General features: G+C 49.5%; 1 protein-coding gene across 2 annotated transcripts; it reads left to right on the top strand.

The window, feature by feature from the left end:
* Positions 1-36,097: 36,097 nt before the first annotated feature.
* On the top strand, positions 36,098-54,607 carry LOC144949221 (procathepsin L-like). Of its 2 annotated transcripts, none has more exons than XM_078879111.1 (8): positions 36,098-36,381; positions 41,753-41,902; positions 44,966-45,088; positions 46,414-46,575; positions 48,981-49,205; positions 50,295-50,463; positions 52,264-52,381; positions 53,204-54,607. In XM_078879111.1, the coding sequence occupies exons 2-8, from the start codon at positions 41,756-41,758 to the stop codon at positions 53,301-53,303; spliced, it is 1,044 nt and encodes a 347-aa protein (XP_078735237.1). In that variant the 5' UTR covers positions 36,098-36,381; positions 41,753-41,755; the 3' UTR covers positions 53,304-54,607. The 2 variants fall into 2 exon arrangements, with proteins under 2 accessions (XP_078735237.1, XP_078735236.1); XM_078879110.1 differs by having other exon boundaries at positions 36,099-36,376.
* Positions 54,608-72,089: the final 17,482 nt, after the last annotated feature.

Raw genomic sequence — 72,089 nt, forward strand, 5'->3', positions numbered from 1 at the left:
CAAGATTGGCCTCTATGGAGGAGGCTTTTGGGCAATTGGAGACAGTTGCCCTCAAAACTACAATGGAGGGTGGAGAAACGACGCTCACAGCAACGCAACGCTGGGTGGTGGTACAGCAGGGAGCACAGGTGGTGTATCTGCCAGTCATGTCAGTCAGCCATCCAATGACACCTGGGTCTCTCCTGCCAGTCAGCCTTCGACACTTCACGAAGCCTCAAGGTGCACCGAGCCTGGCACAAGCGCCGATGGGATGTCACTTCGTGGTAAACGGCGGGTGTCGTTGTTGTTGTTGGGGGAGGTGCGGTAGGACAGGGGGGTGAGTGTGGGGGGCGGGGTTGGAGGCGGGGGAGTTGGGGGCGGGGGGGACCTTGGAGGATCTTGAGATGCAGGTGAAGCGGGTGACATTGCAGTCGACGGGAGCGAGGAAGCACAAACACGCGGAGCCCCTTGACACCGCACCCACGGCAGGAGTTTGTAATTTGCTCCGCCTTATCGATCTGCCCCATCTTGCTCAGCAGCTAACCACATTAACGTGATCAGTGCACCCTGGATGGATATTAAACTTTGCCAGCTTAGTACCGAGAATCACAGCACGGGTGACTCTGGGCTCACGGTATCCAAACACTGCGTCAGTGCCGCGGGGCTTTAACTCTTGATGGGGTCAGCTCTCATATGCGGTCGGTAATGGGAAACATATAAAATGAAATAAACTTTCGGTTGAGCGGCATTCGCACAACTTTCCCGCTGTAACAAATGCTGCTGTAGGAGACCGGTGCGGAGGGCTGATAGGCTGACAGACTGAACTCTCCCTGTGACCGCAGGTGGCAACACTGAGGAGCAGGAAATTACTGAAAAGTTCACGGCTTGAGAGCCGTGCTCATTCGTTGCGGCCGCACGGGCATTTGTGAGTTCCTCTCACCACGAGTGCCATGGATAACATGGATTACTCACTCCGTTTCAAACGTACTCTACATAGGTCTGGGCTGTTTAGTATTAGTATTTATCATTGTATCATTCATTAGTCGTGTTTATAATATTTCCCTGCTTTAGAGGAGTTCCATACGGTTCCTGTAACCCTCCCTTCCCATATCACACGGCTGCTGGCGTATCAGCTGCTCTGGCAAAGAGTTCTTAGCTCAACGGGCCTGAGCCGCAACACAATGAGTGAAACAGACTGACTCAGTTGATTTGCAGGGATGTTATTATTCGTGATTTGAGGTCACGCGATTACACGTGTTTAGCCAGAGAGTCGTAGCAAGAAAGACACATCATGCATGTGCATGGTTTACTGTGACGCTTTCCAAACACCCGTTTGTCCTCGGAAGAATTGAACCGCTACGATCACGTGACGTCTCAAGCCGCACAAAGAGACGACGCCGAACGTGAAGACGTCGTCACCTCGGCCACCAGGGCGAATCGTTCCCGCGCTGGTTCATCGCAACATTTCACTCAGTCGCCCTTGGGTGCCATTTGCCAGTTTTCAAAAGGGCATGTCTCTAATGAAGCAAAAGTTCACCTTGAAATGTGGTTGATGTAGGATCATCTCTACGGAAGTTATACATATATCTCTGTAACGCTATGGGTCTCTATGTCACCCTATATATCTCTATGCTACTCTATGGGTATGAGTACTTTATGGGTCTTTATGCAAGTCTATGGATCTCTATGTTACTCTGGGTCTCTATGCAAGTCTATGGATCTCTATGTTACTCTATGGGTCTCTATGCAAGTCTATGGATCTCTATGTTACTTTGGGTCTCTATGCAAGTCTATGTAACTGCAAAGTCCTGTAACTGCCACCACTGCCAACGCCTCTGAGCTGCGGTTGTCCTTGAACCAGAGCTGCTGAGCTCCATGGGGCGAAAGTGACGACGCCTGAGTATGGGAGAGCGCACACTGCCCCCCGATTACAAACATCCCAGATCTTCTGCCCACCGTCCGAACTCTGACACACGCCAAATAAATCAATAACACATTTCGTGTTAACATTTTGCAAAACACAAAGATATCAAATCCCCTCGCCGAGGAGAGCCGCACGCATGCACTCGGGGCGATCCATTGAGTACGCGTGGAGAGGGGAGGGGTCAAGTTTTGACAGACTGTTGCGTACCTACTCAATGAATGGCCCTATGGAAACACACAACAATAATAATCCATGTCAGACTGGGGCTGAGCACGGAAGCTCAAACAAATCAAAGGTATGAATAAATAATGCCGACACGTGCCAATACAAATGCTCGGCCCTCACATTTAAATTGGCTGCGAACTATGAGAGATGCTACTCCACCAAATGAAAAACGAATATTTCAAAAACGCCAAACCGTAGCATCGAAATTGCTTAGCCTCATTATAAACTCCCGCCCGCGCCTCTGGTGCGGCACGATGTTGCTTCACTGCGTTTGAGTCATTTAGGCCTCTGCTCGTCATCTCGGCTGCTCGCAGGAAGAGATCTCCGTGCCACAGTCAGAACCAAAAAAACAGGCGGACGGATCCGTACTCGACGCACACACACACGCACGCACACACACGCACGCACACACACACGTACACACACGCACGCACACACGCACACGCACGCACACACGCACACACACGCACACACACACGCACACACGCACACACACACGCTCACACACACACGCACGCACACACACACACACGCTCACACACGCACACACACGTGGGCAGTAAATTGTTCAAACCCAGTGATGGATACGTTGAGACGGAAACTGATCGGCCTGACTCTGTGACCCCCGAATTGGCATGCGACAAATCTGAAGAGTGGCCCCCTGTAACTCACAGGGACACTGCGGAGGGATGGAGACATGCCATTCGTTCCCTTCGTCGCCATTTTACGAGCTCTTGTCAATCAGCCGCTCTCGCCAATAATGTGTTGCGGATAAATCTCAAAAATCAGCGCGACGGCCGGAAATATTTGGTCTGCCCATTCCCTCGGAAATCTCTGAGCTGGCGCCGTCATCGCTCACAGATGGTTATTACATTTTGGAGCGGTGAGGATAACCCAGCCCAGGATAGGTCAAAGTGGAAACGTCTCGGCTCTTGTCTTAAGTGGTTCCCGATGGCATTGGAAGCGAAGACTCAGACCATTCGCGTTTAAAGTTGATGTTGTGTAACGAGGTGAGAAGGCAAGAGACCAGGATCGCGTTTCGTTGGCAAGACGTCATCTGTGTCACCGGAATTATGAAAGCAAAATTAGCCAAACAAAGCACAGCAATGAAGTGAATAGCGATCAGATCACAAAAGGAAATAAAACACCGTGGACACGAGGAATCAAAATAATTGCAAACACTGTATCAATGTTAAATCAAAGATAAACATTAAATTCCCGTGCAGGGCAAATTGTCTCAGGCCGATTACCTGCAAGCTTGATCACAGCACAAATTACCATCTAAGTGACAGACACACTCGACATGAAACAGACACGTGTTAGGTGACTGGCACACTACTAATGCACAAACAAACAAAGATTCATTTGAAACGCAACCAATGGCTCAGTCAACGCAGATGCAGCAGCACCAGCAGCACCAGCAGCACCAGCAGCACGCGGCAGTGCCGAACAAAGCCACACAGCAGCCGCTGCTATCAGTCAAACTGCTGGCTGTCCGTACGTCGCGTCACTTATCGTGGGACACCACGCGCCGTCTGCAGCGCAGCGCGTTAGAGATCCCGTGACGGCGTTTGTGAAGAGCAGGCCATCGTGTGCCAGAGCCAATGTCCAATTTTGCTAAATTCTAAAAATAACACCGCAAATGTCTCAATCTGAATTGCACGCATACAGCAATCATTGCCCCCTCTCCTCAACTGTGAAATTACTCGACTATGTCTGTGAAGCATAGCGCCTTCCGATCGCTGTAGCCCGGCGCTATACGAATGATAGCAGTAAATACCTAATGTACTGCATTAATAATTATATAGTGTAACAATAACAACACACTCATGCAACTGATTTTGGGAGAAATACATCTCAGTCTGTGTTCGATCACCATTCTCTATTGCACATTGGACCTGGACATCGTCGTCGCCATCAGCATCGTGATCGCAGCATCTGAGCTCGTAGTGATGATTTTACATTCAAATTCTACGGTCCAATCTGGCTATAGGGCAATTACTATCGGACGTCCCATGATCTGGTACTCGTTTAAGCTCTACCAGCGCAGGGTGGTGGGCTGACTTGGTGCTTAACACGGAATGACAACTCGCAACAACCTTCCTGCCTGCCCGTTCACGTGGTCACTTCACCCGAGTCATCGTATCGCTCCACTGGCTCTCAGCTCCATCCCGCACCAACGACGCGATCACCTTCACCGTCTCGGTGGCAGTGGTCCCCAACCTCTATGGACCCACGGGCCACTGATAACCCTCGACCAATTTTTTATGGATCAAAAACGTGATTTTTTTAATTGAAAGTTGATTTTGAAAGCGCTGTCAACTGTTAATGTTAAAGGCCATGACGACGATTAGGTTGATGTGTTTTATTGGCTCGCCTTAATGCGATGCTTGATGCTGCCTGGTGATTTGTGAAAAAAATCGTAGCTTCTGTAAAAGTTCCACAGATCCCTTCCCAGGCCTCGCAGACCTCGGCTGTGGTCCACGACCACGGGTTGGGAACCGCTGGGCTCTGGCGTTGCCGCTGCTCATCTCGCCATAGGCCCCTTCAGAAGCGACCTGCCCACAAATGACGCCCATTGAAGTGGCTTATCACGTGGAATATTATAACAGCCAAAAACTCTGAACGCATGTTGATTCTAAATGCAGAGGGAGAACCCGGAGGATTCGGAGAAAATACAACGACCTCGGGGAGAACAGTCAAACTCCAAATATACAGGCGTCAGAGTCGGGATCGAACGCACGACCTCCTGCATACCAAGCGAGGTAATTAACATCTCGCCCTGACTCGGTCAATCTCGAGGTGGGTCAGGGAGCCAGAGCTCTGAACCAGCACCGTGGATATCTTGCGTTTAATCAGCCCGTGATCGACACCGAATTCTCACGTTCGAGTGAGCGACTGGTCTCAGTCGGGTCGTCCAACAGCTGCGCACGAACACCGCTTGACACGGAGCGGGGCCTTCGAGGCGAGCTCCACAGGAACCGAACGCGCCGTCGTCGTCACCGCCACCGCTGCGCCTGCCAAGTGCAGAGGCAGGTCTGTCAGGAGCGCCTCGCTCACGATCTAATCACCCTGCCGCCTCTCGCCGCGATACCGATGCTCTCCGCGGGCCCCGCGCTGCATTGGCGTGTCATGCTTGCTGCGCCTCGTTTAGAGGGAACAGCCAAGCGCAACAAACGCAGGCAATTCATGGCGATGGAATGCGTGCGGGCTCGCGCGCGGTAAATTCCCTGCAAGTTTGTTCCAGTAATTAGGCTGCTTAATATAAGGCGTAATTTCGCATAAGTGACTCAGGAGTAACAGTTTCACCGCTCCATATTAAATTCTGTCGCTATTAAACGTCAAATGAAATACGGTAACTTGCATACCGCGCGTAAGAAAAATATACAATGGCTTTGCTCGGAGAGATGATTGATGGGGGCTTTCTGCCACGTGATGAGAGCCTTCCGTGGAAAATACCCGTTTGAGATGTATTAGTTATTATGATGATAGAGTTTGTAAATTAAAAACTCTGAATCTGTGTTCAGATGAAGTGCAGCGATCTGGTATGAATCCATTCCGGAGTTCGGTAAGGAACCTGAATGGATAACCCAGGGGATGCCATTGCACCACGGCATATGTTTGAAACCATAAAAAAGAACGCATTCCTTATTCATGAACACCATCCTCATTAGCCGCGTTAACGCCGTGTTGCGAACAAGATATCGCGGATAAAGATAACAACTTTTTACTTTAACTACTATTGTCGTAAAACTGTCACGTACGAAAGAAGCATGAATCTCACAACAAGGCCCATTAACGACTCTCTCTCTCTTGGAACGCAATGCTACCATCGTCAGCTCGTGTCCCCGATGTATACGAAAAATGATGCACGAAGATGTTCATGTGAACGTGAAAATGCGTGCAAACGTCATGCTGGGCGACTTGCAACTCAGAGAGACGAGAAGACGATTGGTAAATTTGGCAATGTAGTGAAGATTGAGAGAGGGGAGCATTTGTTTAGATCAGCAGCCAGCAGAAATGTGCAGGATGATGACGACGATGATCATTGATCATCTTTTCCAAAGAGGGGTCCAGTAAATGGACACGGAGCAGCCGAAGAGGTACCATGAGATACTGAATTGCCTCCAACCCCACAAACAAACCCCAGAATGTCAGAGATGTATCTTTCCACCGAGACAGAATGTTGGGGCCTTGTGGCACTACAGGACCCGAGGGATGGCACCGACGGGGAAAAGACCTCAAGCCAGCAGTGGATAGATAATGACTGATGGCTGATGATGAAGATTTCTCTTCGGTTCTTTACTTTATAAATCCCCTGGTGATGACACTTGCTGAATGCATACAAGGAGCATGCCACACACAGTTTCGGGAGTTTGCTCTATCTTGTGTTTGGGGATTTAACAGATGAGAGCCAGCACATGATAGGATCTTAACAAACGAAGAGGAGGCTGCAGAGCTTGATACAGAGTTCCCTTCACACGTCGCTCTCTGGTGAAACAATGGGGATTTTTCACGCTGATCATTTTTGATATAGGACTGTGGGGTTATTGGATCACAGTCATAATACATTTTGCCCATTCCTACCACCATTCATATCCTGTGGTTCAGCTTTACCGGCAGTTCCAGGCACAGGTGATAAAATTTGATGTATACAGCGTCTGACCCCAACAGCATCCCCAGACGCTGTACAATAACAGCGGCACATACACATTATATCGATGTTCATATTTTATATATTTATAAATATAAACCTCTCTTTCAGGAGGGTTCTGCCAAGTTTTCACAGGCGTGAGCAATGTTGATGTGCGCAATCCAAGCGGAGTCATTTGCTCTCAAGTTTTCACCCTGGGGATGTTTTGGCCAAGAGCAGTGACGTTGAATGTTTAACTATGGGCGATGACGGGAGAGCCCAGAGGAAACCAACGCAGAACAAGGATAGAACATACAATGTCCACGCAGAACAAGGAGAGAACATGCAATGTCCATGCAGAACAAGGAGAGAACATGCAATGTCCACGCAGAACAAGGATAGAACATACAATGTCCACGCAGAACAAGGGGAGAACATGCAATGTCCACGCAGAACAAGAGGAGAACATGCAATGTCCACGCAGAACAAGAGGAGAACATGCAATGTCCACGCAGAACAAGGGGAGAACATGCAATGTCCACGCAGAACAAGGGGAGAACATGCAATGTCCATGCAGAACAAGGATAGAACATACAATGTCCACGCAGAACAAGGGGAGAACATGCAATGTCCATGCAGAACAAGGATAGAACATACAATGTCCATGCAGAACAAGGGGAGAACATGCAATGTCCATGCAGAACAAGGGGAGAACATGCAATATCCATGCAGAACAAGGGGAGAACATGCAATGTCCACGCAGAACAAGGGGAGAACATGCAATGTCCATGCAGAACAAGGGGAGAACATGCAATGTCCATGCAGAACAAGGGGAGAACATGCAATATCCATGCAGAACAAGGGGAGAACATGCAATGTCCACACAGAACAAGAGGAGAACATGCAATATCCATGCAGAACAAGGGGAGAACATGCAATGTCCACGCAGAACAAGAGGAGAACATGCAATATCCATGCAGAACAAGGGGAGAACATGCAATGTCCACGCAGAACAAGGGGAGAACATGCAATATCCATGCAGAACAAGGGGAGAACATGCAATATCCATGCAGAACAAGGGGAGAACATGCAATATCCATGCAGAACAAGGGGAGAACATGCAATGTCCACGCAGAACAAGGGGAGAACATGCAATGTCCACGCAGAACAAGGGGAGAACATGCAATGTCCACGCAGAACAAGGGGAGAACATGCAATGTCCATGCAGAACAAGGGGAGAACATGCAATGTCCATGCAGAACAAGGGGAGAACATGCAATGTCCATGCAGAACAAGGGGAGAACATGCAATGTCCACGCAGAACAAGGGGAGAACATGCAATGTCCATGCAGAACAAGGAGAGAACATGCAATGTCCATGCAGAACAAGGGGAGAACATGCAATGTCCATGCAGAACAAGGGGAGAACATGCAATGTCCATGCAGAACAAGGGGAGAACATGCAATGTCCATGCAGAACAAGGGGAGAACATGCAATGTCCACGCAGAACAAGGGGAGAACATGCAATGTCCATGCAGAACAAGGGGAGAACATGCAATGTCCATGCAGAACAAGGGGAGAACATGCAATGTCCATGCAGAACAAGGGGAGAACATGCAATGTCCATGCAGAACAAGGGGAGAACATGCAATGTCCATGCAGAACAAGGGGAGAACATGCAATGTCCATGCAGAACAAGGGGAGAACATGCAATGTCCATGCAGAACAAGGGGAGAACATGCAATGTCCATGCAGAACAAGGGGAGAACATGCAATGTCCATGCAGAACAAGGGGAGAACATGCAATGTCCATGCAGAACAAGGGGAGAACATGCAATGTCCATGCAGAACAAGGGGAGAACATGCAATGTCCACGCAGAACAAGGGGAGAACATGCAATGTCCATGCAGAACAAGGGGAGAACATGCAATGTCCATGCAGAACAAGGGGAGAACATGCAATGTCCATGCAGAACAAGGGGAGAACATGCAATGTCCATGCAGAACAAGGGGAGAACATGCAATGTCCATGCAGAACAAGGGGAGAACATGCAATGTCCATGCAGAACAAGGGGAGAACATGCAATGTCCATGCAGAACAAGGGGAGAACATGCAATGTCCATGCAGAACAAGGGGAGAACATGCAATATCCATGCAGAACAAGGGGAGAACATGCAATATCCATGCAGAACAAGGGGAGAACATGCAATGTCCATGCAGAACAAGGGGAGAACATGCAATGTCCATGCAGAACAAGGAGAGAACATGCAATGTCCACGCAGAACAAGGGGAGAACATGCAATGTCCATGCAGAACAAGGGGAGAACATGCAATGTCCATGCAGAACAAGGATAGAACATGCAATATCCATGCAGAACAAGGGGAGAACATGCAATGTCCATGCAGAACAAGGGGAGAACATGCAATGTCCATGCAGAACAAGGAGAGAACATGCAATGTCCACGCAGAACAAGGGGAGAACATGCAATGTCCATGCAGAACAAGGGGAGAACATGCAATGTCCATGCAGAACAAGGGGAGAACATGCAATGTCCATGCAGAACAAGGGGAGAACATGCAATGTCCATGCAGAACAAGGGGAGAACATGCAATGTCCATGCAGAACAAGGGGAGAACATGCAATGTCCATGCAGAACAAGGGGAGAACATGCAATGTCCATGCAGAACAAGGGGAGAACATGCAATGTCCATGCAGAACAAGGGGAGAACATGCAATGTCCATGCAGAACAAGGGGAGAACATGCAATATCCATGCAGAACAAGGGGAGAACATGCAATGTCCATGCAGAACAAGGGGAGAACATGCAATGTCCATGCAGAACAAGGGGAGAACATGCAATGTCCATGCAGAACAAGGGGAGAACATGCAATGTCCATGCAGAACAAGGAGAGAACATGCAATATCCATGCAGAACAAGGGGAGAACATGCAATGTCCATGCAGAACAAGGGGAGAACATGCAATGTCCATGCAGAACAAGGGGAGAACATGCAATGTCCATGCAGAACAAGGGGAGAACATGCAATGTCCATGCAGAACAAGGGGAGAACATGCAATGTCCATGCAGAACAAGGGGAGAACATGCAATGTCCATGCAGAACAAGGGGAGAACATGCAATGTCCATGCAGAACAAGGGGAGAACATGCAATGTCCATGCAGAACAAGGGGAGAACATGCAATATCCATGCAGAACAAGGGGAGAACATGCAATATCCATGCAGAACAAGGGGAGAACATGCAATGTCCATGCAGAACAAGGGGAGAACATGCAATGTCCATGCAGAACAAGGGGAGAACATGCAATATCCATGCAGAACAAGGGGAGAACATGCAATGTCCACGCAGAACAAGGGGAGAACATGCAATATCCACGCAGAAAGGCGTCGAAGTCGGCAGTAAAACCCATGCCCTTTCTTGGTGCGAGGCACGAGCACTACCACCGTCTGTGTGTATTGTCTGTCTCGTTTGTATTGTTCCGTCTTGTTTGTATTGTCTGTGGAGAGCATATGACGACGCGAATGACGACGTATTTCGTGGTATATGTGACGCCGTGTGAGACATCGTAATATCCCGCATCTTCCGATGAGCACGGTTGGCTACGTACCGTGCAAAATGAGTCCAACAAACACACATTCGCGTAACTCTTAAAGACAACACACGATTTGTGTCGTAACCTTTTGGTTACTGAGCAATGGAGATGTATTTCTGCCCTGTACCAGAACCCGCCACTCATCAGCTGACTGGCCAGAGTGGTGCAGCGGCGGGGCACGTGGAACATTGGAGGATTGTAGTGCAGTCTACTCATCATTGTGGTGTCAGGGACCTATGCCAGTGATGCCTGAACCGGCTCCGGGTGCGTGGCGATGTCCTGGATGATCAAACAACCCCTACGGGCGATACAGCGTGGGGAGACCTTCATCCAACAGTGAACTGACAAAGGGCTGCACATTATCATCGTCGGCAATGTATTTATACCCGGCTGGGTGGCTTCGTGGTTCGAGCCCATAGCTCGCAAATCGGACGTTCAAGTCCCAGTTTGGTGTCAACCTCGACCGCTTCTCTCGACCAAAGTTAACCGTGGTCAGGAATCCAACTCAGGTAGCCAGAATCGAAAGGGCGGCGTGTTAACTACCCGCACACCACAGCAACAGTAATCGGACATCAATTCCTACGCTCGCAAAAAGTCACCCTCTTTGTGTTTTTGTTCCCCGAGATAAAGAATTCCCTTCGTCGTCTTCACGTCAGAAATCTCAACGGCCAGCCAGCCTCGGGGGCACAGCGGCGTTCTTCAGAGCGCGCCTCGGCTTTGCTGGAGGCAAGTGCAGCACGAGTGAACATCAGCCCACAGGGAGAAGCATTAAAGCCGTCAGCATTCATCGAAGGTCCCGCGTAGGCCTTGGCAAGGGCATTGTCTCGGTCTTGGCGGGTGCTGCTTTACAGACCGCGGTGGAGAGAGTGGCGAAATTACTCCTGTCCATCACGCCTCGGGAGCCAAACTGTGCCTCGTGCCTGCGACTCGGGTTGCCTCTGCCAAGGTTCACACAAACGGACCTATCATGGGAAGAAGAATATCTCACAATGACCGTAACCCAAACCCCAACCACACCAGCCAGCCAGACCCTAGCACTACCACTAACACTCACCACACCAGCCATACACCAGCCCCACCACTAACACTCACCACACCAGCCAGACCCTAGCCCCACCACTAACACTCACCACACCAGCCAGACCCTAGCACTACCACTAACACTCACCACACCAGCCATACACCAGCCCCACCACTAATACTCACCACACCAGCCAGACCCTAGCCCCACCACTAACACTCACCACACCAGCCAGACCCTAGCCCCACCACTAACACTCACCACAACAGCCAGCCAGACCCTAGCCCCACCACTAACACTCACCACACCAGCCATACACCAGCCCCACCACTAACACTCACCACACCAGCCAGACCCTAGCACTACCACTAACACTCACCACACCAGCCATACACCAGCCCCACCACTAATACTCACCACACCAGCCAGACCCTAGCCCCACCACTAACACTCACCACACCAGCCAGACCCTAGCCCCACCACTAACACTCACCACAACAGCCAGCCAGACCCTAGCCCCACCACTAACACTCACCACACCAGCAGCGAAGCCATTCGTGACCGACTCGTTGTCGTTGTTGTTGTTGTTATACAATCGGCCCCATTGACTCGTGCAAGACAAGTCCAGCCAGGCGTTAGGAAACGACTCTACGAACGCACTCCCGATCGACGCCCGCGACTCAGCCTCTGGCGATGCGGTTGGCTACGTACGGTGCGAAAGAAGTCCAACATACGTACATACATTTCCAAGGCCTGCCTCAAAAAACATATTTTGTCCTGTTGCTTTCGGCCCCCTCTCTGTATGTATGTTGAACTTCTTTTGCACCATACGTAGCCAACCGTTATAATCGGAGGTGTTCAGCGCTAGTGGTATATGTTCTTTAATGGAGCATTATAAAACTACCATATAATGATTATTATTATTAAATACAGGGCAGTGGGACAAAATGTGAGAGAGAGAAAAAAGCATTCTAACATTGAAAAGAGAAAACGCGTCTCTTTGCGGACGGACTGTTGACAATTCATCCAGTCGCCCATTTTGGAGGCACGCTTTAAACAGCGGCCCTATTCAAGGGGACATTTGAATTGCATTGTGCAGCAATACAACTGTAATCTCTCCGCTGATATCCAGCCTGCTTCGCGGAAATAGAGAGAGAGCGCGTCTATTTAAGCAAGATTGGTTTGGCAAATCGATAAATCCGTGGCCACTTTGACAGCGTATTACTTGTCGAATGAGTAATTCCCCGACTCCGGACGATATTTCAGCGATGAGCGACTCCAATGGCATCTCAGTTCGATAGCCCCGATCGCGGCTCTCCCTTGCGTGAGAGGCCTTCGACAGAGACCGCTGGCGCCCTGCACTGCCACTTACTCAGAGGTCGGCCCGTCAATGTAGCAGTGCCGGCACGGAACATATTCGTCTTGCAGCCCATGCTCACTGACAAAGATAAAGGTCCCCCGCGTAGCCGAGACAACCTGTTGGGACAAGTGCTGTTAGCGAGCACTTATGAAGGCCGATACGGCACACGAGGGGGTGGGTGGCTAGCATCACGCCCGGTCGCCTTTGTCTCCCTAGTGACGACATTTACACATCGCACCAGGTATTCATTTGAGGTTGAGTCAACCTAGGGGAGGCCGGCGACCGGTGCAGATAATCGTCACCGGTGTTGGCCGTGAGCGGGAACCGATTTGGGGGTCGCCAAGTTCACAGCTTAGTGCACTCGTACACATTCTCACCCTCACACGTGCTCACTCAAACGCACCCTCGCACACTCACCAGACACTCACTCGCACTCACTTCCATTTTCTCTCTGCCGAAACATTGCGGTATAGGAATAGGGACCGTTGACCACTTCATATACTACACATATACAATATAGAGAACATGTTTTAACTTACTGAAGTCCACGTGTGTTTTGGAGAGGTTAGAGAACATCAGCCTAGAAAAGGGCTTATAAATAAAGCTGAACATTGGCGCACGACATTAGTGTAATGCTCAAATCAGTTTAGTTTCTTTGAGAATCCACTGCTCGATGAGGATCACGCAATGGCTGCATTGGTCACGAGCGTTGGCGATACGTCACCAGGCTGGTCAATGTGGGTTGGTGAAGGGATGGTGAAGGGATGGTGAAGGGATGGTGAAGGGATGGTGAAGGGATGGTGAAGGGATGGTGAAGGGATGGTGAAGGGATGGTGAAGGGATGGTGAAGGGATGGAGGCCAATAGCAGTAACAACATCACTCTCCATTGACGTTAGCCGTGGCCAGGATTACAACTCAGGTTGCCGGGTTGAGAGATTCTCGCTGCCGCGTTCGTAGCTTAACTCACTGCACCGAAGCTAAGCCCCGATGCATGTGGGCCGCATTCCAAATACTTCCGACCATCAACTTTGTGCACGGGACTCATCTGGTCGCATTTTTGTGTTGGCAGGGAGGCGATTGGGGGTGGGGTGGGTTTCTGGAAATAACAACACATCCCCAGGATGTTGCCCTGAAGAATAGCTCGCATTAAGGCGACTTGGGAAACGCTCAAAGCGCAGCAATTCTTCTATCTTTGACCCTTGGCAGTCAAAGCAGTTTCACCGCACATTTCTCTTTCCTGTGTCCACGTGCCCTGACAGGGCACAGCCACGAAAACAACCTCGTGGCAGAATCCAGACGCTGCCAACAGCGAAGCAATGGACGGTGCTGCTGCTGCAGCGGCGGACTGGCGGCACGCGCTGGAGTTGCAACCCCGAGGACGCCGGTTCAATGCCTAAGAGTGGCAGGTCGAGACAATGGGCGTTAAAACAATCCTCCAGCATCTGTCCACCCAGCAGAATTAAATGGATACATACCGCAGCTATATCGATCGGGAGGTTCCTTGCGGTGGGGTAAAGTGTGGGTACTCCCACCTGTTCCAAGACGACTGGCCAGCGTGGAAGAGTAGGCCAAAACACCCTTTAGAGAGAGGCTCTCCAGAGCTTCCTCCAGTGGAGAGGCTCCTTTCTCCAGCAGTGGCGGGAGCGAGCAATTGCAGCGCTGCGCTGCACCTTCAACGTCACCTTTTACACGAAAACAATCGAACGATCGAGCAGTTGAAAGTAAGGAGCTAGTTCCAGTTGCAAATCTGGATTTTGGGCAGAGACGCGGCAAGATGTGCGTCGTCACGAACTCAGCCGCGGGTGGCAAAATACCGGGGGAAAGGAAAAACAACCGAGATAGACGAAGCCAGGCGGCAGAACAATGGCATGGCGGTGGTAAAGGGCACGGCTGAATAGATCGCACCGAGAGCTGTCTGGCAATAAGCTGCCTTGGTGGCGGGACACTCTAACAGTGCGCAGACACCGGTGCGCCTTCGCCCGATGCGCTCATTGGGCTGTGACCGCGGTGTGCCAGCCGTTCGGCATGATGCCCGACGTTTCGCCCCGCACGTTGGGGAGCATCTTCGGAGCTCTTACATGGAAAGCAAGCTCCCGACACGCGGAGATTAAACGTCGGATGTCGTGCCAAACAACACACAGCGGTACGACCCGAAGAACACCTCGCAGAGTGGTTATGTGTACACTCGTCCGTCGCGATATCCACACGGGTCACCGGCAAAGCGTGGCCGCAGGGCTATTGTCGCGTTCAGTTTTGCTCAAACATACCCGGTACAATAATTGGTTTTTTACCCTTCTATCTGGAAACAAAACTGACACCTTTTTTACAAGGAGTCATGTTTGCATAGACCACAATACCTGCAGCCATAATGCAAACAACAAACATAACTCTGATAATATATGCACTGTCCTTGAAGTTGATTGGTCCACAGTTTTGTTGCCAGATAGAAGGGTAAAAAACCAATTATCATATTTTTTACTGGCAAATGAGGTTCCAATGGTATACCCGGTACAATTTGCCCGGCTTACTGCAACCGAATACAGCAGAGTTGTTAGCTTGCCGAAAGTCTGTGCCGTTCTGCGCGACCTCAGAGATAGTGCGTAGCAATAAATAAATATTCAACATCGTCTAAATTAGAAACTTGTTTTATTTTACGAGGTAGTGGTGCCCTTTCCATGGGCGCGAGGCATGCAGATTTTTTTAGAAAGTAAATGATCGAAAGACAAATGAAGCACGTACACGCAGGTGCAACTTATACTTTGTTTCATCGCTAGTTCTAGCTCGAGCCTGAGTTTGCGCGTTCTTCCCGTGTTCGCGTGGACTTTTCTCCGGGTCCTCCGTTTTTCCCCTCCACATTGAGAGTCGAGCACTTGGACGCTCTACATTAGCAAGTGACAAGCCGCTTGGTTGAGCTATCATTTGTCGCCAGGTCGCTTCTGAAAAACGAGCTACATAGCTCAGTGAGCCTTACCTGGTCAAATAAAAAATCGTTTACCCTTCATAAATAGTTTATAGAACGCATTCCCCTCCCCACAAAGGCGTACACCCAGGACACGCTAGAACATGGCCACGGGGAAACAGGTGGCGCGTGCTTCTGGAAGGCGGTGTCCATGCACAGGCCTTCAAGACATCATCTGAACAACGTTCTGGCTCGTGGGCAGCATTACATCTTACTTTAGTTTGCCTTTCTCTAACAAAATACACACGAGTATCATTATATATTGTAGGTAAAATATAGAAAAGGAAATGTAAAGGCACAGCCAGGCAATATCTTGCTCACACGGATGCTGGCAGAATGATATACAGATAGGGTATTTGGCCTACAGGGGTACCCACACTGAACCCTACATCACACAACCTGCCGACCCACGAACTGCGGTGTGCCACATTATACCGCTGTGTGGACAGAGGTGGTTGGGAGGCTTTATGAGATATTTGCAGCGTTGTTTCAACTTCCCGCGCGGGAAGATGCAATTTGAACCTGCAGCCTGTGCCACTGCAGGTTCAGAGCGCTCACCATGAGACAGCGACAGCTTCCTCCGATATTCGTTGTACACCACACCGGAGAGACACGCACTGCAGTACAGTATATATATTTGTCTTGGTCAACCTCTCACGTTGAGAAATCAGAAACCACATTAAGAGTGACACCGTAATATTATATCCCCATGTTCTTGCGTTCATTTCAGCGGTGAATGATACCGGGCCAAATAGCCGAGGACACTTCCAACTATATTTTAATACTTTCTGCCGTGTCTAGACACACCACGCACATCTGGGAGCTCTCTCATTTTTCTTTCGCGCAGTCCACAGCGCTATCCCCGGCCTCCCTTAACGCATGGAAATTGACTGCTTAAGAATCCTGTAAAAGTGCCATTACCGCACTGCTATGGCTTGTATAATCAGCAAGCGTGAATCCCGTAGAAAAGATTTATACAACGGCTCGCTTCACTGCTTCAAACCGGGTGATAAAAAAGGGCATAACTTTGCGGCGGCGAAATGTAGAAGAAGAAAAGTTTTCTCTTGACGATCCGAGAGCTTGTGTGATGCCGGGAACCGGGAGAGTCCCAGATGATGCGTTCACAGACCGTGAAAGATTCGTGTGATTTGATTCGAATGTGGCTTTGTGGCGATAAAAAAAGAGAGAGGGAGAGACACTGACCGGTAATTATTTTTATGATCCGAAGCACATTTTGATTTTAATCGGTAAAATAGAAAGGCATTATTTTTAGTATACGGTGTAACGTATTTTTTTTTAAAGCATGTCTCATCGGTCATCATGTTTTCTGCGGCTGGGTTTGTTTTGCAGCAATTAAACAAAACCAAGCGACAAATGCCGCCACACAGCAGCAGCTGCAACCAAACCAATCAGCAGCAATTACAACGACCGCCATTCGAAGTGGCGGTGACGTCACCACGGCGCGTGTGCCAGGCTAGGTGCAGTGAAGTGTCGAACGCTCGCTGGTAGGAGGTCACGGAACAGACCCAGGTACCATGGGTTGACGGACTGAGATGTCCGGCAGCAGTAACCACAGCCGCACACGATCACGGGCAAGGGTAAAGGTTCAGCCCTGCTTTGACTTTCTCACTGCACTACTGATGAACAGTTTTCCCCGAGAGGGAGCTTCGCAGAGCTCCTGTGGAGGGCACTTGGCCTACACTTCCATCCTGATGTCACCCGCTCAGTCGAGAGTTGTTGTCGTGGAAAAGGCAAAGACAAAGGTGCAGCCCTGCGTTTGCTCGCTCGCGTCCCTGCTGGCATAGGGAGTCTTCACTGGAGGGAGCTCTTGCAAGCCCCTCTCAAGGGTGAAGGGCCCTACACCTCTACGCTGGCCATAAGCATTGCAAGAGGCGGGAGTATCCAAGTGTTGCCCCACCGCACGCAAACTGCCGATCGACGAATTGTGGTGTGACAAGGTGTATATGGCTTGTAGCAATCACAATAATAATGATAATTCACGGCCCTTTGCCCAGGCCACTGCTGGCCATACTTCACCACAACATTTAAAAGTATTTTTTTTTGTTATTTACCAGGTAAGGCCCACTGAGCTACATAGCTCTTTCGTAGAAGCGACCTGGCCATAAATGATAGCCTGACTAGGTGGCTTATCATGTGGACATTTATCGCAGCCAAATACTCTAAAGGCGTGTTGTTGTTGTTGTTTCTAAGTGTGGAGAGAAAAACCGGAGGACGCAGAGAAAATTCCACGCGACCACGGGAAGAGAGACCATGTACTGTAAGCTCCAATATATAGCAGGCGTCAGGGTTGGGATCGAACCCACGACCTCCTGTGTACCACGTGAGGGATAGAACATCTCGCCACCGCGTCACCCCTAACCACGCTGACGATGAAGGGGGCGGTGGGAGGGGGGCGGGAGAACGTGGCCCGTTCAGATATCACTCGACACCGACGTTAGCCGTGGCAGCGCATCGAACTCAGGCCGCCAAATTCACAGCAACGCTCCGCACCGCCACGGCAGAAAGAAACACACCAACACAAGCCAGGGGCTGAAGACGCAAACCGCCGCTTCCAACCAACATGTGAGAATCGTTGTGGGTCTCAGCGAGCGCGAGTGACATGGCCACAAATCGGCATGGAATGTCGGTCTCGGAGAGCGAATGCCACGCGTGCAAATATCGGCAGGCTCGTTCCACGTCGCTCCTCTCTGCACTGAACCTGCCCGCAGATTCTGAGCAATTCGACAAGCACAGCGCCGTTCGCAGCTTTCCGAGTCGGCAAGAATTGCTTCCCTCTCGGCGTTGAATCCGTGTGCAAAAATGAACACCTCAAAGCACCGTGGCATTCATCGCACCGGTCACATGTGGCTCCACCATGCTGAAGAGGTAAACCCAGAATCGGTCGTTTTAACCGACATGTCGTTTGGCACTATCACGTCCGACGTTTCACCCCAAGTCCTGGGAGCTTCTTCAGGAACTGACATTTTTCAGAGCAACACACTTTTAATTTACCTGTTGTTGTCCATCCCATATACGTGTCCAAATAATGCCAGTTTCCTTCCCATCACTGCCTGCATCATCAGGCCTTCTTCTATGTGCCACCTTTTCCTCACGTCTACGTTTGTCACAACTTGCCACGTGACGGTGAATAGGTCGACGTGTTCGTGCCCCATTGTACAAAATTCCGTTCCTTGACAGCCAACATGGAGACTGACCCCGTGCCCATACTGGGCATCTGCGGAGAAGAGCTTAACAGCTCATCAGATTCATCCAGTCCAAATAAAGATTCTGATTCTGGGGAGAGGACTTCACTCACGCAATTACACGTGTCTGAAGTATAGTAGAATAAAGGTTATATTTTTAGAGTGTGATAACATGTTGGAAAATTACGTTCTTTGCACTTTTTATCCGAATTATGAAATACATTCGGGATAGTGGGAAACTGGTTATGATCGGGTGGTAATATCACGTAAACCAACTTTTATCCTGATATTATATATATTTTCTTTCCCCAACTGTCCTGTGCTTCCAAAAGTGCTACCGGTGTCGCGTCATGAGATGGACGAATGTCAATTCAAAACTCCCTTAGTAAGTAGTGCACAACCTTGTGTCAGAGAACGGCCCGCGGAAGAGTACATCACAGAACCACTTCCCAATAGACTCCAAATGCGTGTCAGCCACACGAGGCTGTGCCCCTGTCAACGCGCGCCCTACAAAGGGTGTTGTGACGTGCGGAGACAAATCAACGATTGATTATCAGCGCGTGCGCGGAATTCAGCGGGACGGCTCCTTTAATCCGATGTCTTAGTTTCGGTAGCCAGACTGAGACGATGAGTTTGCTACACTTGCTGGAACCCAGATTGCGACCCTGCAGGATTGCTGTGGTGCTGTAGCACCGCACGAGGCCAAACGAACCACAGGGTAAATGGAATGACGGCATTCTCTCGTGATCCACGAGAGATACATTCTCGAGATGCTCGTGAATAGGAAATGTCGCGGATAATATTTGCCGACGAAAACGTATCTTTTGAATTAATTACGTAAAATAAATATATAAACGTGCTTTCTCTCGCATCACATTATCTCTCATCACTTTATTTCTCCTAACTTTATCTCTCATCACTTTATCTCAGAAATTGTCTCATCACTTCATATATAATCACTTTATCTCACGACTTTGTCTCGTGACATCACATTATCTCTCATCACTTTCTCTCTCTCTCCCTCTCGTCGCAGTCGTGGAGACTTCCAGATGCGATTCGCCAAAATCTCGGACAGCAAGTTCGTAACTAACGAGGAAATAACGCACGACGGGCCTATACCGCACACTTAGAGTGAATGCATAATGTAAACATGGTACTGATGCTAGGCGAACTCTCCAAAGGTAAAGGTGTAGCCGTGCAATTGCACACTCACGCTGCTGCTGGCGGAAGGGCCCCCCACCGGAGCAAACTCCAGACGGCATCTCGTCCACTCGTCCACGTGGGCCAGACGTGTTGGGAGAGGGGGGCCTACCCACACTGACCCCATCTCGTCCACTCGTCCACGTGGGCCACACGTGTTGGGACACGTGTTGGGAGACGTGTTGGGAGAGGGGGGCCTACCCACACTTGACCCCATTTCGTCCACTCGTCCACGTGGGCCAGACGTGTTGGGAGAGGGGGGCCTACCCACACTTGCCGCACGCGACCTGCCGACCGACTCGCCGTGGCGGTGGACCCATGGTGTCGTGCCGGGTGGACAGACACAGTGGTGGGTGGGGGGCAGATTGGATGGACGCACACTCTCGTCCCAGACTGGCCAGCCTGAAGGTGGAATCAAACCGGCGCCCTTGGATTAGAAGTCCATCACCCCAGTGTGACAGCTCCCTGCACTGTCAGATTGTTTAAAAGTTTACAAAATTATCCAGGTCATGCGCTGTTTTCTTATTTTCAAAATGTTGAGACAAAGCCTTCACGTAATGTATAATTATAATTTGCAATCCTTCATCGATCCACTACTGGCTGGAGGCTTCCCTGCATCATGTCAAGCATCGGAATTGTTTGACCATACTTCACTCGTCAGTGCTGTGTTGGTGAAAAGGGGTGCCCAGTAAAGGTTCAGATATCACTCGCTACTGATTATCGCCGCAGCCAGGTATGAAACTCAGGGAGTCTGGTTCATAGTGCGGCGCACTATAACCACTGCTCTCAACCACACACGACACCTATATATATGTGCTTAACAGAAGGTGCATGTGCACTGAGTGTGATAACATATAAATGTATTTGAATAATGTATATGCTTCTGATGCAATTACTTTAACTGTGAAATGCAAAAAATACAAACCAACCTGGTAAATTCATCCCCTGAGGTTTGTATCTCGCGGAGGAATTTTTAAATCCAGTAATGTTAGTCTGAGCTTCGCACACATCACAGCATTACAAATACCATATCCCGCACTTTGAATATTAATTCACTTTTTACTTTGTTTACCTAAACTAAAATAGCAAGGCAAGACCAAGAAGATATTTGAGCATCCCTCGCAAGGAGAAATATCATCGTTGTGTTAGTATCGCAATCATGCCGCCGTGGTGTCAGGGTTAGCTCACTCGACTTTCAATCAAACTTCGCCGGTTAGATTCCCTCTCGCGGTGGTGCGGGGGGGGGCAGTTAAAAGGATGGAATCAGTTTCTTAAACTCCGCCCTTGTCCCACCGCCGCTGTCCACCCAGCGTTGTAAGTGTGTATGCATGTTGAACTTCTTTCGCACCGTACGTAGTCAACCGTGGTAATCGGAGGTGGACAATCAACTAAAATAAGTTTGTCAATTTAGATTTCCAAGTGCATAGCTCCGTAGCTTCTTCACATCGGAAAGGCATCGTTCCAGACTCCGTGGCGTGTGGTGGGGTAAAGCGTTGGGTGTTCCCACCTCTTCCGAGAAGTCTGGAAGAGTAGACCAAATACCTTCTGGAGGGCCTCTATATAGCTTCCTTTTGCTATAAAGCTTCCTCCGTCAGCGGTAACATGAGAACGCATTCGCAGGGATGAGCAGGCTCACACAAACATAGACGCTACACTTCACACCAGGGCGTTGGAGAGAAAGCATAACCCCCAGACCCTGGCCTGTTTCTATGTAATTAATAAACCACATATTTCCAAACCATTTACTCTAATGACCTACTAAAAATCAATAACCATATTAAATAATAGCTTTCCGTAAAAGGATTAGAAATGTGAAATAATTTAGTAGTAGTAGTTAAGCATAGATGCACGAAGAGGAATAATTTCCGAGCAATCATTTCTCAAAATTTTACCCATTATGTTGCTTTGCATGTAATACGCAATTAACTCTTAACGGCGGCGGAGATAAAAATTTACTGCAGCGAACAGATTTTTAATTAGCTCATCAACGCCACATTTTTTAGAATCCCTCCGAGATCAACGCACCACGCCAAAAAATCCTTTTTGAACATTTTTGCAAAAAGCTGCCGAGGGGTTCCCATTTAAATGACTTTGTGCTGACAGCCGATGAATATTCCAATGCTAATAACGCCTCGTTTCTAGTCTTCTTTCACCCAACACCATCTCAGCCCCATGCTTTTCTTGCCAACAAGCCAAGTGGTCCTGGGTGTTTCATATTTTTTTAAATATATATTTATAATTGGGAGGGATTTAAAGGTATTATCACAAAGCAGCACACGGACACCTTTTTGACTAATGCGTATTACGTTTGCTGGTGATAACGCGCCTCCCGGGACGGCAGCCGATCTGCCGTGGGATCTTTAAAGCAGAGACCCCGGCGTGAATGTTCACGGTGTACCGTGACGGGTATGGCCAACGTGCTCTCGGCGTGTTACCGCGTGGAAGTGGGGGGGGGGGGCTGCACAGGAGATGACACGTCACTGACAATTAGTGGAATGTACCCACGGCGACAAAACGTACCAAAGAGGCCGTCCGCCACGGAGATGGAGCGGATAAAAACGTTTCGTCTTGCGAGTGCACAATTAATCGTTACGTCGCATGTCCGTGACAGACGGCGATTGCCTGGGCAGGCCTTCGTCCTGCAGTGGATTGATCGCGACTGATTTTTACGATGATTGCGTGATGATTGCGCTGTGCTAAAGGTGACAGGTGGTGTGTGAATATGTCAGTGTGTAAGAGATAACGCTTCGAAAACACAGAGTCAGCGTGAAAGAAGAGACAAAAATAGGCTGTAGAGGCGCTCTCTAGAGCTCTGCCTGTAAGAGGCTGTTCTGCCAGCAGTGGTGTGAGGAAGGAATTGCAGGGCTGCGCTTTTACCTAGAATACGCGATTGAACAATCAACACCCGGTTCCCAAGCAGGATTCTTTAAGTAATGAAACAACAAGTTCAGCCCAATTGTTGATGAATTTCTAAGCTACAAATATTGACGCGAGGATTATTTGGTCTTAGTATTTATTTTCTGTTTCTTTAAATATTTATTGGGTATATACTAGAATGTTTCCGTCTTTGTCATTTAAAATACAAATATTTTCTCAAATATTTTAAAGAACTACAAAGATAATAATTTACAGCTCTAATTTACGATGCTGGACGAACACCCTCCCCACATCCGTTTTGTTATGAGGGTGTTTGGCCAGACCTCACCACGTTCGTCAACAGCGGAGGCACGTGTGGATGAGTCAGGAGCCCAGGATTCAGATATCACTCACAACGGACGTTAGCCATTGCCAGGAATCGAACTCGAGTGACTCGGTTTTTATTGGAGTGTGATCACCACTGCGTTAGTACAGGTAAAGGTGCAGCCCTACAATTGTCTGTTCATGCCACTGCTGAAAGATTCAACTAGACGGAGCTTTCAAGAGGGTACAGTATTTGGCCTACTCTTCCACACTGTTCGCGCCGGGAGAACAAACCGGCGACCTCTGGATTGCAAGTCCAGAGTGCTGACCATTATACTACAGTAGCAGCAGCATCCCATGACTATGGTATTCACAGGACTGTATTGCCAAGGGGGCAGTCATCATCTATGAGCCATGACTGGACTCGTGATTTCCATTCACGGGGCTCAGAAAGTCTCAGAAGGACCTCAAACAACAAAATCTCTCTGCAGCCCTGGTGGGTTTGACGGGGACTGTGGATTGTAAGTATTCAACATTTTTCGCAAAGCAGGAGACAAAGGCTCAGTCTGTACACTGGCCTGCTCAGCTTGTTGTCCAGGTGCTGGTGCTCCGATAACACTCTCTTTGAGGCATTCTCCATTACTCGATTCGTACAATCCATCCTCGCAACCCCCCTGCTCTTTAGGATGTTGGAGACACTGCCTCGGGAGATTCACGCCCGTGACCTTGATGAACGGAGCGCATTGTACGAAAGTGCCGGCAGTAATTCGCGGATGCCTCTGTCGTGCACCCAGGAAGCCTCTCCACCGAGGTGACCTGGGGAATGGCGAGCCGTCCCATAAGGAGCGGTGATGCGGCCTGGTGGTGGTAGCTCCAATTACCCGCACTGCCAATTAGCACGGTTGGCTACATACAGTGCGAAAGAAGTTCAACATACACGCATATATTCGTTCTCCGCTTGTTGCAGAGGTCTGGGATTTGAGTTCGCAGGCTTCCCTGGTTATTAATGCTGGTGAATTAGCCGTGGAACATGCGCGGCCTGCTTCCCAGTGGACGTTAACGATCCCCTGATATCGTTCTAAACCAGTAAAGCCGTCGCGTGCTCGCATCATGGTCTAAAGTTGCCAAACTTCGAAAAGTTACACCGCAAATTACTCAATTCGGATTACACCTACAGTATTAATCATCGCCCCCACCCCCTACTGGCAGAATAACGCTGTCTTGCAGGCCAGGTGCTGAGTGACATTGTGCCGCACAGGGAGGGCTGCGCCTGGGGGTGCGGCCCTTGCTCACGTGTCGAGATGCGATGCGACGTTGCAAGGCGCCCATTGCGCTGGGAGCGCTCTGAGATGCCCCGGCACAAAGAAGGAGGGCGGCTTTGTCAACAACTCATGACTGTTCTGTGAAATCATAGATTCAGTTACCGGCACTGCTTAGGCATTCAGCACAACCGCAAACAACCTACACAAATATTTATTAGTTGGATCAGAGACTGCCCGATGATCGTGGGTGCAGTAGCCTTGGGCTGTGAGATGTGCCAGGCTGTGGGAAGTACTGTAGACCCTCTCTATTCGCGATGGTTACGCTCTTGAAAACGCTCGCTAATGCAGAATTCCTGAATGCAGAAACCTTGTTCCAACGGGGAAAATGGGTTTAACTTCCTTGTACGAGCGAACATAGGGGGAAAATAATACACGTTTAATAACAAATACGACAGTAAATAATTAATCATTTAAAAAAACGATGTGTTTATTTAATTAACTTTAATGATGATAATTTGACGATGATGGAGGTGGTGGTGGTGATGGTGAGGAATCCAGGAGGATGACTCCTCGGGAGAAGCGAGTGTTTGTTGTTCTCATTTCAGCGCTCTGGGGGAGCGCCAGCCGCGTTCTTCTTCGTGGACCTCTCAGTCGACTCGTGCATAACCAACACGTGGGCCCACCGCAGACGCAGTCTCACCGGTATCTAGCCGAACACGTTTACCTTTTTACTAAAACTCACTACTTCTGCCTTATTTCAGCAGACGCATTTCTCTCTCTCGTTTGACGCTTGAGAGCCATGATTAAGGACAATTAACAAGCCAGGACGTATCAAGTAAAAAGACACAATAGCGAGTTCAGAGCCGCACTACTGCGAGACTGAGAGCAAAGCGGGCAGCTGGGGCGGCGTGCCTCATCATCGCAGCAGACAGCTTCAGATGTGACAGCGGTGTCGGTGGACTGGCACTCCGTACAACTCGCGGACACTGGAGTCTGGCGGGTCGCGAATAGGGAATTCGTGTCCATTCGCGAGTCACAACTGGCGCAAGAGAGTGTTGACTGTATCGCAATTCGTCCTGGTGTCCGTACAGAAACAACTGTCACAGCAATGCAGGAGCAATTAGCATGATTACGCTTGCTTCCTGAGGAAAGCCTCACTGCATCTCACAGGAGGGTCCTGCCAAGTCTTTGCAGGAGGGGGCGGTTATTGCTGCTGTGTGCAATCCCAATTGAGCAATTTTGCTGGTAATGGTAATGTTTGTTCAGCATTGGGATGTTTTGGCCAAAACCAGTTACATTGTGGGTGTGTGGCTCTAGTTTTAGCTGTACAGGTGCTCCTTGCTAACAGCGCTTCCCCCAACAGTATGTTGAGGTGATGCGAGGGGTCTTTGTCTTTGTCGAGCTATATGGGAGGGGACCGAAGAACAATTGAACCCATAAGGATCTGGGGAGAACAAACTCCACACGCTCACTTACAAAGACAAAGATCCCCCGTATAGTATCTCGGGCCAAGTGTTCCTAGCGAGCTTCTGCTAAGGCCGCGGTGGCTCGGAGATGTTGACTACCTCGCCTGATACACAGGAGGGCGTGGGTTCGATCCCGACTCTGACACCTGCTGCTGCTGTCTATTTGGAGTCTGCGTGTTCACCCTCGGGTCGGCTGCGTTGTTCTCCAGGTCCTCCGGGGTTGCCTCCACGTCAATAATCAACTTGACGCGTTTAGAGAATGTGGCTGCAATAAATGTTGAGATGATAGCCACTTCGTTGAGCAGTCACTTGTGGCCAGGTCGCTTCTGAAGAAGGGATAAATAGAGCTTAGTGGGCCTTACCTGGTAAAACAGTTTATAGTTTAGGGGGTGGATGGCCAACACCACGCCCGGCCACCTTTGTCTCCTTAGTAGCAAAGAGTCCTGAACGTCCACTGTCAAAGCAAACAGTGTGCACTTTTAAAATCATTGCACCCGCAGTATTAATCAGGGCCGCCGCTGGATCCGAACCACAAAACTCTGCAGCAAGCTGAAAACACACCACCACTCGGCCGCGTCACACACACACACAGCAATCATCGCTCTATCCCGTGAAACTCCTGCAGACTGTCTACGATTCACAGCAGCGCCTTCCTGCGTGAGAGCACCGCGCTATAATCGTGGCGTGAATACCGAATGTACAAATTATGTCATTTGATTTGTCACGTTACTCCAAAAAGGGAGCGTTAGTTTGACACCCTTCTGCCCAAACGTTAGCAGTGAAGGCCGGAAACCTTTACAGTGCGATAATAAAAGGTGGCCCGGTGGTTCAAAGGTCACAGCGCTCACCTGGCACCGCTAGGATCCTGGATTCGAATCCGAGATGAGTCCCTCAGAAATAACGAAAAACTATTCCGATTGTTTATTTTACCAGGTAAGGTCCACTGATCAATATAGGTTATTTTTCAGAAGCGACCTGGCCACAAATGATAGCTCAACGAAGTAGCTTATCAAGTAAAAATGTTAACAGCTAAATACTCCAAACGCATGTTTCTAAATGCAGAGGGAAAACCGGAGGACACAAAAAAATTCCATGTGACCACGGGGAAAGAACATGCAAACTCCAAATATACAGCCGTGAAGGTCGGGATCGACCCCACGGCCTCCTGCATCCCAGGCGAGAGAGTTAACATCACGGCGCCACGGCCTCCTGCATCTCGTGCGGGTTTGTTCTCCGATCCAATGGGGATGCATTCGTCTGCGATACTTTCAAATGGAATGGATTATTTATCTGAAGGCAAAATGCCGACAGCACAATTGAAATCTTCTTCTTTCATATGACGAGAAGAGCTTACAATGAGACGTCTGCTTTGGCGATCCATTCAGTGGCTTACTGAGATGCTGAGTGGAGGAATGAAAGTGGCCTCCCCAACAGATTTCAGTGGGCAGGTTAATGCGATAGGCTCCATTATCTGGGACTCATGGCCACGGTCGCACTTGGCGTCATCCCTCATCTTCCATGTGTAATACATTGTGAAAATAGGACAAAAAAACGACCACATGACAATAAAACATTTTCTCCGTGAAAGTCATAGATCAATTGATTGCATGCTATTTAGTTCAATAAATTAAACATCCCTTTACCTGACATTATACTTAATTACAATAATTAGTTTGGGAGAGGGGTGGTGCAGTGGTTCATTTACTGAACTATGAACTGAGTGATTATGAGCCTGTGATTAAAACCGGGTTCTCAAGTGGAGACGGCGTTCATGCCTCCAACCCGGTCACCAATGAGTGCACACCAATCCCATTACAATACTAAACTTGATTTTGCATTCAAATTCCATCTCTTGAGAGTTAAAACATCGACGTGACTGTCCTGCGACCAGGCGAAGCGAGTGGGGAAAGTGTTGCTCTCTCCTCTGTAACCCAGAGGTCACTTGAAGGGATCTCAGAGTGAGCTCTGTGATATCCGCTTCTGTGAGCCGTTCTCTCAACAGGAAGGGTCGCAGTGCTCGGCGTCGGCTACACAATCGTGGCAAAATCTGAAGGGAAAAAATCTAATTGAATTTTATGTTTTCACGAACCAGCGTCAAAATTAAATGCCCTCCATGTCCCTTGCTCTTGATGTAGCATTCACAGCTAAAACAACAGTTGCATTCATAGTCAATTCTCACTGCGTTCGCATAGAAAGGTGACGCTCACCTGAACCATGCTTCATTTGTGGAAACAAAATCCATGTTTGGAAGCTTACAGAAAAACACAGGACGGCTGGAATCCCGTAAACCGCACTTACGCTGAATTAAAGGCTTCGTGTGAGTAATCACACAGCTGTTTAAACAGTCTGGTGCTCATTTCATATATACAGTATTAAACAAGCTACAGTATATTACATCTCAGTCAGTCAGTGGTGGTGCTGAATCATTTGGGGCCCTTAACGGGATTTATATTTTACAGTGAGATGACAAACGAGATAGATACAAGCAATAGAAATGTGTGGAATTGAGAAAATTGTGGCGAGGCGGGGTGACGTGGCAGGGTGGGGAGGCGGGGTGGAGGTGCGGGGTGGGAAGGCGGGGTGAGGAGGCGGGGTGGCGAGACGGGGTGGGGAGGCGGGGTGGGGGATCGGGGTGGGGTGGCGGGGTGGGGAGGCGGGGTGGGGAGACGGAGTGGGGAGGCGGGGTGGGGTGGCGGGGTGGGGAGGCGGGGTGGGGAGGCGGGGTGAGGTGGCGGGGTGGGGAGGCGGGTGGCGAGACGGGGTGGGGAGGCGGGGTGGGGTGGCGGGGTGAGGTGGCGGGGTGGGGAGGCGGGTGGCGAGACGGGGTGGGGAGGCGGGGTGGGGAGGCGGGGTGGCGAGGCGGGGTGGGGAGGCGGGGTGGGGAGGCGGGGTGGCGAGGCGGGGTGGGGAGGCGGGGTGGGGAGGCGGGGTGGCGAAGCGGGGTGGGGAGGCGGGGTGGGGAGGCGGGGTGGCGAGGCGGGGTGGGGAGGCGGGGTGGGGAGGCGGGGTGGCGAGGCGGGGTGGGGAGGCGGGGTGGGGTGGCGGGGTGGCGAGACGGGGTGGGGTGGTGGGGTGGCGGGGTGGGGAGGCGGAGTGGGGAGGCGGGGTGGCGAGACGGGGTGGGGAGGCGGGGTGGGGTGGCGGGGTGGGGAAGCGGGGTGGGGTGGCGGGGTGGGGTGGCGGGGTGGGGAAGCGGGGTGGGGTGGCGGGTGGGGAGGCGGAGTGGGGAGGCGGGGTGGCGAGACGGGGTGGGGAGGCGGGGTGGGGTGGCGGGGTGGCGAGGCGGGGTGGCGAGGCGGGGTGGGGAGGCGGGGTGGGGAGGCGGGGTGGGGTGGCGGGGTGGCGAGACGGGGTGGGGAGGCAGGTGGCGCAGTGGTAACACTTGTTCCTCACAGCAAAAAGTGTCTGGATTTAATTCCCAACTCTGACGCCTCTCCGTGTGGAGTGTGCATATTCTCTCTGTTCTGCGTGGGTTTCCTCCCGGTTCTCCGGTTTCCTCCCGTAGCTAATAAAACCCACACAAAGTCACTGGTGTTGTCTAAAACATCCCAATTCCGAGAATGCAATTTTACTCAATTCGGATTACACACAGAATCATCATCGTCTCCTACGAAACTTGGCAAGATCCTCTTGAAAAAGAGTCTTGATAATCGGTTCGGCATTCCTGGGTAAACAAGAAAATTTATTAATAAAAATTACATAACGGAAGTAAGGTACAAACCAGCAAGATAGGGATAAGGGAGATTAATTTGGTTTTAATTTAACATTCGCTTATAATGCAAATTCGGGTTAGAATTTGAACTGACACTTGATAACCCGATAGTTTGTTGCTTGAACCCCGGGCCCCCTGAGCTACTCGGGGCTCTGCGCTCGTTGTTAAGTTTGCTTACGCCAAACACCGTCCTCTAATCTGGGTTAATTCTTACAACAAACAATGAGTTGAGAACTTCACAAATCTCCTCTCGAGCTCGCCAGAGTCCTACGGACGCGATATTGAAAAAGTAAATTTTCTGTCCTTGCGCAAAAAATTGGCATTTCATATTTCAGGCCGTGATGTTGCCCGTAGGGAGTTGTTATTGGACTGCATTCCGTGGCCGTCTGGTTGCCAAATGCATTAATGGAGCTAGCGAATGACTCACAGCTACGGTAGGAAGATGGGGATGATGAAAACAAGCAAAGCCACAACTTCCTGGTCTGTATTTGATTATGCAGAAAATGAGTATGTTGTGGAGCCCCTTAGGTTAATCCTCTCGCTGCTGATTAATAGATGGAAAAAACAAACAATGCTGTTGACGGCGGAGTGGCTCACAGTGGTGCGAGACTTTTTTTGAATCTCGCAACAATTCCTGCAGCATACAGATTACATCTCGGCCCAGTGCGGGGGAATTAGAGGCCTTCTGCTTTCGTCTCCCATCGACTCCTCAGCTCATGCGAGAATCTGGAATTGGTAAATAACAATCATGCATGGTCAACCATCAGCAGCAGTAGCAACAGCCATGCTCGATTCACTGCTGGATAAAAGCCTCCCAAAGCGGTTGCCATCTCGCACGGTCCTGCAACCCGTCTAGGCTGTATTATCGAGATGATTTAATCGCTCCATCTTCCCGATGGACGTCCTCTCTCTCGGCCATGTTTCTCTCCTTTGACTCCCACTCTGATGCTAGTCTCGACCACCAGCGACGTTTCCTGGCCAAGCCCCGTTCGTTCTTGTCTTAACAGTCCAATGGCATAACAAACGCGTGCGCATTTCCAGTTGCGTATAATTGACACGCAAATCTAATACTTAATTGTCGGATCCGGTGGATTCCGAACTCTAAGTCTACGAAGGCTTGCCAGTCAGCAAATTATTTTATAATCGGATTGCATACATTAGAATTGTAATCTTTCTCTCTGTAGTGCGCAGGGGCTTAGTGCTTGGTCTCAGATTCAATGCATTCTATTTTAAACACCCAACACCACATCCCTGCTCGATCATCTCCCTGGTCATGTCTTGCCTTTAATTATTGATTCGACCTCTTTTCTTTTTCGTCTCCTCTCCAATGATGCATCCAATTCATCCGGAGCGAGGCTAACGGTGGGGAACGTTTCACAACAAAGAAAATAAATAGAGATTTTTTTTAAACCGCCTCCTGCGAGAATGTGCTGACAACCGGCCAAATTAACTCACCTTACCCGGTACGGAGTGGGAATTGGGAAGGTGCCATTCACACGGTTGTGGGCGGCAGCAGCTGAATCTTACATTCGATTTCATATAAAAAGTGACCACCCAATTTTATACGCAGGCTTCCACGACCAACATTTTGGTTTATAATTAATTTCCTCTGGGCTAGATCCTGTGGATATATAATATATACCAACATAATATATGTGAGCCACGATTTCACCCAAGGAACCATAATGCATACGATATATCAGTGGCAGTCAACACAGTAGAATCCGGATATAAGCAAACCTATGATAAAGTATATAAACAAATACGTTTGCAATCAACACATACTACCTGCTATCACATATTGTTCTAAAAAGCAGTCATTCATGAAGCATTTTGAACAAACATGGAAAAGTAAGCAAAGGAAGACGAATGTGCGAATTCAAGAATGTGTGCAGGTTAGTGGCATCACTTGAACTATTTGGAGAAGTAAGTGGACTTGGGTAGAGCACGTGGCTAGATGGGACGGTGGACAATGGTCAAGAATAATTACTGAGTGGAAGCTAAGAAATGCAACGCATCCAGGAGGACGTACATCGAGGAGATGGAGCCATGAGATGAGTTCCTGTGCAGCTGCTTAGATGTATTGTTGCATCGCATGCTCGCGAGAGACAGAAGCGACTTGGGTAGGCCTTCATCCAGCAGTGGATTGATAGTGGCTGATTATGACGATGATTGTGTGGTTAAATTTCGATTTAAAGCCTTCGTGACTGCATTTCATTTCAGACTCTGTCTACTCGACAGACCTGCTCTCCACCTGAGGACGTCTGCTTGCGTTGTGGCCGAAACGTCGTGAGAATTATTTTATTATGTTTTATTTTTATTATTTTATTATTTCCATTCTACGTGACTTTACCGAAAGAACCAAGAAGATGATTGTGTGGTGATGCGCTCTATGTGAAGACGGCTCATGATGATGATATGAGCACACTTCAGATATTGCCACAGCTGGCCTTGCTCTCAAGGGCGTGCTGAAGTATAGCTCCTACTACATCATCAACATAGCTAACACGTGAATCTAATTCCACCTTGATAATATCACACGTGACACATTATGATGTTGAAATCCGGAGAGTGCCTGGAGAAGATGGCAATTCAAAGCTGTGTCCCAGGAAAGCGAAGCTGAGGCCGACCCAGGAGATTTGGATTGATGGACGCTGTTGTTGCTTGGATAAAGATGGTCACCGCATCGCGCGGCGCTTTCAGATGCGCTTCTGCGACCGTCTGGAACGCTCTCCCTTCCGATATTAGAAAGCCACTGGAGTGATGCACTTTTAAAGCATCTATATTGGAAACTCATTTCTTTAGAACTGCTTTTTCTGTTTAGTTTGTTGTCCTTGCCCGCACCTCCGATTAGCACGGTTGGTTACGTACGGTGCGAAAGAAGTTCAACATACATGTACATGCCTACGTAAAGACAGGGCTCAGTGTGGGACAGCTCGCAAGCACTGTGGCGACAGATAGTGGATCGCGCAGCAAACCCTCTGATCAAGGAAGGCCGGAAACGAAGGAAACAATACAACATGGCTTTGACCAAATCACCTGGAATGTGTCGACCATGGCACTGTTGAGAAACCTCGCTTTGAATCCAGGAAGCCGCCAGGTTCTCAGGTGTAGCAATCATATCGCATTTCAGCTCTGAGAATTCAAAATATCAGTTTGACTGATCATGCGAGGAATATCCGAGAGTGGGTGAGAACGTGCCAGCGCCACTGTGTGGACGAGAGGCCACTCCAAGGGATTCAGAAGTAGCTCTTTCATATCCACTTCTGTCAGCCACTCTCTCACACGAAGCATTACATTGCGCTGTCAGAGGTCCAAATGGGCGCCTTGTCTCATGTCATGATGCCGATAGCACAGTCAAGATAAAGTTCGGAGAAATTTTTTTTTATCAGATTCCTTAATATTGTTCACGTCTTTGCCCTACTAAGATGTCAAGCTCAAATGCAAACAGGATTTACTCCAAGCCCGCAGCTAAAGCTTAACGCTCAACGAATTATGCTGCCAGAACCGCTAAACAACATCATACACGCCTCGTTTCTGCGTGCTTCTTTCAGACAAGATCATGATTTCGTCAAACACATGTGATGTAAAATCGACGATGCTCAGCGATTAAAGATTCCAGCCGTCCTTAGTCCGGTCGCTGCTGTTTGGGCAGCTTTAGACGCCAGCGTCCCAAAACGAAGCAGCGGTGCTGGCGTGCCGTTAGTAACCTGCTCTGTCTTGCCCCAATGAATCCCTTGCGTGCTTGTGTTGGAAGGGCATGCTCGTATTCCAAATGTCGCGTATTACCAACTCACCCGGATGGTGCACGATCTCTAGAAGCTAAGCAGGATGAAGCCTGGAGAGTGGCTGGGGCTACACGGATGGTAAAACTAAACTAGAACTATTTTTTATCTTACCAGGTAAGGTCCACTGAGCTTTATGGGTTTTTTAAAGAAGCGACCTGGCCAACAATGCTAGCCCAACGAAGTGGCTTATCGTATGGAATATTATAGCAGCCAAATAAACGAATGTTTCTAAATATATATGGAGGAAACACCAGAGGACCCGAAGAAAAATCCACACGAACACGGGGAGAACATTTAAACGAAATAAATATACAGGCGTCAGGGTCTGGATCGAACCCGCACCTCCTGTAAACCAGGCGAGGTAGTGAACATCTCCTAGTCACCGATGGTGGTCAGCACAGAGGAGTGCAGCAAAATCCACGAATACTTTGAGGTCTCAAGATCCCTGGTCGACATTTATAGAGAATCCTTAAAAAATCATAGACCTTTGACTCAATTGTATCGTATATGACTAAGTGACGAATGTTGTAAAAATGTGAAGTCTAGTGTCGTCCCATCTATTTTGCTTCTGGTAAATCTAAATTCGTAATTCAGTTAACTAATTACTGTGCACAGGAGCCAACATGCAAATTATCTGTAAGAGCACGGGGAATTTCGTCCTTCAGACATTCGGTTACGATGAATGATGCCACTCACTCGGTGGTTTTTGGAGAAATCTTAAATTTAATTTCCTACCGCCCCCCACATATGCCCAGCGGGGCTGGGCATATGGGGGGGGGGGATGTAAAGAACTGAAGGCCACGAAAAGTCGCCACCTACTGTTTGACCAAATTGCTGGAATGTACTCATACGGCAGTTCACCTCTCCACATCAAAGGTATTTAAAAACTAAATTAATTTTAGATGTAATGTTTTGCACGAGAGTGATTAATTGCACACTCTACTTGCCCGCTGTCTGGTCGTGCGGGTTAAATCAATTTCCACCGGTACATGTCTTACTCTTTGGCTCTTTCGGTAAAGTCACGTAGATAGAAAAAATAATAGATCACGACGTTTCGATCGCAACACAGGCCATTGTCTTCAGGTGAGAGAGAGAAAGCTACTGAAACAAGGTCTTATGTAGGTCTGAGATGGGAGTCCCCTCAGGGTGAAAGGGCGGGGCTAGAGATGGTCTCCCTGGTGCTGTGGAAGTGGCCATTGTATTGTGAGAGATTAGCATGTCAATGATGCTTCAGGGGCAGATCGAGTCGGACATCCAGCCTGTCATTACAAAGACATCAAACCCAGTAATGCAACGCAGAGAGTCAGCTAACATCGGCAGGAAGGATGGAAACATCACAGCAGATTAAAACTTTACCTGGTTAATCACGTCCTTCCAATGATTGCTCAATTTGTACCAATCTTCTCGGTTGAAGTTGTGTCTGTGTTTATATATCTGGATGGCTTCATGGACAAATCATTGATGATAGTCAGTGGGTTTGAATAGTACCTTCGTCTTGGAAAAATCTATTTCATGTGAGCCCACAGCGCTAAAACAATGATCAGTTGCCAGGCCGGGAGAACGAATCAAACCACCGACCTCTGAATCTCAAGCCCAGTTGTGCGACCATCATGCCACCACTTTGGCTGCAATACACCTCTTGCAGAATCTCAGAAACCTGGGTAAGGCTCCTTGGCCAACATTGAAGGAAATGTTAACTACCTCACCTTGCATGCAGGAGGTCGTGGATACGATCTCGACCCTGGCGCCTGTATATGTGGGGTTTTCATGTTCTCTCTCCCCGTGGTCGCGTGGATTTTTCTCTGGGTCCTATGGTTTTCCCCTCCACATTTAGAATCGAAATGCGTTGAGAGTATTTAGCAGTTATACATTTCCACACGATAAGCCACTTCGTTGAGCTATCATGTGGAGCAAGCTCGCTTCTGAAAAGGAGCTAAAAGCTGAGTGGACCTCACCTGGTTAAAGAAAACCAAGTTTAGTTTAGCACTTCTGTGGAGGGTAAAGTCGAACAGAAATCCAACCGCATACAGTGACAGGGAGGGAGTGTTGCGGTGTGAGGGGCGAGCCCCCCTTATAAAACCTTAAACTGGGAAGTAAAATCTCGGCGTAAAGCTTTCGCGACTACAGGAATTCACATTGTTTGGGTCTTTGGGTAAAGTGATGTAGATCGGTTAAATAACGCAGCACGTCAAAACTACACTCAGACATATAATGGGTGACGTTTCGGGCAAAGCACCTTCTTTCTCCTCCTGCAGTCTGAATCAAGGTTCTGATTCCAATTCTCAGGGAGCCAAACTCCAATGTCCGAGGCCTGCTGCAGCCACGTGGAGAGAGGGCTTACTGCTACAGCAGAGCGAGTTCGCGTCGGTGGGCTGCTGTGCCTCCTCCTCCTCGTGTTGAAGGAAGGGTCCTGGTGGAGGGGGAGGGGGGGGCCCTTGCCGAGTGCAACACTGCCAGCAGCAGCAGCACAAGCCGAGACGTGCAGAGGAAGTGGCCTCGCTTGTGCGCGCTGGGAAATGTGATCCCCCGACTCCTGCTCGCTCGCCCAGGAAGCGGAGCGGCCCAACTTGTGCGCGGGACCAAATGTGAAGGGCCGGGCGGGCGGTGGTGGGGGGTGGGGTGGGCGAGGTGACTACACCGTCACGTGACCCCCCCCCACCACCGCATTCCTTGAGAGAAAACAGCCAAGAAGAAAGAGTTGTCCCAAGAAGAGTTGCCGCCACACTTCGCCCGCCCGCATCCACCGAGAGAAGCAGCAGCGGAGTGATCAGCTTCGCTGCCACACGCAGCGAGACGAGAGACGAGACACAGAGACAGAGAGACAGCGAGACGAGAGACATCTGCTGAGTCTGGTGAGGTGCATCTTCTCAAACACTCACGGCCGATCGTCGTGTACGTTGAACTTCTTTCGCACCGTACGTAGCCAAACCTCATAATCGGAGGTGTTCGGGGTGGGGTGGACAACAAACTAAACACAAAAAGCAGTCCTAAAGCAACGAGTTTGTCAATCTAGATGATGATGATTTAATAGTGCATGGCTCCCAGTGGACTCCTCATATCGGAAGCGAGAGCGTTCCAGACGGCCGCTGAAGCGCTTCTGAAAGCGGCAGTGGCCGCCTGTGATGATGCCATTGGCGGGGAAAGTGATTAAGTCTTTGTGTGAACAACAGAGTTCATAATAATAATTAAATATACTCGACACATTAGTCAATAACACTGTGTGGCCCTTAACAGGAATATGTAACAGGCGACGTTTCGGGCAGTGGTCCTTATTCATAGCATGTAGAGATGCCATCGAGATTGGATAGTAATAATACAGCCACAAGGCGAACCTGCTAAGTTTATATTACTGTACTTTACAGCGAGTAAACCGCATGCATACAAATGAAATGTTTCCCTGCAATGTTCACGTCTTAGAGGTTTCCACATTGGAGTCGCTGAAGTTGTGTTTGTGAGTTTATTTCATAGGGATGGACCGCAAAGTTGGCTTTAACAAATGTGTAAGTGTTGTGTAAAATCAACTTCTGTCAAAGCGGTTGTTAACAGCTACTATTCGGTAAACTATTCATGTGCCCATTTAATAAGTAGTCAACACGAATCATTAGATAGCATACGCGGTGTAAAGTGCAGTCCCAAACTTGTATTATCTACTAGGTGATTTGAAGAAGGGTCATTGCCCGAAACGTCGCCTACTATATATACAGTCCGCCGCAGTGCCATTGACAAAGGTTTGTGTTTGTGAATTGTGTACCGTTGGCGATGCAGTAGCAGCAGCATCACCGCCACCACCAACATATCTAATGTACTCGATTGTCAAAGGGCATTAATGAACTCGACTGTGATAGAGAATAAAAAAGACGTTTTAATCAAGCCGATAGTAACATATGAAATGTGAATTGGAAGCATATAGTATTCACAAATAGGTGATAGGTATCAACCTTGAACTATTATTACATATCTACCCTGTGGCAGGGTGGAGCATAACGAGTGTCTATCATGAAAATGCATCTTTTAATCTTCGGAGCAGAAAAATAAGAATACATTTCTGATAAATGAATTTGCAGCAGTTCATATCGAGTTCAAATCTCCTTGGTTGTTTATGTGATGTCGTGACACGGATTTAAGAAGCCAGGTCACGTGACGTGGCTATTCTGACGTCAACGTTGCCAGAGAATGCTCGACTCCGTTTCAAGTGAAACGTCGTCGCTTGTGCAATTGGTTGTAAGAATTGTTTTTCAGCTTACCGCTGAGCTGAAACAATTATAGTCGCAGCGCTAAACGTTAGCAAATCTGACAATTTCATTTGTTGGGTGGCGGAGGGTCTTACAGCATATGTTTTTCTATGTATGTTGAACCTCTTTAGCATCGTGCGTACCCAACCGTGCTAATCAGATATGACGAGATCATTACATGGACTCATCCATAAAATATCTGATGAATCGTAAACTATATATTTCGGTTTGTATTCAGCTATTTATTAAGGGCTTTGCCATGTGCTTTTTCACAGTGTGCATCAGTTTCACTTTGCCTTAACATTTCTATAACTTGGTGGCACTTGTGTTGTTCAAAATATGCAGTTTTCTAATATTCATGCATAGTCCATGTCAAATATTACATCCCATTTTTAAGTCCTCAAAGATCATCCATAACTGTTAATGTTATTCTAGTTCTGGCAGGTATCTGTCATTTTAATATTTGATTTGTCTATGGTATGATTGATTCGTTATACACAACGACAAAAAACAATCTTATTCTCAAGATTTTTAGATACTTCGCATGTAACGGATGGATTTGACACACTGTTCAACCGCACACACACAGATTTTAACACGAATAAGTCTCTTATTAAAAAAAAATCAGAGCACCAGTCATCAAATAGGCAACTGACACTGTGCAAAGAATACATGATACTATTATACAGATGGAAAAAAACCTAATCAATGGCTTAATTCATAATTTAGGTTCATAAGGCATCGCCCAGTGCACAATATGATGTGTATGAGAAGGCAAACAACGCAACAAAGGCAATCAGCTTTCAGTCTGTATCAAACGGGTCTGTCACGCTTGTTTGAGAAGGTGACACGGCAGGCATGTAGGAATCTTCTGTGCTGGTGAATGTACAGCCGTCACGCACACGGTGTGCCTCGAACGGCGCAGACAGCAGCGTTCACGTCACCCGGTCATCGTGAACGCCACCCGGTCATCGTGAACGCCACCCGGTCATCGTGAACGCCACCCGGTCATCGTGAACGCCACCCGGTCATCGTGAACGCCACCCGGTCATCGTGAACGCCACCCGGTCATCGTGAACACCACCCGGTCATCGTGAACGCCACCCGGTCATCGTGAACGCCACCCGGTCATCGTGAACACCACCCGGTCGGCGTGAACGCCACCCGGTCATCGTGAACGCCACCCGGTCATCGTGAACACCACCCGGTCATCGTGAACGCCACCCGGTCGGCGTGAACACCACCCGGTCGGCGTGAACGCCACCCGGTCATCGTGAACGCCACCCGGTCATCGTGAACGCCACCCGGTCATCGTGAACACCACCCGGTCATCGTGAACGCCACCCGGTCATCGTGAACGCCACCCGGTCATCGTGAACACCACCCGGTCATCGTGAACACCACCCGGTCGGCGTGAACGCCACCCGGTCATCGTGAACGCCACCCGGTCATCGTGAACACCACCCGGTCGGCGTGAACGCCACCCGGTCATCGTGAACGCCACCCGGTCATCGTGAACACCACCCGGTCATCGTGAACGCCACCCGGTCATCGTGAACGCCACCCGGTCATCGTGAACGCCACCCGGTCATCGTGAACGCCACCCGGTCATCGTGAACGCCACCCGGTCATCGTGAACACCACCCGGTCATCGTGAACGCCACCCGGTCGGCGTGAACGCCACCCGGTCATCGTGAACGCCACCCGGTCATCGTGAACACCACCCGGTCATCGTGAACGCCACCCGGTCATCGTGAACACCACCCGGTCGGCGTGAACGCCACCCGGTCATCGTGAACGCCACCCGGTCATCGTGAACACCACCCGGTCATCGTGAACGCCACCCGGTCATCGTGAACGCCACCCGGTCATCGTGAACGCCACCCGGTCATCGTGAACGCCACCCGGTCATCGTGAACGCCACCCGGTCATCGTGAACACCACCCGGTCATCGTGAACGCCACCCGGTCGGCGTGAACGCCACCCGGTCATCGTGAACGCCACCCGGTCATCGTGAACACCACCCGGTCATCGTGAACGCCACCCGGTCATCGTGAACACCACCCGGTCGGCGTGAACGCCACCCGGTCATCGTGAACGCCACCCGGTCATCGTGAACACCACCCGGTCGGCGTGAACGCTAGGGCAGCCCCCGGCTCCAAGGGACCCTCTGGGCGTTCGCTGCGCTCCGTGCCTCGGCCATCCCGTTCTCCTCTGCTCCTCCTCCTCTCACGTAGCCCACCAATAGACTTATTGTATAAACAGACCAGTGTATTAGAATTATTCGTTTATTTATTATCGGATTGATGCCCTCTCTTCTGAGACAATGGAGACCTTACAACGTTAACCAGACCTCCACAGCTTGGCCAACAATCCATGCTCATTTTTCGGAGGTAATGGTAGTTCATTCATGTTTGGTCTCGGGGTCCAGACCTCGTAAACTGAATTGGGCCTCCACAGCTCTGCCCATCTAATGACGTGCTCTGGAGTAGGGGTCTCTCCGGCACATGACAACCCACCTGCAGACCTTACTACAGGGTTCTCACTGCTACGTTGCACGTCTGATTAGCACGGTTGGCTACATGAAGTAGAAAGGAAGTCCAACATGCATGCATAGCTCTCAAGTGAAGCTAGACTCCTGTCTGTGCTACCAACTTTTCTTGAAAAAGAACATATATACTGCATTTACTCAAATAAATACAATTCACCTCACATTCACCTCATCATTCTGACTCGTATGAAAAGACATTATATGATTGAGACAATTATGATTAATTCCTTCTTAGCGCTAAATGTTTTTATAACCATCCACGTCATTACTGAAGTATTTTCCTGGATTGAGCAGCTGGGTGGTGGTGGCGACGCTGCTGCTGCTGCTGCACGTGGCCTGCAACCCAGTGCTGTAGGGACAGCAGCGAGGGTTGGTGGATCATACACAGATGGAGTGAAACTCCCCTCCCGTGGGTGTCAAGGAGATGCCATGCCCAGGCTTATCAGGAGAAGGCGGTACAGCAAGTTGACTAATCACCATCTGTTTCTATCTGTACGGGGGATGGAGTGTTGCTTTGTCACGCGAGTGGATTTTCTCTGGGTGCTCCGGTTTCCTCCCCACGTACAAGTACATTTTATTATTATATCATATAACAGTTTGGGTGGGCCCTGGAAAGTACGATGTTAAGCTCACACTGGAAAAAGAATTGCTATCATAAAGAAATATATACAAATTATTAAACAATCAACCATAATTCTGCACACAGATGGATCTTTCTGTTCTAAAATCAATAGAGACATTGGCAGGAAACTAAATTGATCTATTTTCAACATCAGCTTAAAAAAGTGATGAGTGCTAATTTTACAATTGGGGTTAGTAAACCATAAGTCACCACGCTGGTCAGTGTGTTTTGGTGACGGGGGGGACCGGCTTACACATTACTCGCCATTGCTGTGAGACATTGCCAGGAATCCAGTGTGATCACCACTACACCACTGTGCCACGCTCTACAAGGATATGTGTGTTTTATCGAGGTTGCCAACCACAAGGGAAAATGCCCAAAACACCCAGTGGCCAGCAATAAACAGTACCATTGAAGGTGTAATAGACACGAGTTAATTCTATTCTTAAATTGAGCGAGGATGTAAGAACATGGAGACAAAGACAGAAGGAAGGATATTACAAAGTGGAGCAGTGCCAAGAAAGAAGCAGAAAGAGAAGTGTTTCGACCTGGAGCTTGTTGGTCGAACACCGTATGTACAACAAAGTAATCTTAAAAAACAAAACTTGATTCCAAGAAATGCAAACTAAGCATAAAGTGTGATTCACAACTGCGGCCGAGTCAATAAGAGTTGCATAACGGACCGAACAGAGACCAAGAAAAACACACACAGAGAAAAACACCAACAGAGCCCAGCGCTGCACACTGTGCGCGCTGCCATATGTTGAAGATCACGGGATGCGTTACGCCACGCGTCACTTGCCCCGTCCGTCCGTGCGCGCAGACCATGCAGAGGACAGGCTGGAGCGGCGTGGCTGCTCTGTTGGCGTGCCTTGTGGCGCTGGTGGGCGCGTTGGCTGTGTCTCGCCCCGACCCTGCACTGGATGGGCACTGGGAGGCATGGACGGCCTACTTCAAGAAGGCTTACACACAAGTGAGAACACGCACAGAGACAAAGACAGCGAGACTAAAATCAGTGGCTCTGTGCACTGAATACGGTAATAGCCCGGTTTACGTCGGGGATGCATTCCTGAAAGAGGCGATGACGAATATCGAAATGAAATCAAAACAATTGTACGTAAAACTGTTACGTTGACTCTTGGCCACAAATACATCCATGTCACTTAAACACACACTTGTGAGGCATGGTGCTTAGCGATTACGTACCCACAACGTTACGTTAAATTACTAAAAATACTGTACTCAACATGAGTTTACAACAGTAAACTTTAACACACATTATTCAGGGTACAATAAGATACGGTACACTATAAAAATCACCAAAATACTGTACACAAACAATATATTGTACTCTACAGTACAGTAATGTTTTCTATGTGCGACGAAAAGTACTTCGTGTATCGGGTTCGGTGGAGGGGAAGGCTGAGAGGCGGCGGATACGAGAAAGGATGGACGATACTGTCAGCGACGTCAGTGTGGGGTTTTTGAAACGCGAATCAGGCAGCTGTGTTAACAAACTGGCAACGTATTTGCGAAATGACGTAAAAAAATACTGTATATATAAGCAGACAATACGCCTCCACGTATTTGGCCCGACACATCAAAAATTAAAGTTTTCCCTACACATCTCATCAGCCACACAGTCTCTTTGGAGTGCATAAATTCAGCAGCATTGGTTCAACACAAGCAGACCTGAGCAGTTTTCACATTCACCGTCTCATCAGCTTGCTTGCTGGTGACCTGCCAAATGTCTAAAGGCAAGACTCCATCTCTGATAGATATGGGTCCTAGTTGGACGCAAAACTATATAATATCACTCACCACTGATGTTAACCATGGCCTGGAATCGAACTCTGGGCGCCAGGTTCATAGTACGGCACGCAAACCATCGCGCCACTGCTCACCTCAGCATTTAAATCTTATTAATGTATGATTGTAAAATGAACAACAATAACGTTTTAAGCAATATACTCACATTTAGGACTACCTATGAAGATTTTATGGAGCTCAACTCTCTTTGCTAAAGGATTTTAATGGAAAGTAAATCGTGGTGTGGCACAATTTACAAGATGAAAGCTGCAAATATATGAGAACCATCGCTTGCACGAGTCACCGTATTAGCCCCGATAAATATTTCAGTTACATTCTTTATCTCCCGAGTGGCCAATGGGAGCATCTTCGCCTTCGACTCCGACGAGGCGATATGTCAAGAATGCGGTGCCGTTTTATTTTTTACGCACGACAGATTAACCATTGCGGAGGAAATCACAATGACTGAAACACAAATATATATTCATTTTCCGCGATTCCCTTTACACCTACACGCAGTGGGAACTGAATGACAATGTCATCTGTCAAGCAGTTGTTTATTTTTCGCACACCGTCTTAAAGCACGGAGGCTTTGCTTTGTAGCAGCAAGTAATGCAGATACTGCCCATGTGTTTTCCCTTTTATAATAATTGTTGCCGTTGATAGAGCCACCCTCCTTCCACGCCGGGGCGTCTCGGGAGCGCTTTCGACGCGATATAAGCGGCTTTTATTACAGCTCATCCCAACACAGTTTAAAGGGCACCCCCAGTGGCAGCTGTCCCTGTGTGGCGCAGCAACAACGACGTGAATCGTCACCTGGCCTGCAAGCAGGCATTGGTCGGCCAGTAGCTGGGGGCGAGTTTGCCATGTGCAGTGCTGCCAAGTGAGTTATCTGCAGGTAATTGTTTTGAATTTGGAACATTTGGACCATGACGCCGGCACGCGATGGGCCCTACTTTCTCGCTTCTCACGATGTCAGGGGATCTTCAACGTCCACTGGGAAGCAGTCGGCGCGTATAATTACGGTTAATGCAATCACACTCATAACCGGCGTGGCCTACTAGATTGGCTGCTATAAATGTCCGCATGAGAAGCTACTCTATAGCTCAGTGGGCCTTGCCTGCTAAAATAAGAATAGTAGTATGAGTAGAACTATAAACGTCTGCAACAAGCGGTGAACGTGCTACCACCGGGCCATCTCACCAATGAGTAGACTTTCCTCTGCCATGTAAATGTGGAACTTCCACAACTGGCTGAGGGCTGTAAACAGGAAATGACCACTCCCTCAAAGCCCATTTGAGCAGGAACTGACTTTGAGCTGATTTTGCTGTGTTTGGATAACAATCAAACTGTTGCAGTTTCTCTTTCTAAAAGCTGCTTGGCACAGTAGTTGGAGTGCTTGCTTCACAACGGAAGGTCGTGCACCCAAATTATGGTTGGGGTTTCACTCGGCCCATCAGTCAAAATTGATAAAACTAGTTACAACTTTGTTAAAAGCTGCAGTGGTTGTGCTATTAATCAACGATAATACAGCAATTATAAGTCCAATTATTTCCCCAGGAACAGCAAAATGAATAGGTACACCACAGTTCGTCAGCAGGTCATGTGTCGTGGGGCAAAGTGTGGGTGGTCCTCCCTCCTCTGCCAAAACGTCTGGCCATCGTGGAAGAGTCGGCCAATATGTAGTGGAGACACTGCCGCCAAGCAGTGGCATTAGCAAGACGTTTCAGAGCTGCACCTTTTCCACCTTTTCCTTATAGGAAGTCTGAGCTGTTTCTCAAGGCTCATGCAGGAGGGTCCTGCACTGGGATGTTCATCCAATTGCAATAATAAGTGTTTGTTATCTTGCAGGAGATAACCAGAGAACCCAGAAAAAATCTGCACGCAATTAATGAGATCAACAATCATAGCTCCACACAGATGGATTCAAGAATCCATTGATGCACTCTCAGCTGGTGTTCTCAGACAGTGTCTCTCTCAGGGACTCAACGCTGCTTATCTTCTGAGATCTGACAAGTTCAGGCAAATTCCGAGTGATGTTAATTAACAGACTGGCCCCCTCCATAAGAATGTGGAATTTCCAGCACTGGTTGAAGGCTGTAAGCAGGAGATGAAACGCCGTTTGGTTTTTGGCAGAAAACGAAATGTGACTTTTTTATTATTTTTCTATGTCGTTATATATTTGTCAGGGCATAAACAACGCGTGTGTCTTTGTGACCTTTTCCAGACAGATGGCATCAAACGGCGGCTCATATGGGAGGAAAACATGCGATTTGTCGACAGACACAACTTGGAGCATTCGATGGGCCTGCACTCGTACACCCTGGGCATGAACCACCTTGCGGACCTGGTATGGAATCGCGTGCCGCGTCGGTGTTTGCCGTTGCGTTGCCTGCGTGTGGCTCTCCACCGACGGGCGTGTTTTTGGTCAAACCGCGTGCTGTTCGGCGCAGCGTCCGACGTTTGCGCTACACGTGCCAGGAGCTTCTTCAGGAACTGAACTGTGGAGGGGGACAAGGTGAGCAGCCCGGCCAACACCAGCAGCAGCCAAAAGGAAGTGACGTGTAATCGGGAGAGAAAGTGACCTACTCGATTTGGTTCCTGGAGAAGCCGCCAGCAAGTGGAGCGAACCGTCGGACATCATGCCGAACCGCACATGGCACAACCCGAAAACACATCGCAAAGGTTGCGTTATGAAATTGCGAAGAGTGCAGATTTGGCGCTTTGGTGCTGAGAATCTCAGTGTGAAAAAATAATGAAAAAGTTAAGGTTTAACAATCGTGTTGAAGTATTGCGTTACGTGGTATTACTTTTGTAAGTTTAATCATAGCTCTGGGAAAGGAAAAAAAACACGCAACTCTCTGTAGAGATGACAACAGTGAGCCATGTGAACAAAGAGAACGAAATGATTTAGACAATCGTGGTTCTTCATAGCTTTGTAGATCTCTACGGGTTTCGAATGAAGAGTACAAATCATTCGTGCAGCCCGCGCTCCGAACACTCTTAACTGGCAGCAGAGGAGTTATACTAAAGGAAGCACTCAGATGCAACAGAATACACTTTTCTAATCTTTCAAAGTAAAAGGTTTCCTTCTGGAAAAAAATATACAGTGAGCAATTAGCACCTCTTATTTGGAGGGTGTTTCTAATGTGCTAGTGTGTGTTGATTATATTGCTGTGCTGTGCTGTTGCGTAATGACTACAATGCTGTGATATTGTGTAATGATTACAATACTGTGATATTGTGTAATGATTACAATGCTGTGATATTGTGTAATGATTACAATGCTGTGATATTGTGTAATGATCGCAATGCTGTGATATTGTGTAATGATTACAATGCTGTGATATTGTGTAATGATTACAATGCTGTGATATTGTGTAATGATCGCAATGCTGTGATATTGTGTAATGATTACAATGTTGTGATATTGCATAATGATTACAATGCTGTGATATTGCGTAATGATTACAATGCTGTGATATTGTGTAATGATCGCAATGCTGTGATATTGCGTAATGATTACAATGTTGTGATATTGCATAATGATTACAATGCTGTGATATTGCGTAATGATTACAATGCTGTGATATTGTGTAATGATCGCAATGCTGTGATATTGCATAATGATTACAATGTTGTGATATTGCATAATGATTACAATGCTCTGTTCAGACCGTGGATGAATTTCGCAAGACGATGAACGGCTACAGGAGAGGCTCAAGAGAACGCCATGAAGGCCATCACACATCCACCTTCCTGGTTCCAGAGAATTACGAAGTTCCACAAAGTATGGACTGGCGGGACCAAGGACTGGTCACACCTATCAAGAACCAGGTTTGTGCAACCCTCTGTCTTCTGTTGATCACGAACTATGCATTCAGACTCAGCCTTGATTATTTATGATATATTATTTGGAGCGTTACTGTGGCAAGATGTTAAATACACCACCTGGTATGCATTAGGTTGTGGGTTATATCCCGACCCTGACGCCTGTATATATGAAATTTGCATGTCTCTCTCCCCATGATCGTGTGGATTTTCCTCCGGGTCCTCCCGTTTTTTCCCTCCGCATTTAGAATCAACATGCATTTAGCGTACTTGGCTGCTATAAATGTCCACGTGATAAGCCATTTTCTTGACCTATCATATGTGGCCAGGTCACTTCTAAAATAGAGCTCCATACCTCAGTGGGCTTTACCTGGTAAAGTATAAATAGTTTCGTTTATTTCTGCTGGTAAGGCTCATTGAGCTCAGCCGCTCTTCCAGAAGAACAACCACAGGCTTTGTCATATGTTGTCCTCCTCTTCCATGCTGGCCAAACATTTTGAAAGAGGTGGAAGTTCCCAGACTTTACCACACCACACGCCACCTGCCGGTCAACCGTCGGGTGGAGAGAGGCGGTGGAGGGTTCAATTTACTAAACTTGTACCATTGTTTAACTGCCGTGCCGAGCAATGGATTGCACCGGCAACCCTTCGATTCCAAGTCCGGTGCGATGCTCACCATTCCTCCACGGCAACATCCCTCGTAGGCGGTGCACAAGCATGATCCACAACGACAGCGGTTCGTGCTCTCCTTACTTTCATTACAAACGGCAGCCAACTCCGGCTCACTGATTGGGTCCGACAGATTTCGTCGATCATTGGCTGGGTCCAATTTCCCCCTCTCTTAACACCCCCCCCCCACCGACCTTCACGATCCCCACTCCCTTATTATGTTTCCAAGTGTTGGCTGTGCCCATGTGCAATCCAATTAAACTGTACAAAGCCCTTGGATTGCGCGTAGCGACAGCACCATTAGCGGCGTGTACCTTGGAGCTTGAAGACAACGATCCGCCTGTTGTGCGACCTGGCACGTTCTTGCCTGTGCAGAGAGGCGCTCTCAGTTGTTGACTCTGGGAAGTGGAGAAGCAATGTTCACAGATGGCACCATCGCCGTCCCCCCCCACGCCCCTCCCCCCGACGCTTGCCTATCAAGTTCAAAAGCCGGTTTAATGATCTTGTGTGCTGCTGTGTAGCAGGAACATCATTATATTTGGAGCTCCCATCCTTCACAAGGAGCCAATTGTTTGCACAGTACCACAGCTGAATGCCAGAGAAATAACAAAGTTACTGAGAATAAGCAGACCATTTGTCTACTGGTACCAGGAAAATTAAAGCACATGCACAAAACAGGCCCAAAATACCTCAAACGTGTGGCCTCAATCTAGAGTTCAAGTTCCAGAAACTACTGAAACACGTTAAAAAGAATAAATGTATAAGCAGATATGGTCGTGGTCTGTGGCTATGTCTTGTTAACTAACAAAATGTTTAAATTTCATTTTGATCGTGGGTTAACTCAGCTTGTCAGCCGCTATGGTGGACAATAAACGCTAAAGTTACCTGCTGGCGATTACTTGATTTATCACAATTTGCGGTCATCATCTGATTCAAGAATCCGTTCTGGTTTATGACTTTGTCTCTTTTTTCCCATCTCGTTTGCTTTCATGTCTTCCTTGTACAGCCTCGTTCCCTCCGTGAGCTTCAATGTAGCGTCGACATTTTTGGCTCAGAATTTGGACAAATTATAAATAATTGACTCTCACTCACACAATTCGAGGCACGTTTCACGAGCGTACGAGTCGACGAATCGATGCATCATTACTCGCCCGGTCAATAACATAAACATCAGTTTGCAGGAAGTTAACCGTGGCCATCATGCGTACAAACTGGCCCCTGTCATGAGAATGTGGAATTTCCGTTACTGGCTCAGGGTTGTCAGTAGAGATAGTCACGAGCCCCCCACCCACCCCCACTCCGTGTATTGTTAACAAACAAAACCCAACACATTCGTTGTCGGTAACACGGTGGCCTTAATATGATAAATAAATATAACAGGTTATGCTTCGTGCAATGGCTCGTCTTCATAGCACATTCACTAAAGAATTAATTTCTATGTTATATTGTTTTCATTTATGTTAAGGCTGCAATGTTATTGACGAATGTGTCAAGTTTCTGTCTTTGTTGTTAATTGTGCTTGCACCCCGCTGTGAACGCAGAAACGGCAGCATCACCAGACAATAATATAAAGATTGATCGGCAATAACCGCGTACGTTTAACACGTGCGGCAGTCGTGTTGATGCACTGCTGCATGAGGGCCTCTCCACGCCTGCGCGGCGGTCGCCGCCAATCCTGAGCGCCGAACTGAACGGAAGCGATCGTTCTTCATCGGCGTATTGCTCGCGCGTGCGTCCGCGCAGGGCCTGTGCGGCTCCTGCTGGGCCTTCAGTTCGACGGGCGCGCTGGAGGGGCAGTGGAAGCGCCGCTCAGGCGAGCTGGTGCCGCTCAGCGAGCAAAACCTGCTGGACTGCTCGCGCCCCGAGGGCACGGAGGGCTGCGGCGGCGGCTGGATGGACGACGCTTTCCAGTACGTCCTCGATCAGGGCGGCATCGACTCGGAGAGCGACTACCCCTACACGGCCACGGTACGACCACGTTCAGCCTTGCTGGCAGGTAGAGGTGCGGCCCTGCAATTGCGTGCTCGCATCGCTGCCAGCAAAAGGTCCTCGATGGATTGGCTGCATCTCAAGACTGCGGCAGATGGCAACGGCTTGGGGAGGCCTTCATCCGGCAGTGGATTGGTTGTGGATGACGATGATGATGATCATAATGACAGTGATGATGACGATGATGACGACGACGATGATGATGATCACGACAAGACAATGATGATGACGACGAACAAGGGCGGACAACTGTCTAAAAAAACACGTGAACACGCCCTCTTAACCCTTTCCCTTTTCGATGACATACATGTACATAAGTGTATGTCATCGGAACAGAATCGGAAGAAAAACATAACTTAACCGATATCGAGTCTCCCACAAGGCCATGCTGGAGGGCGTGTGGCACAGTTTGGCGGCAGCTATCATAGAGTGCAGTTGTGTCGCTACACTTCTCTGCAGTGAGTACATTGTCTTTAAAAACAGCAGCACTACTACACCTCTCTAAATAACATTTACGCTGAACCGCCTGCGCGTTCCGAAGTTCAGCGGTGAATGGGACACCCACCCTGCAACTTGTAGACATCTCGGAACAGGAAAGGGTCAATGCCTGTTACATTTTGCCCACTTTTTTTAATCATAATAAAGGTTTTTGGGTTAGATCGCGTTATTATAAATGTGTCGCAACCCTCCAGCACCCGACACGGCTAATCAGTAATACATGTGTCACGTTACAAAACGCCAACGAGTTCTTCAGCCCACCGGTGTGTTTGAAGAGTGAATCCACAACATTTAGAATTTGAGTAGTACGACGTTTCACTGGTAATTACATCCAGCATCTTCGGGCGATTTGCTAGAATAGTTCAAACACACCGGTGGGCTGAAGAAGTGACTAATTGGCGTTGTGTAACGTGACACACTTATTACTGATTGGCCGTGTCCGGCGGTGGAGGGTTGCGACACATCTATAATAACGCGATCTCACCCAAAAACCTTCATTATGAATAATACTGGTCGCGAAAGCCTACGTGTTACACTTTTTTTAAGTCGCTCTGCACCCGTTCCGGACAGGATGTCGATTCGTGCCACTACGACCCCTCGAGGATGGTGGCACAAATGTCCGGCTTCGTGGACGTCCGCAAGGGCAGCGAGAAGGACCTGATCACGGCCGTGGCCTCGGTGGGACCCGTGTCGGTCGCAATCGACGCAGGCCACCAGTCCTTCCAGCTGTACGAGTCAGGTAACCCAGCGCCCTGCAACGCGGCCGGGTGGTCCAAGCATCGGTGCACTGAGCCGGGACTGAGTTAGAGCCATCCGTGATCTGACTAGAGTCTCAAGCGTGGAGATGTGGTGGGATATAGCGATGCACATCACCAGTCTTTTAAGCTCTAGCGGTCAGGTGACCGCTGACCGACATTGGCAAGATTCGTGGGCATTGGAGGTGGACAAGCGCTGAGTCGGCGACATTGAGAAGTGAAGTTTTGAAACCGGCTTGGATTGCCCGAAGTTCAACCGGGGTATCAGGTGTAGTGGCGATGCTGATTCTCCCAGGCCTGGAAACGGCGCTATATAAATCCGAAATAGAATAGAATTGCCCTGTCGCCGATGACTGCACCAAGAAAACATTTCACGTTGGATTTGGTTCTGCACCTCATTAGGCTAAATCCCAGCTCTGAAAATGTGAATATCCGTGAGACTGTCACGTGACGAACACATTACTCTCTTATGGCATAGCAGCAGGTCGGACAGTGCAGCGCCCTTCTGTCTTGAACAGCTGTCAATTTGAGAAGATATCAGAAGTAGTTTGGTAACTGCATGCAAAAATAAATGTACATTACATTGGGATTTTGACTTCATTTGGATGAAACGTTCTCTCTGCAGCAGGGCATTTGGGACAGCATGTCTCCTCGGGAGTGGATATTTTTTACGAACGTGACAGGACCTCAGCAGAAGTTCTGCAATATCTGCTTCTGTGGGTCATGTTCCAGCTCTGAACGGATAGTTATTGTCATCACAAGATGCTGATAACACGATTGTACTAGAATTGGGAAAAGGGACAAAAATTTGAGTTCGAATAATAATTTCAACATATAATGAGCACAGTACTTGCTCGCACTCGAAGAGAGAGAATAATTCAGAGGCAGGAGGAATCACAGACATGCAGGAAGGCAGCCACACGATGAGCTGGTGCCAACAATTGCCCAAGCTCCGTCGTTCTCTATATATTAAGGTGTTATCAGCAAAGTAATGAGCCTTTACATGCGGAAGGAAACTGGAGCACCCAGAGAAAACCCATGCATGCAAGGGGGAAACACTCTATCCCATGCAGATGAAGCAGGTGGAGGTCACATTTTTGCTCTACTGCATCCTCCTGGGTACCAGCTCCTCAACGGCCATGGGAAAGCAGTTTCACAATATTTGTGCGATCCACAAACCCTCACGGCTGCCTCCACAGTGCTGATTACAGCACGTGCCACCACCGCCCAGACAAAGTGTGGCATGCCACCCTGGTTATAACCGCGGTATGTATTAACCGTAAAATACTACCCGCCGACTGCTTCGCAGTGGACATTTAAAGATCCCGACGTGTTGTTGAAAATGGGGGTAGGGCATTGTGTTCCGGCGTCAGGATACAATTTCACACAGCAACGACCGCTGTGAAGCACCAGCGCCTTCGTGACAGCATCGCACTATAATAATGGTGCGAATACCAAATCGGTACGTTAACAATAAATAAATATCCGCAGAAAAAAAAACACGCTGGGGGATCAGCAATGCATCCGGCAGAGGTAGAAGTTTTTGATCTGTTTCGGAAATATATTTATTTTTTTGAGGGCAAACAACTTTAACAACATGCTCAATTTTGCATGGTCATATGAACGCGATGTCATTCATTCCGAGAACCGTTCCAACTTGCACACGTGAGCGCGACCTTGAGATGCCTTGAAATATTGATGCGCCTCGCCACGGCAACGGGTGCAGGTGAAATAGTCGGCGTTGAGTGGAGCGCAATGTGCGGTGAAATGTTTTTGTCGCGCAGGCATTTACTACGAGCCGGAGTGTAACAGCACTGAGCTGGACCACGCGGTGCTGGTGGTGGGCTTCGGGGTGAAGGGTCGCGGAGAAAATGGGAAAAAGTTCTGGATCGTCAAGAACAGGCGAGGCTTACATTGTGGTGGAGGACATGTGTGCAACGGTCGCCAGATTACTTGCAGTTTGTAGTCTGCCGTGAATTAGATGAAGTATGTTTAAGAGATTATTTGAAATTGGTAATATGCTACAACTGTGACCAGCTAGGACTTATAGGTGAGGCCCACGTAATGGTGGTGGCTCAGAGGTGAGGGTGCTCTGCTGGCACTGCTCAGTTGCTGGGTTGGCACCGGTACAGCTGCCTGTGGTTACACTGGCTTCTCACGTGGGATGATGATGATGATGAACCTGATTTTGCTAAAATTCCAGCTCTGAGAAATCAAAAACGTAATATTGGTTAGACTTTCGTGCGACAATCATAGAGCCTTGTTTTTGAGAATGTATATCTCCTTGCCTGACTCCTCTTATGATTTGTCATTTATGCAATCCCAGTGCAGCCACGTTATCTTCATAAGTGCATGAGCCGACGAGCTGAAAATGAGACTTGACTACTAATGGGTGGCAAGATCATAGGAAGCATTTTCTGCCACCTTGCCATACGTTTAACCAAGCCCTCTCCTACATCTCGCCAAGGAGCTCATTAACGCAACATCATCTTCATTAATTATGAATGACACCATGCCTCGCATGCGGTACATCTCGAGGTTGCAGTAGACAAGCTGTGGGCACTCACCGTGCCAGCTGTCCCTGTGTGGCGCAGGGCAAATGCAGCAGTGGCCCGCAAACCTACCACTAGGGTGCGATGTTGATTTTGTGGCTTTTACCAAATAATGAATGTGACTCTCCCCACCCACCCCCACCGCCCTCCCTCCCTTGTGTGATTCGCTCAGCTGGAGCACCAGCTGGGGAGATGAAGGTTACATCCTAATGGCTCGTGACCGAAAAAACAACTGTGGAATTGCGTCGGCTGCCAGCTACCCACTGGTTTAGCTTAGCGGCGAGCGCCCGCGGCCCTGGCACAACACCTCAAAGCTTTCTCGTAAAAAAATCATTGTTCGATATATTCCCGTGTTTACGTCTCCTGTTCATCAACCTTTGTTCAGGCCCGAAACATTCCCTCCAAGACAAACTGTCCCTTGGCCACAGCTAACAAGTGTCCTGGTCGACTTGTTTTGTTACGACTGTGACCCAGAGTTACGCGAGTAAATACAACAAAAACATTCCGCAACTTGTTCAATGAAAATCCTGCCAGTTTAGGAGATATCTGCAGAAGTTGTTCAAATGAAAACAAAAATTCGACACGTTCGTCAATGACGCTGTGGCCTTCAAAATAAAAAGTAAATAATTCGCACCACTGCAGGCAATGGCCCTTCACGGCAACTAGCGAGGCCAGAGAAATCAGAGTGCGTGGAGAGAGGCTTCCCTGGCCTCTCTGTGCTCTGACGAAGGGCCACTTTGCCAGAAGGGGCAGTTGGCCAACACGTCACTTTGTCTTTTAAGTCCACAGTGTTACGGATGAACGTGTCGAGATGTTTTGTTAATGGCACTTGTGCGGCAATTCCAGCGTAATACAACCAAAGTGATAATGCAGGAATGTTATATTCATCACGTCCCTGGATGGGGAGAGAGGGGTGAAGACCTGAGTGCGATGGGTGACCGCCGCCAACATCGGTGGCGAGTGATATCCGAAACAGTCCCTAACTCTTTCACCAAGTTGCTCTGACTAGCGTGGTGAAGTATGGTCAAACAACTCCCGTGACCGACATAGCGTGGGAATGGCTTGCATCCAGCATCGAATATCCAAAAGGGCTGGAATTTTTACCGATTAAAATCCCTTGATTATTTTCCTGCCCCAAACACGTGGGATAATTTCAGATTGAAATGTGATCGTTTAGTTCGGTGGTTCTGGTTCTCAATCTGAGGTGCACGCGCCTGCCGGGGGTGCGAGATGACCTTTCTGGGAACCAAAGCGGTGCAGGCTGCAGTCAAGGTTAAGAACCACTGGTTTAGTTTAATTCAGCACACAATGTATTAAAATCTGCACCATATTACATAAGTATTGTATTTTAATGTCTGTTATTCATGTTTCAAAGTCACGCTGATGATGTGACAATCAGCTGAGTTGTCTTGGCATCACTGATGAGTGCTGGCACATTCCGTGATGGCTTTGCTTTGTCTGATCGTCTTGCGATCGAACCTCATGCATGTGACGTTTACCATTTTGTATTCCACTATTGACATATCATTTATGAAATGCTCAACTTCATATCAATAAATGTAAACAAATTCTTGGCTTTGGTATCATGATGTCTTTATATCTATTTCAATTGGGCATTTTCCCCCTGATTTAATATCCTCGTCGGCTCAGATGAGCAACACAAATTCACAATGACGAATGACGTCACAATTACAAATGACAATTCCAGTGACGTCATGTGGATACGACCGCTTGAGTCGCCGTGTCGTTTCGGCGATTACTTAGTTACTAATTACCTGTGAGGTGTGTAATAAATAGGTTTCGATTACAAATTACACTTGTAATGACATTACACATTTAAAATACATGTACCGTGAGGCCACGACACCACAAATGTTTTAAACTTTCAATTAGGTGTCTTTTAAATGCGTAACCTACTGCTCCCCATCTCTGCATCATACAGGAGCTAAAAACAAGCGGCCTCTGAAAATGAATAATGGAGTGAATTAAGATATCATAAAGAACATTGTACCTTGTGGGCTGCTAAATATGTAATGGTAATTGATTGTATTTGGTATTAAAGACATTCTTAATGTGAAAGGCTATCATCACGAAGACGCTATGATTCACAACACTCGGTGTGCAGTAGTTCCGCAGTCGTGGGCGATGTTGCTGTGTGTAACCTCAATTGAGCAATTTGCAGCGTCATTTCTCAACATTGGATCGTGACGCCGGCACGCAGTGGCTTTTACTCTTCTTGACGAATGACCTCGCTGGTTCTTTACCATCCACTGTTCAGCAGACGGCGGCGCAGTATTATTTGACCGTTTAAAATCACCACAGTTATAACCGGGGAGGCCTGCCAGGGTAGAAGCGCGAAGCCAGGCAACATGCACCAAACGAATGTAAACTTCATGGGGTGTCGCGGTGTCGAGATGTTGACTACCTCGCCTGGTATACAGGAGGTCGTGGGTTCGATCCTGACCCTGACGCCTGCTGTACATTTGGAGTTTGCATGTTCTCCCCGTGGTCACGAGGTGTTTTTCTCCAGGTCCTCCAGTATTCCCTTGCACATTTAGAATCGCGTCAATTTCCACGTGATAAGACGCTTCATTGGGCAGTCATTTGTGGCCAGGTCACTTCTGAAAAATATCTTTTTAGCTCAGTGGGCCTTACCTGGTCAAATAAAACGAGTTTAGTTGCAAGTGTAGTTTACAAGCACCTTCCCAAACATTCCATGCTGCTAACAACATCACGTGATGAGCGGCCTGACGCCGCCGGCTGCGCAGGAGCCGGGAGCCGCCCTCTTTCAAAGCGGCGCTGGCGGAGACATCTGGGAATTATTTAGGAATTTGCACAACAACTTCAAAAAGCCGGGGCTTGCGAACTCAACGTCTACCTAGCAAAGGTTTGTGGGGTTTTTCAACAAGAATTGTCTTTAAAAAACATGTAATGAAAAAATATAAATACAATGTTAGCAGCCAATTCAACACAACTAGAATAAATCTACCCCAAGTCTCTGTGTGTAGGGCCACGAGTGTGCGTGAGCGAGTTTGTGAAAACAGGTCATCAATTCCCATCAGCCCTGCAATCGATCACCTGTCTGATCCACAGCCTTGTCAGTGAATCTCAATACCGTCAACGTATAACTCAAGACTGGATAAACTTTCTACCCCGGAATGTATAACGCAGAGTCATAGAGAGAATGAGGCAGAGAATGAGGGTTGGATTTTCCTTGGCAACAATTGCCAGCAAGACAATTCCTCTTCACGTTCGCGACGTCGCCGGGACTTCTACGGCCACCTGTGGCTCAGCACAACCTCACCGCCTCCTCCTCGTTAGTCGTCAAGTATTCCTCACATTCTGTCGCACCTCCGCTGAGCACGGTCGGCTACGTACGGTGCGAAAGAGTTCAACATTCCCCCCCCCCACTTCGACAAAAGAAGAACAATCGAAACGCGTAGAGACGGATGAATCCTGTCGCCGCGTGTTCTCACAAGTGGCGAAGCTTTGGCCACATTCTGATCAACGTGGCTGCGTTTTGTCCCGGCCCGAGGCCTGGTCCTTAACAGCAACACAACCTCACACTCCAGTTTAGTTCTGACTGGGTCATCTTTACCAACGTTATATAAAACTATACTAAAAGCTCAACTATTTGTATTTTACCAGGTAAGGCCCACTGAGCTATTTAGTTCTTTTTCAGAAGCGACCTGGGCACGAAGTGGCTTATCATGTGGAAATGTATGGCAGCCAAATACTCTGAACGCGTGACGATTCTAAATGTGCAGGGGAAACCGTAGGACCCGAAGAAAAATCCACGTGACCACGGGGAGAAAGACACGCAAACTCCAAATATACAGGGTCGGGATCGAACCCACGGCCTCCTGCATACCTGGTGCGGGAGATAACCTCTCCTAGCCACCCCATCACCTGCCACCACACGCCCATTGCAGACAGACAGACTGATGGATGGACAGAGCTCACGTATGAGCAGACGGTACGAGCTGTGAGTTGCAGCAATGCGGTCGCGACTGAGAGCAGCGCTCAGTGGGTCGTTGAAATGGCCAGCGGAACGCAGCGTCCGAGACCCATAGACAAAAACCAGTCGACTGCCTTTATGTTTTATTTTTATTATTTTATTATTTCCATTCTACGTGACTTTACCGAAAAAACCAAGAAGATGCCTCTGCATTGTTTAGTTGCGCGCTGCTGCGCTCTCAGGCGCGCGCGCCCGTGATCGTGTCCGCGCCGCAGGCTGCCGCTGTTGATTCTCTCAAGCTGTGGCAGCCAACCGCGCCGTTATCCTTGCAAGTCGAGGATCCGTGTCGTCGGACATAAAACTGCACAAGGTCCTTCACCCGACGAGAGTCGCTGCATTCGTGGCTCCGACCCTCCGGGTTCCCCTTCACCTCGTCGGATGAGACGAAGAGGCAAAGAGAAAGCAAGAAAGATAGGGGAGCACCTCTCCATTTAACGTTGTAAATCTGCACTCAAGCCCATTTAAATCACGTGGTCTAAGCTGATGTATTTTAATATGAAATGTCGTGAATAATAAGCATCACAATTCACAACGCGCAAACATTTAGTGAATCGGACGCAATGTTCGATCGAAAACTCTGAGGTGCGGGGTCAAAGATCAAGGTCCCTCGTACAGGTGAGAGCCTGACCCAGGTTAGATCCTGAACAGGTGATCGATAGCCTGAACAGACGAGAGCCTGGACAGGTGAGAGCCTGGCCCAGGTTCGATCCTGAACAGGTGATCGAAAGCCTGAACGGGTGAGAGCATGGACAGGTGAGAGCCTGGAGAACTTAGAATGGGCATCTTTATTTCGACTGGAGGAATCCGATGAGCTATGAAGCTCTTCTTCACAGATGTCCACTATGGACGGGTCAGCAAGTTCCAAAGGTAGAGCCTAACCTGGTGAGAGCCTGAACCAGGTTAGATCCAGGTTAGGTGAGAGCCTGAACCAGGTTAGATCCAAGTTAGGTGAGAGCCTGAAGCAGGTTAGATCCAGGTTAGGTGAGAGCCTGAAGCAGGTTAGATCCAAGTTAGGTGAGAGCCTGAAGCAGGTTAGATCCAAGTTAGGTGAGAGCCTGAACCAGGTTAGATCCAAGTTAGGTGAGAGCCTGAAGCAGGTTAGATCCAAGTTAGGTGAGAGCCTGAAGCAGGTTAGATCCAAGTTAGGTGACAGCCTGAACCAGGTTAGATCCAAGTTAGGTGAGAGCCTGAACCAGGTTAGATCCAAGTTAGGTGAGAGCCTGAAGCAGGTTAGATCCAAGTTAGGTGAGAGCCTGAAGCAGGTTAGATCCAAGTTAGGTGAGAGCCTGAAGCAGGTTAGATCCATGTTAGGTGAGAGCCTGAACCAGGTTAGATCCAAGTTAGGTGAGAGCCTGAAGCAGGTTAGATCCAAGTTAGGTGAGAGCCTGAAGCAGGTTAGATCCAAGTTAGGTGAGAGCCTGAAGCAGGTTAGATCCATGTTAGGTGAGAGCCTGAACCAGCTTAGATCCAGGTTAGGTGAGAGCCTGAAGCAGGTTAGATCCAGGTTAGGTGAGAGCCTGAAGCAGGTTAGATCCAGGTTAGGTGAGAGCCTGAACTAGGTTAGATCCAGGTTAGGTGAGAGCCTGAAGCAGGTTAGATCCAGGTTAGGTGAGAGCCTGAAGCAGGTTCGATCCAGGTTAGGTGAGAGCCTGAACTAGGTTAGATCCAGGTTAGGTGAGAGCCTGAACGAATGAGAGGCTGGACAGCCAGGACGGCCCTGGGTGCTGGGTACGATAAGCCGGTCATTCGATGAAGGGCCCTTGACAACAAAACATCGCCTATTAGAGACATTTTTCCATTTTAACGCCACCGTGTTATTGACGATTGTGTGGAGTAAGAAAAAAAATTGTTTTAAGACTCATATTTAAATTCTGATTTGTTTATCATTGTTTGGCTTGTAAGCATTCTGATGATACATTTTGTGAATTGTGCCGCTTCGTAGAAGTGAATAATATATAAATAATAATAGATGGCTTGACCGATGATGATGATGTTGGTGGTGCTCGCGATTGGGGGAATGCAGAAATGTAAGCCCCCCCCCGCCCCTTTCAATTTCTAAAATCCTGGAAGCGTTGCAAGACAAGAGACAACACAAATGTAGTTAAATTAAAAGACAAAGTTAGAAATGTAGTGAGATGAGAGAACTGAGCCGTAGACACGATACAGATGAGAGAGATATTAATCGGCTTTTATGTAACTCAACTCGTTATGTTTACTATTATATGAATTTGATCTGACATCTGATGCCACCCCTATATTTGTGTTTCTTCATGAATCCGAAGCCCCCACTGAGCTACTCGAGATGCAAATCGTTGGCTTTGTTTGCTGAAGCCGAGCGCCGTCACCGTGCAGCCTGCGAGGGACACAGCAGAGCTTTATCAGCGCGCGTCTGAATAATAATAATAATCAATCGTCCGCCTAACAGGGCCATGAAATGTAATTCCAATTGTCTGTGTTTTGTCTGGTGTTTCATCTGTTTCGTTTCGGATAAGGAACTTGAAAAACCCCGCATCCAATGTTCCATGCCAAACGGAATGTGGAGCCGACATTAATTATCCTGAACTGTTTTTCTAAACGCGAGGCGCACAAAACAGTTCTGTATTCTGACAAATCTGAACACGTGTGTTTATTTTGCTATAGCAATACGATCACTAAATATGTTTTTATTTCATTACACATTTTTACCAAATTCTTTAAATCCCGATTGTGCAATCGGCGGCATATGAAGTAGTATCCATCGGGATGTCTCGCACACCGGCGCAAGGGTCCACTGAAGCCGATGTCAGAGAGCTACCTGTGAGATCATTTCAAGCGACCGATGAGGGAAGAACGTGTTCTCCCTGCCCTGCCGTATGACAGCAATGTTCATCACATCACAGTCAACCCGATATTTTGAGTTTTCATTGCTGGAATGTAGACAAATTAATCATACAACCCATTTTATGTATTGTCATTTGCTCATGGGTGCCTGGGCCGAGAGCATTGACTCATTCACTTGATAACTCTGTCTAATCACAGATGGCGACAACTTTCATTCGAACTCAGGAGCTCAGCAAAACCAGCTCACCAGCTCAGGGCTGTGATCTCTGACTTCTGAGCCACGCGGCCACCACCCACATTACTTTGTTAAGCGTTTTGGATCATCGTGTAAGGGTTCAGACCTTAGATGCCCATAATAAAGGGGACATTTGTTTCTTTCGTTTACTGTCTATTTCAATTATAATAATTTGACCGACTAATTTTAACTGTAAGTCGGCTCGCACCTACTGTCATCATCATCATCTGCCTTGGTCAATCAACTGCTACATGATGACTTCCCCAAGCCGCCACCATCTCTCACGATCCTGCGATGTAGTAGCTCATCTAGCACCTGCACACGAGCGGATTCCATGGCTCCATCTCCTCAGCACACGTTCCCCGGTACTTTGCTTGAATAGGAAAGAGATCCATTTCCACCGAGGCCTCATTATAAACAAATACAGATGCATTGTCCGTCAAGTGGCAGCACTCACTTGCTGCCGCAGTAATGGGCGTAATGCCATTGACAGTGGGAAACCCAATACTCGACTTGGAGAAGGGGTTTTGGTGAATCTTGGAAATTGCAGTTGACAGCTGGAAAAGAGCAACCCTGATGTGGCATTTGCAAGATATGTTTTCTTACCAGTAAAAACACGTGGTAGCATTACTCTCACTCGCAAATACATAAATAAACATTACATAAACTATATTCTTGGTTCTTTCTGTAAAGTCACGTAGAAGGGAAATAATAAAATACAAATATAATATATATAATATAAAACAATTATATTTGTATTTTATTATTTCCTTTCTATGTGACTTTACCGAAAGAACCAAGAATATGAATACCTGCAGTCACGAAAGCTTTAAATCAAAATGACATAAACTGTTTTATAATTTAGGGTTAAAAGGCACAATACCAAACCCTGTAAATAAACTGCTTGTATTTCCAGAAAAAAACAAATGTTACTGATGTGACACATTCCAAAACGTAAAGAGCGGAAATAATTGCTCATGGATTATTTCCCAGGGAGCCTCAACCCACACAGCGCACTGTGGAGCGGGGGGTGGGGGGATATTTTCTGGAGCTCAGCCCGAAGACCACTCTGGCTAACATTGCGACGAGCAGCAGGAAAGTGACACGCGACGATTACTAAATAACATTGACGCAACTCCACAGAAGGCGTTGGAGTCGTGGCGACGCGGTGGTCGTCCCGCCACACTGTCCACCTTAGCCGCCTGAGTTCGATTCCCCGCGATGGGGCACCGTCACTGGCGAGTGAACAACGTGCGAAGCATCGTGCAAATATTGAGATATTTCATTTCTGGACAAATAATGTGTTAACGCCGTCGTAGGCGCAATGTAACACGCGCAGGCTTTCGTGACCAACACGATTAATAATTAGTTGTTTTGGTCAAATCGCCGCGTAAGTAAAATGTGTGTCGTGAATCCGTCCTCCACCAGACTCAGTCAATTCATAGAGTTGTCACGTGATGAGCAAATGTGGCCGATGTGTGACTACTTTAGCAGCACCACCGGTGTTTTGGAGAGAAACATCAATGCTTTTGATAACCCCTCGAGTGGGGGTTCTATTACATTTAAAATGAAGCCGTGAAACAACGTTTCTCCGAAAGCAACAACCAAAGAGTGAAATGTTGTGAATTTCCCCCCAACATTCACCGGTGCGCTGGAGCAGCACGAACTTGTCCACGCTCACGTGACAACTTTACCGATTGCCTGTGTCCGGTGGCAGAGGGTCTCCGACACACAGTCTACTGACACGACCAAACTCAACAAACCAATGATGTATCACCGCAGTGGGCACGCGAAGCCTTTTTCAGTAGCTGGTCCCAATGTGTTGGTAGTGTCCACTCGGTCCCCGTTCTGTCACACCGCAAGGGCAGCGGTGACTTATTCAGCTGTCACAATCTGCGCCATCGTCACCCTCGCATAACAAATCGCTTTTCTCCTGCACCGTACGAAAACTTTTCTTTCTGTAGAGTTCGGCATCGTCTTGAGATTCGCTCACTCATGCACAACGGGTTCCACCTTAGAGCCAACTTGTGTGATTTACCAATTATCAATGTACCTCTCTCGGCGTTCATGCTCCCACTGTTTATTATGATATCTCCAATAACCTTTGTGCTGTGTTCTCCGATTTCCATCCTCATTCTTTCATAAACGGCTTTACCGATGTCTGTAGCCGGGCGATGGTGGCGATGATACGCGCGTCATCGAGCACTGTCGATGGTGAGAGCTGGTGGATCATTGTTCACCCTCTCTTGGGTGTCTAGGAGGTGCAGCACCCCAGTACAGCAAGTGTGGCCTCCACTTGTTCCGTCTCTCTGGGATAAGGTGTCGCTCCCTCGCATATGAAGTACCGGTGAAGACGCTGGACACCCAGGTTGAGGCACACGTATATTTATTTCAGCTTATCGGTACAGGACAACACTAGAGGGGGTAGCGGCCCCCTCACCCGGATAACTGGGGATACCCCCTAGCTAATCTCACCTATCCCCAAGTCCTCCTCTAACGAGCTAGGGGAGGCTAACTGGCCCGACACTGGTGAGTCGGGCTACGGTCTCCGGAGTCCCAGGGTCTAACCCTGGTTCACGGAACCACGCCTCTGGCTCGCTCCTCTGCAGCCCTGACAAGGGCGGCGTCGAGGGGAGTCCAGGGCTCTAGCTAGAGGATCTTCACTCTTCCTCCTTCGTTCCCAGACTGAGCCCCGAGCTCTCTTTGTCCTCCCCCTTTATACCCCCCATCAGGATCACAACCCCCCAGGCTGCCTGATGCGGACGTCGCTGCGGGCACCCCCCCCGTGTACTCCCGTAACTCCGCCCACTGTGTTTGTTACCCATTGGATCGTATGCACTTACAGCCCTCCCGTAACAGCCCTACATCACCCCCCCCATTACAGCTCGCAGCCGTCCCGGCTGCAACAATTCCAAATAAAGGAACAATTACCCCTCGACCCCGTGTGTGCCTCATTTTTTCAACAAAATGCAAATAGCAGAACAACAACAAGAACAACAACCATACCCCCGAAGGGAATGTCCGACGCACCCCCCCCCCCGCATAAATACGAAATCCGTAAGCACGTATGTACAACTAGCCAGGAACTCCCCCATCACACACAGCACACCCACGACACACAACGCACCCACAACACACACACCGCGCCCACACAACACAACACACTCAGTGTGCAAGGAGCACACCACCGACGCAGCATACAGTAACCATGACACGTGAAGGAAAATAAATAAGAAAAGTTTTTTTTTTTTCTTTTTCTTCCTGCTGTATATTATAAGAGTCTGCGCATTTTAGCGCGCGTCCTTGCCGCAGGCCCGTCACACGGGGCAACCCCGGACGGCGGACCATCCGGTGGCGGCTGTCCCATTCGAGGTGAGGTCGCGATTGAAGTCGCGCGACTGTCGGCATCACCTGTGGGGGTTCCAGGGCGTGAGCCCGTCATTCCCGGTACACCTGTGGGTGGGACAGCCGGCAACACATCAGGCGAGAGCAGCGACGGACCCTCCGAGTCGGTCGACCCCCCACATGCTTGGCCTCGCGTGCGTGGCGTGGGCCCCCGCACCGCAACAAACGGCTTCAGCCTAGAGGGGTGTACAAACCACCGGCGCCTCCCCCATTGGATTCGAACGCACTGAGGCCTCAAAACCTCAATAACCTCGACGGGGCCCCGCCACGGGCGTACGAGTTTAGAGGAGGTCGCGAGTGGTACCTGGGGACAGTGCAGCCATGCCCTGTCCCCCGGCTTCCACTGCAGCACGTGCGCGCGAGCCAGTCTGAGGCGCTCGTTCGCCTTCTGACGCCTGTCAGAATTTAGCCTCGCCGCATCCCGCGCCTCAGTCAGTTTGTCAAGGTTAAATTTAACGTGATCGTCCAATTTAGATTTGCCCAGCGGCACGTGGATCTGCAACTGTGCCCGAACAGGTGGGTCGGGTTCGCGGCCATACATAAGAAAGAAAGGTGAAAACCCCGTCGCAGCATGGGGAGCCAATCTGTATGCCGCTAGAACCCCTTGAATTTGTAAGTCCCAATCAGCCTGTGAGTCCGAAACTTGCTGCGACAACATAGACGTGATGGTGCGATGCAGACGCTCGACCATCCCGTCCGTTTGCGGGTGATAGGGGGAGGTTCGAATTTTTTTCGTTCCCAGGAGATCACAGACTTGTTTTAGGAGTTTCCCCGAAAAATTTCTACCCTGGTCGGTCAACAACCGCTCCGGGGCACCTTTGTCCATGACATAACCTTGGACAAAGGCGTCGACGATGGCTGCTGCCGACTGATTCGCCAGGGGCCAGGCCATAGGCCAGCGCGTAAAATATTCGACCCCAGTAAGCAAATATTTATTTCCCCTGGAGGTGGCGGGGAATGGCCCCAGAATATCCAGTGCGACCAGTTCATTTATTCTGGAGACCTGGATGGATTGTAAGGGCGGGTTCGACTCCCGTGCCGGTGGTTTGCGCTGCGCACACTGAGGGCATGCCGCCAACAGATCAGCAACATCCCTTGTCATACCCGGCCAAAAAAAATTCAGCTGAAGCAAGGCGAGTGTTTTCTGGGTACCTAGGTGGAGGAGGCGCTCATGAGCAGCCCACACCACCTTACCTCGTAGGCCAGAAGGGACCACCAGCCGGTGACGCTGGGATTTCCCGTCCCAATGCATAAGCAAGCCCGCATGGGTTTCCCATGCGTCGGCATGACCCGTCACACGCCCCCTCTCCCCGGCGCGACGACGCAACGCGAGGAGGGAGGCATCCTCCAACTGGAGGCGCCCCCATTCATCAACGGGCAATCCAAGCAGGGAATCTCTCCCCTGTTCGGCGATATCAATGGGGACTACCGTTTCATCGTCGGCGGCCGCCGCCAGGACCGGAACCATCACGTCCCCCACTGGCTTGCAACGCCCCGACCCCAGGAGACATGCGCATTCGGAGGCGGTTGGCATCCGTGACAGAGCGTCAGCGTTGGTGTGGCGAACGCCCTTACGATAAGTGGTTTCAAAACTGAAATCCTGGAGGACCTCCAGCCATCGGGACAATTGTCCCGATGGCTGTTGAACCTTCAGGGCGTACTGCAGTGCCGCATGATCTGTGCGGACGGTGAAATGCCGACCGTACAGATATGGGCGATACTGTTGGATGAAATAGACAATTGCCAACAGTTCCCTACGGGTGACACAATATCTTTGCTCCGTTGGAGACAACACCCGACTGCCGTACGCGACCACCCGTTCCACGCCGTCAACCACCTGGGAAAGCACGCCTCCAATACCCGTGTTGCTCGCGTCGGTGTCGAGCAAAAACGGCCTCGAAAAATCTGGGTAAATCAAGGGAGGAGCCTTCACCAGCGCGTCCCGAAGGGAGCAGAAAGCAGCTTCCTCATCCTGACCCCAGTGGAACCGAACCCCTTTAGATGTTAACGCGTGTAGGGGTTTGGCAATTGTTGCAAAATTAGCGACGAAGCGTCGGTAATATGATGCGAAGCCAATAAAACTCCTGACCTCTCCCACCGAGGTGGGAGTCGGCCAGGAGCTGACACACTGCGTTTTGGCGGGATCGGTAGCAATACCCGAGCGCCCTACGATGTGCCCCAAATAACGCACCGACTCGCGTAACAAATGGCATTTTTGGGGCTTAAATTTCAAATTAGCAGCCCGCATCTTTAGGAAAACCGCCCGCAACCTCTGGAGATGTTCATCAAAAGTTTTACCAAAGACAATAACGTCATCCAAATAAATCAGGCACGATTCCCATTGCAATCCAGCCAAAACCAATTCCATCAATCGCTGGAAAGTTGCCGGCGCTGAGTGTAAGCCCATCGGCAACCGGTTGAATTGGAACAGGCCGTGCGGTGTACGGAAAGCAGTTTTAGGCTTAGAATCATCGTCCAGAGGAAGCTGCCAGAATCCCGAAAGTAAATCTAGTGTGGAGAAGAATCGCGCTCCCGCCAAAGCGTCCAGCGATTCGTCCATCCGTGGGAGCGGGTATGCGTCGGCAACCGAAATTTTATTAAGGCGCCGAAAATCCACGCAAAACCGCAACGAGCCGTCCTGCTTTTTAACCAGGACGATCGGCGCTCCCCACGGGCTGGTGGAGGGAGAAATGATGTCGGCGGCTAACATGTCATCAACAGCCGATTTGACATGGTCCTTTTCGGCGGGACTTAACCGAAACGGATTTTGGCGAATTGGCGCGCTGTCACCCGTGTCAATATGGTGACGCAGCAGGTGAGTGCAACCCAAATCATATTTATCACGACTGAAAACGTCGGAAAATTCCCTCAGTAGCGTTCTAAGCTGTTGGCGCTCTGAATTTGTCAGGTCCGTCGATCCCGCACAAAGCGCGTCGATCCACCCTTCATCGCTGTCCGAATGTGGGAGCATCCGGGAAGCAGTGCCAACGTGGTTCGCGACAGGTTCCTCGCAGGGCATTGGCGTCGCGTGAGCGAGCACCGTCCCTTGAGGAACCACCACCGTCTGCGATCCCACATTTAGGACCGCGATGAAAGGGTCCCCGTCCCCTCTTACGACGGTCTGGGCCGGAATCAAATGAGGCCCATTAACCCCGGCCCTAGACGGTCCCAGCAAAACACCCTGATCCCCTATGCCCTTAGCGAAGGGCTTACGAAGTTTCAGAGGCACTAGCATTTGAGCTCCCGGCGGCACACGAACAGTTTCAACGACGAACGCCGGTACCGTCGCGAACGCCGACTGAGCCGCCGCAGGGGATGGCAGGAACGCCATGCGCCGCCCCGATGGAAGCTCAATGCATCCTTGGTCGATCAAAATACGAATGGGCATTTTACCTAAGAAATCCGTCCCCAGCAGGCACGGAACCGCCAGCGAGGAGGAAACGAAAATCGGCCCCGACAATTTGATGTCCCCAATAGAAATTTGCGCTCGAATCTGTCCCATGATGCCGAGAGAGCCCCCGTTAGCGGCATAGAATGGGACGTTAACCGGCAGTAAAGGCCGGCTTTGTACGGGCAGAATATTGTAAATTAATTCCGAAATGATTGTCGCCGATGCCCCCGTATCGACCAAGATGCGTACTTCTACCCCGTCAATGTGTCCGACTACGGCCGACGACCCTGACGACGCGGCTACCACGCGATGGGCCAACACGGACCACTGTTTGGGCTCGATTTGAGTCCCCGCAGTGATCCGCGTTGGCCCCTCGCAACGCGACATCGGCCCCCCGTTTGTTGTGGTGCGAGAGCGTGCAACGGGTAGGTGTTTTGGCCAAACATGTGTGGTGCCGCGACTCGCCGGGTCATGTTGCTGGAGCTTGGGAGGAGGAGGCCCGGCGTCCCGTCGAGCCGTCGTCCCGCGCTGTCGAGGAGAGCGGCACCCCGAGGCGACGTGGCCCCGGACGCCGCAGTTGAAACACCGCGGGAGCCCCGGTGGAGACGACGGGCGGTTGAAACGGCTTGACCCGTCCCGGGCCGACCGTACTTCTTGCGCCTGTTGCCGTCGATGGTCGACGGCGAAGAGCTCCTCCGTCGGAAGGGTGGCTGCAGCCACCGCACGCCCTGCCGATGCCCTGCTGGCTTTCCGCCGCAGGGACAGAAGGTTGGCGTGAAGGAGGCGCGCCGCCTGAAGAGAGGTCATCTCGGCGTCCTCCTGTGCGACGACAGCGATGTCCAGGTCGTCTGCCAGGAGGAGTATTTTCTCCGTGACCATCGCGTCCACGCCATCGTCGTCCATACGGGGAAAAGCCGTCTTAGCCAGCGCTAGGAGGCTCGTCCTGTATGCCAGGGGCGACTCCTTCTCACCCCGCTTGCGCTCGTAGAACCGCTCTCTGCATTCCGCTGAAGGTCCATAGACCCCGGCCAGCAGCTGTAGTGCCTTCGGCAGAGTAGACCGCTTCTCTTTCGGCGCCGATGTGAGGGCGGCGAGCGCGTCTGCGTCGAGGAGCGCCGGCAGCGCGCAGAGGGCTTCATCGTCGGACCACCTTGCCATTTCTTGGTGGGCGATGAAGCGTCGCTGGAAGCCGCCCCAGTCGCCCTCTGCACCAACAAATTCTTTCAGCGGAGGCAGCCGTTGTTGTAGCGCAGCGTTCGCCTTGGACGTCTGTAGGCTGCTATCCCCGGGACTCGGCTGTGCGTCGGCGCGAATGGCAGATGGAATCGCCTGTCGCGGATGTGATGACGCTCCCTCCGCTGGAGATGACGCAGCTGTCCCAGCGAGAGCGGTGTCGGACCCAAGGTTGAGCCCGGCCACGCCCTCCGCAGCTGCCGTGACGATGGCGGGAAATTCAAAGTTTGAGTTTTCAGAAATGGCGGGAAGGCGCTCAGGTTGACGACTCCCCTCGCCCCGTGGTGGACCACCAGCCCCCAGCCGCGTGATGTTTTCCAGCGTGGCGGCAGCGGCGTACAGTAGCTCCGCCAGTCTCTCGTGAGCCAGCCGTAGCGCGTCTGGCTGCGGCCCCTCTTCATGCCGATGCCCCGGTAGGAACGCGTCGGCCCCCGGCTGCGCCATGTCTTGGTGAGCCGCCTCGGGCTCAACGACTTCAGCAGTGTCCTCCTCCGGTACTCTGGCTCGAGCTGTCTGACGTGTTTCCATGTCCGTAGTACTTCTGACACCAGATGAAGTACCGGTGAAGACGCTGGACACCCAGGTTGAGGCACACGTATATTTATTTCAGCTTATCGGTACAGGACAACACTAGAGGGGGTAGCGGCCCCCTCACCCGGATAACTGGGGATACCCCCTAGCTAATCTCACCTATCCCCAAGTCCTCCTCTAACGAGCTAGGGGAGGCTAACTGGCCCGACACTGGTGAGTCGGGCTACGGTCTCCGGAGTCCCAGGGTCTAACCCTGGTTCACGGAACCACGCCTCTGGCTCGCTCCTCTGCAGCCCTGACAAGGGCGGCGTCGAGGGGAGTCCAGGGCTCTAGCTAGAGGATCTTCACTCTTCCTCCTTCGTTCCCAGACTGAGCCCCGAGCTCTCTTTGTCCTCCCCCTTTATACCCCCCATCAGGATCACAACCCCCCAGGCTGCCTGATGCGGACGTCGCTGCGGGCACCCCCCCCGTGTACTCCCGTAACTCCGCCCACTGTGTTTGTTACCCATTGGATCGTATGCACTTACAGCCCTCCCGTAACAGCCCTACACATACAACAAACTCCACGCAGAAAGTCGCCGCAGATGTAACTCGAACCCAGGGGCGTCTTGCTGCGAGCCACCACAAGTGTCACCACCGTGCAAAGCGCGTCGCCACAATCACACAGAGGCTGCACGCTGACGCAGCCAAACCTGAAGAGGCGTCGGTATCTCTCGATGAAGAAGATGGTAATGATGGAGGCGAAGTGTTTAGAGCTCGTCAGAGATCGGAATCGCTGTTCCCCCTCCACTGATTGAGCTCGAACTTAATTAGCACCGACACGAGATCGCGATATGAGCATCGGCACTGAGCCCCTTTCTGCAGTGAGACAGATTTCAATAATCTCTCCACCTTAATCCCAGAAGGGGAGAAATAATCACTCCAATTAACCCCTCCCCCCCACTCCATTAGCGACAGTGCTTGATATTGATCATTAAACGGATCCCCAAGGCTACATTAAACATCACAAGTCTGCAAAGACAAGCGGAGCAGCTTCCGAGATCATTTCCGTGCGCCCAGCGATGGAGACGCGCAGTCGCTCGAGATACACGATCTGCGTGGCGTGGGAGGTGGTTTCCTAGTTTCGCGTTTGCAGCGCACGCGTGCGTGTGAGATACAAGGCCCATTTTTAATGGTTTGTATCAACGTAATAAATAAATAAATAACCGTGCCAGAAAGCCAGGAATTTCATCGATGTGCCAGCAGCAGTAGCAGCGTTCTCTTGCCTAACCACACGCGGCAAAGCCATCATCATCATCGTCGTCGACACGCCGCCGCACATGCGAAATACATTCTCCTACGATAAAAGCAGGATTCATCCCGTCTATATAATACGAACAGTATTAATATATTTATCCAGCAAAACCAAACCGAGGCCAATTACTCCTTTTGAGGATCCAGCAACAATGGGGTTTCATGTCAAGATGTTTTCAGTCAATCGATGAGTCCATAATCTGTGTCGTTTATTATACACGTGGGAGAAACCCCGCACGTGCCAGGGGGCAAAACTCTATCCCGTACAGATAGAATACTGATGGAAATGAGTCAACTTGCTGTGCCTCCTGAACACGGCAAGCGCAGGGCATGACACCGCAACGCTGACAAAGATGAGGTTTCACTGCATTTGTGTGATCCACCAATCCCACTGCCTCCACCAGTGCTAGGTTACAGGCAACGTGCGTAGCCACCGCCCATGTCTACATACACACACGGCGACATACACACACGGCGACATACACACGGCGACATACACACACGGCGACATACACACACGGCGACATACACACACGGCGACATACACACACGGCTACATACACACACAGCGACATACACACACAGCGACATACACACACAGGGCTACATACACACACGGCGACATACACACACGGCGACATACACACACGGCGACATACACACACGGCTACATACACACACAGCGACATACACACACAGCGACATACACACACAGGGCTACATACACACACGGCGACATACACACACGGCGACATACACACACGGCTACATACACACACAGCGACATACACACACGACGACACACACACACAGGGCTACATACACACACGGCGACATACACACACGGCGATATACACACACGGCGACATACACACACGGCGACATACACACAGGTCTATATACACACAGGGCTACATACACACACGGCGACATACACACACGGCGACATACACACACGGCGACATACACACACGGCGACATACACACAGGGCAACATACACACACGACTACATACACACACGACGACATACACACACGACGACATACACACACGACTATGAATGATACTCTTGTAGCTGTAACACACTGGCTGACGAGGGAATGTGAGTATCATTGATACGAATTAATTGTAATGTTTCAGCTCCATTGGGTCATTCAATGCCGCTATCAATGTAGCCTATTTTAAGAAAATGTCAAAATACTTAGAGCCAAAGGCAAGTTCAGCGGTGTCGAGCCTACGGAGAATTGCATTTGCCGCTGCAGGCAGGCATCAGCAGCAGCGTCATCAGCAGCATCATCATGCGCATTAGCAGTAGCAGCATCATCCGCAGCAGTAGCAACAGCATCTTCAGCAGCAGCATCATCATCAGCACCAGCATCATCATCAGAAGTAGCATCATCAGCACCAGCAGCAGCATCATCAGCAGTAGCAGCATCATCAACAGACGGTCGGAAAATGTTAAGCTGTTTAAATTTTAATAATGAAACACGTCAATGCGTTTGTCGTAGTAAATGCACTATGGTAATACCCTGGTTTACATCGGGGATGCGTCCCTGAAAGGTGCGATTACGAATATCGAAACGACGTCAAATAAAGCGATTTACAGCAGTCGGTGGTGGCGGAGGCGAAGGCTGAGAGGCGGCGGACACGAGCAAGGACGGACGGTGCCGTGAGCGATGTAAGTGTGGGGCTGAGGCGGCGCGAATCAGGTCGCGGTGCTACTAAAGTGACGACGTATTTGCGAGAAACGATGTCAAAGGGAGAGACGTCAACGGGGTATTGCTGTGTTAATAAAACAGCAATCTTTGGGGGTCCCATCGACTGCCCCCTCCCTTCCCCCGTGGATCTGCCACTGGTGGCAGTGACATCTGAACATGTCCGGTGCCCCCCACTCTTCTCGCACTCTGACCAGCGTGGTGAAATATGGTCAAGCAATCCCTGTGACCGGCGCGGCGCGTTGGGAGGCCTGGCGGCTATTTCAGGGCAATGGCTGCTCGCAAATCGTCCCCGGCAGTGGACGCGGCAGAGTCGCAGTCGACTAGCCAGGGCCCACCGCGCTCGAGAATGATCATGATCATGATCATCACCGTCCATCATCACCGTGGCGGACGTTGCTCGACCGCCACTGCTT

The sequence above is a fragment of the Lampetra fluviatilis genome, chromosome 53 (assembly GCF_964198595.1).
Source record: "Lampetra fluviatilis chromosome 53, kcLamFluv1.1, whole genome shotgun sequence".
Classification (NCBI taxonomy): domain Eukaryota; kingdom Metazoa; phylum Chordata; class Hyperoartia; order Petromyzontiformes; family Petromyzontidae; genus Lampetra; species Lampetra fluviatilis.

Bases quoted from the DNA above. Each gene is read 5' to 3' on its own strand.
- LOC144949221 (XM_078879111.1), top strand. From the start codon at position 41,756: ATGCAGAGGACAGGCTGGAGCGGCGTGGCTGCTCTGTTGGCGTGCCTT. The intron at 45,089-46,413 runs GTATGGAATCGC...TGCTCTGTTCAG, and splicing joins TGAACCACCTTGCGGACCTG to ACCGTGGATGAATTTCGCAA. The intron at 46,576-48,980 runs GTTTGTGCAACC...GCGTCCGCGCAG, and splicing joins TCACACCTATCAAGAACCAG to GGCCTGTGCGGCTCCTGCTG.